This window comes from Saccopteryx leptura, chromosome 11 (genome assembly GCF_036850995.1).
Source record: "Saccopteryx leptura isolate mSacLep1 chromosome 11, mSacLep1_pri_phased_curated, whole genome shotgun sequence".
NCBI lineage: Eukaryota > Metazoa > Chordata > Mammalia > Chiroptera > Emballonuridae > Saccopteryx > Saccopteryx leptura.
The window spans coordinates 22,350,378-22,411,325 of record NC_089513.1 but is presented as its reverse complement, the minus strand read 5'-3'; the positions used below and the strand labels follow the sequence as shown (position 1 = coordinate 22,411,325).

General features: G+C 39.4%; 2 protein-coding genes across 2 annotated transcripts; both read right to left on the bottom strand.

Moving 5' to 3' along the window:
- Nucleotides 1-680: 680 nt before the first annotated feature.
- Nucleotides 681-26,484, bottom strand: HDHD2 (haloacid dehalogenase like hydrolase domain containing 2). The gene is made up of 6 exons (XM_066352521.1): nt 26,384-26,484; nt 23,330-23,538; nt 19,342-19,426; nt 6,592-6,808; nt 3,727-3,790; nt 681-1,947 (listed from the first exon to the last, which is right to left on the bottom strand). The coding sequence occupies exons 1-6, from the start codon at nt 26,482-26,484 to the stop codon at nt 1,844-1,846; spliced, it is 780 nt and encodes a 259-aa protein (XP_066208618.1). The 3' UTR covers nt 681-1,843.
- Nucleotides 26,485-34,296: 7,812 nt separating this feature from the next.
- IER3IP1 (immediate early response 3 interacting protein 1) lies at nt 34,297-41,621 on the bottom strand. Its single transcript, XM_066352520.1, has 3 exons — nt 41,432-41,621; nt 36,661-36,762; nt 34,297-35,396 (listed from the first exon to the last, which is right to left on the bottom strand). Exons 1-3 carry the CDS (start codon nt 41,520-41,522, stop codon nt 35,341-35,343), a joined length of 249 nt encoding a protein of 82 aa, XP_066208617.1. The 5' UTR covers nt 41,523-41,621; the 3' UTR covers nt 34,297-35,340.
- Between the last annotated feature and the right edge of the window lie 19,327 nt (nt 41,622-60,948).

The window sequence follows — 60,948 nt, the reverse complement described above, 5'->3', positions numbered from 1 at the left end:
AGTTGAATGTGGCTCGTCCACCAGGCACCAGGCAGCCCTCTCCACCTGCACGCTAAGCTTCTTTCTCTGGAAGACTCTGCTCTGAGGGAGTGTAACTAGTAGAAGGTCTCTTTTGTTTAACTCTCAGGACGACTTTCCCCATTGAATGAACTGTAGAGGTGAATTCTACCAACCCTTTCCAGACTTAAATGTGGACACTCCTGCTACATCTCCACCACCAATACCTAGCATTTGTCTGATTCTGTTCTAAGTACTTAATATACGAATCATGCCTTAAACCCTCACACCGAGCTTATGTGTGGTTGGCACCATCATTATCTCCCTCTTACAGATAAGGGAAAGAAGGCATGAGAGGCCCGGTGACTTGCCCAGGGTCGCAGAGCTAGTTACGTGCTGGTTAGGCTCCCAAATTTATGCTCTCTGCCCCTCCGTTCATCTTCCGGTCTTGGGTGGTGGTCCTGTAACATCTATCTTTTACATTTTAGAGTATTTAAGTACCAAGCTGGGGCATCTGCAAAAACAAGAACAGAGTGCTCACCGAACTACCAAAAGGAAAGGATCTGCCATCTACTTAGCTTTGCTCCCTCCCATCTAAACCATGCTGATTTCTAAACAAGTATCATAACCCAAAGCTCATTAACATCAGTGTGCATTTCAATAAGGTGAACACTACAATGATGTACAATTACATGCTAATAATTTAATGCCCAAGAGTCCTGTAAAACGATTGCAAAGGCCCAGGATTATCACAGTATGCAAATGCACTAAGAAAATCATTACCGACTTAGTCCCCTTCATTTTGGTGGGTTTAACATGAGAAGAATAATCCATGCTACCAGACGAAATTTCATTTTACAGCTGTAGTAACCAAGTACATAAAAGCGTGAATCTGTCCCAATAGCTTCTAAAAGATTTTTCCCATAGTGTCAGAGGCAAAAATAATGAAATCTTGCAAATGTACAGTTAATAGGACCCTGGTGGACACTAACTTCAAAAATGCATGGTCTATAAGACATTAAAGGCTTGATTTTAGTTTCTGCACTGTTCCTGTTAATAACAATGTCTAATTAAAACATCTGTAAAATACTGATAGTTTTAATTTTACATAAAATTTCCAAAACAACTGTTACACAGTATAATAGGTATCTACAATGAATAGGTTATTAATGGAAATATTATTTTAAATTAAAATCAGGTTCTAAATTTAAATTAGTCATCTCTGGCTAATGAAGAGAAAAAGAAGTCAACCGTGCTGGGAATAATACAGCAGATAATCTAGTTTTCAACATCCGTTAAAGCAAATTCACTCAATCCCTTGGGCTAAAGGACAATTTATTTTGCTTCTTCTGACATGTACTCCACTTGGCACGTCTGATGGGTTTCACAGCTGAACTCAATATTAAAACTACAGCGTAATGCACCTCTCAATGCATTACTTTATAATTTAAAAACCACCGTTCCACTTCATTCACAATCTGAACCCACCCTCCCACTTTACCAGTGAGGAGACAGCAGAGAACACGGCTCCTTGCAGTATACTCTCCTCCTAGCCCAGCCTAATCTGATGAATATTTTAAAAGGAATGGCATAAAACCTTAGCTTTCCCTTTCTTTGGGTCTCATCTTCTTTTACAGAACAAAACAAAAGAGATGAGCAAGGCTTAGTGGCTGGCTGTAATCCAATACCTTCCTTTCTAATTAATGCACAACAGAGGAGGCTGCACCAGGTCAGCGCTGAGAGGTGTGTCTGCCATGCCGGCATTGGCACCGGCACCAGGGTGCTGAGGGTTCATTCCAGGTGATAGAAAGCTGTATTTCAGGTTGCTTCTGATTCTCATAATGGTTCACAGTAGATGTTGCAGAATGTGGTCCACAGCATGAGGGAAACTCTCACAAGTTAAGTAAGGAGGTGGATTAATTTTTTCTTCATCTGCTGCTCGATATTTTCCTGAAATGAAAGTAAAGCCAGTGAACAGAGGCCATTGCTAGAATGCCACAGTGATAACACCCCATGGACCTCTGGGCTGCTGCAGAACCACCCTTACAATTACTAGAGAATTAGGGGCTCCGTATCACCCAAAACACTTCTACTGAGGCTTCAGGATGCAATGAGGAAACTCAAAGGAATGTCACATTCAGCACTGTCCCAGGTCCTCTAGCCTTTCACAATGGACAATCAGAGACACTGGGTCACCTGACAGCTGAGGGTTCCTTCCTACCTCCACACCTGATGCAATCATTTTCTACCCCTACCAGCCCGAAGGGTAGATTGGTGACTAAGTTAATGCTTCTGAATGGAAGCCCATACACCACAGGGCCTTGTCAGTTCCCAAAGGTGACTGCTGCCTAGGAACCCTGTGAACATGGCAAATGAGAATGCCTGGGCATGGGGAAGGAGAGTGATGGATGCTCACAGGCCTGGGCCAGGCAGGACGGGCCAGGCAGCCCAGGCTACATGCATGGCAGGGAACCAAGGGCAGGACACTGCCTAGCTCGCCCCAGATCTGGAATTCAAGGCATACAATTGAATGCCCCAACACAACCGTTCCACACAGCAGTCACAGAGACCTTTTACAGATGTAAATCAAATACATTCTCTGTATGCTAGACCCAATGCAAGGTACTAGAGCTATCAAATATATGTAAGCCACTGTGTTTAAATCTTCTCTTTTATAAACAGCCTATTAAATAGTTCCTCTACCACCATGTGAAACCAGGCAAAGGAGCTCACAGAGCTATCTAGGAAACCATTTATCTGCCACTTGATTTATAGGAGCTCAATGACAATTCTTGAACTTTTGGCTCACCTCCTTAAACATATGCTATTAGTCTGAAGCTCAGCAGATACTGTCTGGGGACAGGGTAGGGTGAGAGACATTTTCATTATATCTGGAAAGGCTCATTAAGCTCCCAATGCAACAGTATTCAACCCCACACATAGCTCTCGTGTGTGGGGAAAGTTCTTATCTTGAAAGAACTTTTAAAAATCACAATCCATATAAGAATTGTACAAAATCATATACTGAGAGTTAGAAGGGACTGTTCCAACCCCATCATTCTTAAAGAGTCCAAAGAGATGAAGGACCTTGACCAGAGTCTCACACACATAGCCAGTGCCAAGCTGAAGCCAAGACCCTGGACACTTAACCAGTCCACTTCAGTCAGAATACTGTATTAGCTGAGTCCTCTTCAGTAAGTTCATTGCTTTTCCTTAAATTTATCTGAGGAACCACAGAACATACCTAATTTGGGTATTGGAAATAGTTCCGAAAATAGCAAGTAAAAAGATAAGAAAAAAAGATTTTGTGTGTTTTTTAAAACATTCAAACATTAACACAAAGTATCAGATCACTTAGCTGGCCAGTTCCTGAAGAGATCAATGTCATCATCTTATAGCTAGAACAAAAATTTTTACAGGGCACCACAATCAATGGTCTTTGGTCCACTCCAATGTGGTATCTGTAATGCTGTCAACTGTGTATGGTCACATCTGGCTAAGTATAAAAAGCTCTGAGCTCTGATCTTTCCAGTGCTGTCCAGCATGGGACCTCTCACGTTGTCTTTTTTCCCCTATAATCCTAAAACCGTTTGGCTTTTGTCGTTGTTTTTGTGGCACAAAAAAAATTCAAGTGTCTGGTGGGCTTTGCCATTTCTGCAGAAACTCTGCTTTAAGCAGTGTGTATTCTACCATCCCGTTCTAGAGAAGGCTTACACAGAGGACACATACCAGTCTTCACGAGGATGCCCAGCAGGCCCACATCCTGAGCCCCACCAACGTCATCCCTGCAATCCTAGAAAAGCATAAAGAAGTATTTAGTGCAGGTCGATTAATTTGCCAATAAAACCCTACCAACTGATTTGACTTATTAGTCTGGGATGGCGAAATGTGACCCCATGGTTTTTTCTTAAAATAAAAGACTGGATGGTGTAAAAATGGATCAATTCACACATAATAGTCTGAGGAAGAATACCATTTGGAAAAGGAAGTGTCACAGAGGTGGAAGGTGTACAACAGGGTAGTAATTCTAGAAATCAAACACAGCACAGACACAGTTCAAGTTCTGCCACATGTACATTAATCTCCTCTTAAAACAAAGCATGGAAAAAGGCATTCTATCCATTTGGCAGGTTTTAAGGTGAACGATCCAACTTCAGACACTGATGAATTAGATTCAGAAAATGGTGCCCATGTAATATATTATCCTTACGTTCAATCCGATTGTCCCTTACAGGTGCAATCAAGTCAAGTCAGTATGCTTAAACAGATTGTGGGACAGTCTAACATTCATTTCAGACTTAGGAATAACAGATCACTTAGAATAGGGAGGTGCTCTTTCCAATTCTTACTCAAGATGGGGATAAATATGTTGGTTGATGGTGATGATAAATACAAGGTAATAAAATCCAAGGACTGGAAGAAACATCAAGAAAATCAATCCTGCTATCACGTCTGTTACAAGCAGGATTCACTCAGACAATGCCTGAAGAAAATGTTGGCTTTTTTCCCATTAAAATCATTAGTATTATTCAAGAACAGCCCTTGGAAATGAGTTTTAGAATGTAAAAATTCTTCATTCAGAGTCTAATTTAAAACCTTTTCGGTTGCATCTACACTTGCCCTGTTGAAACAGTGAAGATGGGGGAGAGGGAGAGAAGGAAGAAGGGAGGTGGGGAAAAGTGGACAAGGAAAGGGAAAAACTGCCACTCTCTGGGATAACAAACGACCCTGAGCAAAGTTGCTGTCACATGCCCTTCCTGCCTCCCACTCTGTCCCCAAACCAGTACCTCCCTCCCCGGAGAAAGAACTCAGAAGCCTCCAGGCTCAGACAGCCACTTCTTCAAACACACACTTGCCTGGGAAAGTCAGCTAAAGGCTTGCCTAGAGGAATAGATATGACTGAAAAGGTTTCTCAAAATGGTATCAGATTCAATGAGTATCCTATTTGGTTGAGTTGAACAAATACAGAAATGATAGGGGGTGTCGGAAGGACTGTGACACACTGGCACCATCACAAGTTAAGAAAGCAAGGGATCTCCAGTTTGTCTTGAGGGAGTCCAGAACCTCAGGTGCAGCCTCCAGCAGGCCGCTGCTCAGCTCCGGAATTCAGGATGGAGAGTCACCCTGTGGGATTCAGTTTCTCAGTCAGAAAATGAGGAGATGTGGACCAGACAATCTCCACGGTCCCTTCCACCCTAATTCATTATCTTTTGAAACTTAAATATAATCCTTGCCACCTACCTACCACAAGGCAGTGTGCCTTCTAGCTCTTTGTCCCTCAAGGCACCCATAGAAAATGTTTCTCCAGTACACTGGGGTAAATTCACACATGTTCACGGCCAGAGGTCACCAGCTAGGGCCTCTAACCGTCCAGGCTCAGACCTGCCACTCAAAGGGCTGAGGCAATCAATATCTCTAGCTATGTGTGGCACAGTGATTAGAGAAGTACTTCAATGGAGCACATACTAAGGAAAAAATCAATAATGGTAGAATTCTTTAGGTATAGGTTGTTCAATGCATAAGTAATATTTGAAAAATATATATTTCTGTAAAGATTTTTTTAAAAGGACATATAAAACATTTAATTGACTTGTATTTAATAGTCTTTTGAGTTATATATATATATATCATCACACTATGGTCAGAAATAATCAAAATTTCAGTTCTTTAGAAAAATACCATAGGAATGCAAAGACAACTATTTTTTGTTCCCTCTTTGACAGTTCTCTGAAGCTACTATTTGATGTGTTATATAAAAATGTTCTTTAGTAATGAAATATAACTATGTAATTTATCTTATTTTCTAAGATATATCAAAAGTATAAAGATTATCTGGAGTAATGATTAAACCAATCATAAAAATCTAGGATCATTTAGGGGTGTCCCAACTTTCCATGCAGAAATAAAATATTTTCTCAAACTTTTGGCATAATTCATTATATAATGTCTCTTCTGCCTACTTGTATGACAAAACACTTATTTAGTTTTCTTATTTTTTAGATCAAGCGTTCTTTTTTTCACTGGTCTCATATTTTTAAATTTAAATACCATTTTCTTTCTGGGTTTGAAAGCACTGTCAAACTCAAATACTCTTGACAATCAAATCCCACTCACACTTGCTTACAACTAAAAACATGTTCTCCACCCATGTGAGTGAGTCATCTATGAAACATAATATTGCAAATATACATGTATCTCTCGGTATCTGAATTCTTAACCATATATTAACTTACAAATATGCACAAAATTTCCCCCACATTCATTATTGAAAACATAGTCCAGTAAAAACATCTACAATACACAGATGATCCTATAGGATTGTACATTTGAAACCTGTATATATTTTTAATAAATGTCACTCCAAAAATTTTAATTAAAAAAAAGGTTTTTTTAAAAGAATACCACTAAATATCTACCAGAAAGCTGTATTTTTTGTTTTTGTATTTTTGTTTTGTTTTTTTTATAGGTGGCCACTTATTATCATCAATATCATCAGTAGCAGAGTCTGCTTGTTTTTCAAAGCAGTTCTTTGAAGCTGGCTCCTCCCAGCATGACAGGTGAGCTCCGGGCATTTCCTGGGCTCTTTCTACTTACATCTCCTATCATGACAGCCTCCTCAGGTTTACAGCCAGTACCCCGCAGTGCTTCCAAAAAGAACGTTTTCTCCGGTTTCCCCACTACTGTGGCTTTGGCATCTGTGGCATACTCCAAAGCAGTCACAAATGGTCCAGGCCCCAGGGCTAAGCCATCTTTCCTCTTGTAATACCTGGCTTTGTGGATTGCTATCAGAGGTGCCCCATCCAGGAGTAACCTAGAGAGACAGAGAAAATAAAAACTGGCTGAAAGCAAGGCTTTTATGACTAGAAAAGAATGTCAGACTTACAAAGTGGTTTTATTCACATTCAGAGACAAGAGTTTCTTATTAACTTTTAATGACTTGCCGTCTTCTAATGAATTCGCTAAGAACTGCTGGGAATTACACTCAAATTCACTAAAGAAAGGTGACAGATTATTAAATTTGGGATTGCTTCAACCTTTTACCTTTAGTGGTTTCAGACACTTTATCCAGATCACTAGGGAAAGAGAATTAAGAGAAGTAAAGCTAAATAAAGCACTCAAGGGAAAAAGCTTAACTTAATGAGACAAGTTGTTCCAACCTTCCCTGACGGCAAGCAGGAGGCTCTCGAGCCCTTTACAATGTGACACAACTGTTGCTGCAGTGACATATTCAGCTCACTCCTAAAATACCTAATTTCCTGTTTCCTCTATTCCAAATATAAGTTTCTTTTTAGTTCAGAAACTTAATAGAGCATTTTACAAATACTTTTTGCTTGTACTTTTACATCTTCATTCTACCTTTTGACTGCTTCTGACATTACTTTGCAAATCAGGCCATCTTGCCTTAAACTACAAGGTTGACAGGAGAGAGAGCTTTTACTGCCTCATCTCATTCTTGGTCCTGATATAGGACAAGTATTCTCACACCAACAAAAGGGCACAAAACGTTTCCCCATTAATTTGATAACCCAACTCTATATATAACTAAGGATCCTGAGTAGTGACTCAGGCAAAACATAACAAAACAAATCTAAAAAAAAATCTCACCAACTTTTTTTTATTATTATTATTCATTTTAGAGAGGAGGGGGCGGGGAGAGCAGGAAGCATCAACTTTCATACGTGCCTTGACCGGGCAAGTCCAGGGTTTCAAACCAGTGACCTCAGTGTGCCAGGTCGACGCTTTATTCACTGTGCCACCACAGGTCAGGCCACCACCAACTTTTTAATACTCATCTTCCAACCCCCATCTAAAAAACTTTGCCATCCACCCCAACAGTGCAGCCTTGTAGTCACATAGCAGAAATGGGTCACACACATACTATCACCTAATGGAATGTGGGACTTTTAACCAATGTAATAAATGATCTCACTAGCTTAATTTACTTTAAGTCATATACTTTGTTAAAATATTTAGTATATCCATCGAGGTAGAATTCATCACATCTTACCCTTCCCAATTAAGAGTAATTAAGCGCTCAACTATGACACTGCTAAATTATTCTTGTCAGTAGGCATGGAAATGCCTTCCTGTGGGAGATGCAGAATTCAGACATTTATGAGTAAATATTTTATTAAGTAAAAACCAATACTGAACTATTACAGAGCCTTACTGTTAGTTACTACAAATTGCTCACAGCACAAGACAGATCCTTTGAGTTTATTTACTAATCTTAACACAAATTTATTTCTTAACTCAGATCTTAAAATCCAGCTGTTGGGAAACCTGATCAAGCCACTCTGCTGGCCTTAGAGCAGCCTGGCTGAGAGCAACGAGACAGTAATGGATGATGTATCTCTCTCCCTCTTGTCACCCGCCCCCAATCCCATTTATTTGCTACTCTACCACGGAACTGGAATTCTTTATGCAACAGACCTCAGAATTGCTTTCCACTTATATAGCTAAACTAAAAACTCATTTGATTTGGCTTTGTTAATATTTTATTATGTATTAACTGGGGAGAAGACTTATCAGCTTGATTGATGTGTGTACTTAATTCCCAGGCAGTACTTCAGTACTTTCCCTGAAAGGACTGAAACTGTGGGTTCCTCTGCATTTCTCTAAATGGGAACGGGTATCACACAAGGCTGGAAAAGATAGGCATGTCTCAGGGAAGCGGTTCCTGCTTCCACCATTCTCTGCACAGCAGAAGCCTTCCTGAGTCTTTGAAGAGCCAAGGCAAATTCAGGATAGACTAAAAGGTAATCATTTTCTAGGACAAATGATTAAAAGATCGTTTATAGTTAAATATTAAAAAAAAATAAAACAAAAATAGACACCCACACAATTAAAAAAAAGAATGATTTCTTTTTATTTTAAATTAAGTTTAAAGAGGAAGAGAGAGAGAAACATTGATTTGTTGTTCCACTTATTTATATATTCATTGGTTAATATGCCCTGACCAGGGATCGAACCCACAACCTTGCATATCAGGATGATGCTCTAACCCAGTGGTCCTCAACCTTTTTGGGGCCACGGACCGGCTTAATGTCAGAAAATATTTTCACGGACCGGCCTTTAGGGTGGGACGGATAAATGCACAAAATAAAATTATGCGACCGCGTAAAAACTGTGGTATTTTTAAATATAATTGTCGAACTTACGAGACAAGCATCAAGAATGAGTCTTAGACAGATGTAACAGAGGGAATCTGGTCTCATTTTTAAAAAATAAAACATCATTCAGACTTAAATATAAATAAAACAGAAATAACATAAGTTATTTATTCTTTCTCTGCGGACCGGTACCAAATGGCCCACGGACCGGTACCAGTCCGCAGCCCGGGGGTTGGGGACCACTGCTCTAACCAACTGAGATACCCAGCCAGGGCAACACTTCAACACTTGGAGTGTTTTTATACCTACTAGACAGGGCAACAAGGGGTTGGTTGTTTTTAACACCAGAAATAATGTATCAGAAGGAAATCTGAGAATTTTCTGCCTGTGTCTAACTATAAGTCCACTGAGGTATAAGCAGCAAGGAAAAAAGGGTACAAAGAAAGTCTGATGCAAAAATCTCTGGCTGTGAATTCCATGTAGGTAATGAAAAAAACTGAAAAATCCTAGTGAGTGAGCAGTGCCACAACCTAAATATCTTAGGAAGACATCTACGTAGCTCAGTGGTTCTTAAGCAGGGACAGTTTTGCTCCCCAGGGGACATCTGGTAGTGTCTGAAGACTATTTTGGTTGTCACAACTCGGGGAGTAGGGGTGCTACTGGCATCTAGTGAGTGGAAGCCAGGGATGCTGCTAAACACACTACAGGTATAGCACTGCCTCTCCCTACCCCATCCCCCCAGCATTTTCTGGCCCCAAATTTAGTATCTACACTTCTTAATACGTATAGGTCACAGCAAGTCACTTCACATCAGTGGGCCTTGGGTTCTCATCAATGAAGTAGTTGAACTATCAGGGTTCTTCAACCTTAGCACTACTGATAGTTTGACAAATTGGACTCCACTTAAATGAAGAACTTCATGTTCTTATATATATACTATTAAGAGAGCAAAAGGCAGAAAAGATATTTGCAGTACATATATCCAACCAAAAACTTGTACATATAACAAGTTCCTGAAAATCAGTGAGAAAAACACAATCCAATCAGAAAAGGTAAAAGATTCGAATGGGCACATCACAAAGAAGTTATCCAATGGTCAATAAATATTATACATGAAAAGGTTTCGAGAACATTACTCATCAGGGGAACACAAACTGAAACGCAGGAAGATACCACTATACGCACCACACAGAACAGCTGCAGTTACATGGACTGCCAGAGACTGGTGGGAACCTGGAGCAACTGAAACTCATTCATAGCCAGTGGGAATATACGACTTGCTATAATGACTTTAGAAAATTGTTTAGCAATATTTACTAAAGCTAAGCAAGTGCTTATCTTATTACCTACTAATTTCACTATTCTACAGACCCAAGAGAAATGAGCATATATTTCCCCCAAAAGACATGTTGAAGAATGTTCATAGCATTCTTCATGGGCTTTATTCATAACAGCCCAAACTGGAAACAGTCCAAATGCTTATTAACAATAAATAAAAAAGTGTGAAATAGTCATACAATAGTCTACTGCCCAACTGCAAAACTAAAGAAGAAACAAATCAAGAAAGTACTGCTAACTGCAACAACTTGGCTAAATCTCAAAAGCAGACAAAAATGCTATCATTGTATGATTTCATTTATATGAAGAGCAAGAAATGGCACTACTGACCGGAGTAAGTAGTGGTTACCTTAAGGACTGAGATGGGAAGATTTCTAGGGTGCAAGAAATGGTCTAGACCTTGATCAGAGGGGTTATATAAGTGTATCTATTTGTAAAATTTTAGTAAATTGTATACTGACAATTTGTATACTTACTGTGCATGTTATATATCAATCTTAAAAAACAAGTAACAATATATTTATGTGGCTTTTTCACCTGCAACTATTATTTGGAGCGAAAAAGTTGCCTTGTTCATATAATAATCTCTCCAAATTAATAAATAAAAGCGGTTAGTAACTGATATTAAACTCAATCCTGTATTCTGTGAATCCCAAAGTGGCATATAAACTGTCTCTCTTGCATATACTAATGGAATGCTTTTAAATAACTCAAGTTCTTAAGTCTTAAACACTTTCTCACAGTCTGGATTTGAATTAGAAAGACTGCACAGCATAGAAAACAGTCAGGAGTAACTAGCTGCACAAACACAGTAATAACTGAGGCCGATGTTGTTGATCCCCCCACTTCCCTTTGTAAGGAATTGAATATATTGGAGTAATTAACTTTTAATTTTTTTCTTGAGGCGATGGGAAAAGAAAAGCAATCCAGTATTCGACAGAAACAATTTATAGTGATAAGAAGCTCCTGAAAAACAAAAAAACCTAATTTCTGCACATCTCTAAAACCTTTCCAAGATTCTCGTACCTTGTAATAATTAGAGAAGAAATAATTAACTTCAAAATTAAGTCATTTTGAAGCTTCCGCCTCTTGCATTTAAATGTGAAAGTTGTGGCGTTACTTATTTTCAGACAGAATGATATTTTAATAAGCTCTTCCAGAAGCTGGAGAGCAATTGCTCTTAATTTATTTTTTAAAAAAAAACCACCCTGAACTTTTCCTAGGTTAAGCAATGCCATGCAGTTTTCCCTCAAAATTCCTTTGACCTAACAACTAGCTTTCTGAAAAAAATCTTAAGGAACAAACAAATACTGTTTAACAAAAGCTCTCAGAAGTTTTTCTTTTAAAACTTCAAAAACCTGAAAATGGGTTTTGCAATTCTTAAAGTGAAATATGGAAAATATGGAAAAACATACACAAAATATTGTTAGGTTTTTAGAAAGCAAATTACCACATAGTATATATACATTTTTGTCTAAATATGTAGGTGCATAGAAACAAACTACCTAGGTGGAAGGATTACAGATAATTTAGTTTATTCTCTTTTGATTATTTACAATTCCCCACAATAAAGACATACCATATTTCCCCATGTATAAGACACTCCCATATATAAGGTACACCTTAATTTTGGGGCCTGAAATTTGAAAAAAAAATGTTATTACATAAAGTTATTGAACTCAAGTTTTATTCATCATTAAAATTCATACAACTCCTGCCTGATCAGGCAGTAGAGCAGTGGATAGAGCATCGGACTGGGATGTAGAGGACCCAGGTTTGACACTCCAATGTTGTCGGCTTGAGAATGGGCTCATCTGGTTTGAGCACAGCTCACCAGCTTGAACCCAAGGTCGTTGGCTTGAGCAAGGGGTTACTGGGTCTGCTGTAGCCCCCTGGTCAAGGTACATACAAGAAAGCAATCAATGAACAACTAAGGTGCCACAACAAAGAACTGATGTTTCTCATCTCCCTCCCCTCCTGCCCTCCTGTCTGGTCCCTGTCTGTCCCTCTCTCTCTCTCTGTTACCAAAAAAACCCAAATAAATAAAAATAAATAAATAAATAAATCATACAACTCCTCAGCACTGTTTTCAACGAGTGCAAAAACAAGTGTGAAAAAGTAGGAAATGCAAGTAAAATAATCTACAACCACTGTATAAGACGCACCCAGTTTTTAGACCCCAAATTTTTCGAAAAAGGGTGCATCTTATATTATACATGAGGAAATACGGTATTACTTTTGTGCTGAGATATTTTTTAATTTTGTTAATGCTAAATTCAAATTAGATTATTACATGATCTGCTTGCCCAGGTCACCTTCCCCCTAATAGAGATCATTATATTTAATTACAATTGGTCCATTACTAACATGCTCAAACTCTGGGTTTCTAACTGAAGTTAGAAGATGAAAAGACCTGTGACAAGCTAGTACTACAGCTGAGAGAGAGAATAAACTGGCACCACAGGCACGCACACTGACAAACCCTACACATTGTAAGAGAAGAAAGCAAATCGATAAATTAAGTATAAAACATGCAAAATAATATTATATATTGTTTAGGGATACCTATATAATATGTTATAGTATTTTAAAAATGCATGCAAATGATAAACACAATTTAGAATCCTGATTACTTTTGGGTCTTGGGTGATAAAATTGATGAGGGATATGCAGGGGTATCAAATACGCTGACAATCTGTATTTCTTTCTTTTTTTTTTTTTTTTTTTTTTTTGTATTTTTCTGAAGCTGGAAATGGGGAGAGACAGTCAGACAGACTCCCGCATGCGCCCGACCAGGATCCATCCGGCACGCCCACCAGGGGGTGATGCTCTGCCCCTCCAGGCCTCGCTCTGTTGCGACCAGAGCCACTCCAGCGCCTGGGGCAGAGGCCAAGGAGCCATCCCAGCGCCTGGGCCATCTTTGCTCCAATGGAGCCTCAGCTGCAGGAGGGGAAGAGAGAGACAGAGAGGAAGGAGAGGGGGAGGGGTGGAGAAGCAGATGGGCGCTTCTCCTGTGTGCCCTGGCCGGGAATCGAACCCGGGACTTCTGCACGCCAGGCCAACACTCTACCACTGAGCCAACTGGCCAGGGCCACAATCTGTATTTCTTAAACTGCTTGAAGGCATATGAGGGTTAGTTATATTATTATTTGTATCTTTCAATAGTAAGTAAAAGGAAAAAAGACAATGGCTTTCAGGATTTAAATGTTTTCTAGAATCCAAATGATCAAATCATGTCTATTCCCTATAACTGGTTCATATTCTTCTCTAAAATCAATTCTCAAGAATTCAGTGTTTTCAATTTCAATCAGACATATTTGTAACAGACTGTACTATGCATTTTAGGGGGGCCTACCCATTTGAACCAGTATATAAGAAGCTGCGTAATGTGGAAGGCTAATGCATCCACCCGAGGGCAATATGCCCCTGAAGCTGGTATTCAAGGCAGCTCTGCACAGGGTTTAAAATCCAATGTTTATTCTCATTATCAACCTGAATAGTAATTTAACTAATCGGTGGTTCATTTGAGATGTCTATATTTGCCACTTACAATCCAAACAGCTGTAGTCATTGGTTGGAAGGAACAGTCTCTGTGGAGACATCAATATGCAAAGAAGGGCAAGACCTAAAATCCTTCTGTTAACTCTCCACACAACTGTTAAGTGCATTTGTGAAATTAGAGTTGACCTATAAGTGCACAGTAATGCTTTAAAATGTAGTGTTTAAAGAAATCAATATGGTTAGGGAAGTGTACTAATTAGACAGCATCCGAGCAATTATAAAGTCAGTAATATGTCAACATACATTTTTATTACCGAGTCTACATTCATCTAAGACAGAGACCTATTAAATATGTCCTTCCCAAATTACCAGCTAAAATCAATCAATACCTAGTCCTTGAATTCTGTGGTTAAAGAAATGAATAAAAGGTAGTAGGGGTAAATTCAGAAGTAAGAAATTATAGTAGGTTTTCTCTATTTCAAATAAAAACCAATTTTGGTATCATAAACCTTACATAAGTAGCAGGTGATACACTATCTCTCCCAACCCCAAGAAGCCACAGTAGAATAACCGAAGTGAAGCAAAGAAACGTTAACACCATATACCCTCAAGTATATCTTCACGCAATGTGGCATAGTAGTGTACCTCCAGGAAATAACTATAGTAAATGGATACTGAGCAACTATAAAAAGCAAGTGTGTTCCGTTTAAACAAAAGTTTGATATCACAATGACGAAGTGCTTTAAGTATCCATAGTTTCCATTAACTAATAAGGCTCTAAATGCACCCAGGGGAAAAAATAGTGCTATTTCTGGCCACACAGACTGTATACAAGGACAGCCACTTTCAAGATCAACAGCAAATAACGTGCCCAGATGTGTGAGCCTTGTAGTGAGTTTTCATTTCTTACAAATATTCTGATTCTTGGACATATACATCAAGATATGAATTCTACATTAAGTATAAGTTAGAATGATCCTTGTAGATCTTTGTACTGGTAAGAAAATGATGTTTTGTAGCATTTTTAAAGTTAAATACCAAAAATTTATTAAGGCATTAAGAAAAAAAAACTTCTTAAGCTAGTTCAATGTATCCATATATAGTATTTTGTACTTGCCATAAAAGATAATTTATACTGTTTAATGGTTTGACAAGAAGTAAAAGGCAAAATGAAAAATGAGAAAAATCCAAGGAAAAAAGTCACGATCTCACTTGAGAGCTGATTTGTAGGTGAATTCTGATCCAATTCATCTTAAGAAGCATAGAACCAGTATGCAGTCTTCCTTTTGGAAGCAGCAGCAAAAAGTTCATAAAAGTAAAATCATATACAACTAAAGATTTGTAACATTATATGTGTTAGTTGTGTTTCCCCAAATTTCAACCAACAGACATGGGCACATCTCCACTAAAATATCCCACATCCCAAATGGCCCCAACCTAGTCTTACCACCTCCTGACCCCACACAGGGAGTGTTCTCCATCACACTGCCAGGTTAGAAATCTGATGTCCTCCCTAACTCATGGTCTTTCCTCAACTCCTAAACTCAATCATTCACCAAGTCGTTGACTTTACATGAATCTGGTTTTCTTCATCCCAACCATCCAGTTCAGACTGCCATTATCACTTATAGAATTTCTTCGAAAGTTTGGTCAGATGTTTCAAAGCTGGGATTCTCACTGGAGAAATAATCACATGTACTATTTTTTGGTGTACTAGCCTGGGTGCTGTTTTCTATCAGAAATTAGCATAGTCAGTGGAGAATCATGGGAGTGATGATGAAAGATAAAACTGCTAGCTTTAACAGCTGCAATTTTATTATGAATCTCTGCCCCAGAATATTGATTCTATAAACCAGAAAAACCTCAATGATCATCACATTTTAACATATTAATAATTTTTTAAAAACTAAGCAGGTATTAAAAAAAAAACTAAGCAGGATAGTATTAAATATTATCTGATATTGATCTTGAAGTAATTTTGAAGAGGTCTATCCTCACGTATGATCTAGGTGGCTAGAAAGTAAAACACGTATAACCTTCTATAACAAAGGCTCAAGAAGGGAAATAGGGAAGTATATGGTCAGATGAAAAATAACTAGAGCGGTGTTTCCCAACATGGGGCCCACGCCCCACAGGGGGGCAATTCGATAGTTAAGAGGGGCAATTTGAAAATGGACTCGACACGACTTTAACTCTTTCGCCCCGGGCCATTTAAATGCAATGCTAGATATCGGTGCCAAATTTAACAAAAAATGCAATTCTTAAATAATTGCGGTAAATAATTATTAAGTATAATTTCGTTTGACGAGACCAAAATATCAACTGGGTGATTAGCATCGTCAAGTAAACTTCGTCCTGGGTTCACCGCGGAGCGTGCCGTCTGCCGCGGGGAACCCCGGACGTTTTAAAAACTCGCTAAACAACGCAGTTATTCTCACCTAATTGGCCCATCACAACTTCTGTAGTGTTTCACATCATTCAGTTGGTGTTAATTTGAAATAAGTGTCAGTCAAAACTGTTGTAAAAGCTCGTTGATTTAATAAATATACATATATATATTGTATAGATATAATTGGTAAGTATTTGATTTTATTTTTATCAATATTAAACTCTTTATTAAGTACTTCTTGCATCGGGGCTAGAAAGCACTAATATTTTATAAATATTATTGGGGCTATAATAGTGCATGCACGACAATTTTAATTTTAGAAGCATAACTTTCCAGAAAATTTTGTCAAGTGGAAAAAATATAGATACCTTTTGATTTGGGTGGTAATGTAGTAAATGTGTTATATACATTTAAATAAATATGAATTTTTAGTATACGTTTACTCTATGTCACATTGAATATATTTTAACACATATTTTAATATTAGTTTTTAATTGATCTTATTTTTATTTCTTATAGCCCATAGTAAAATGAGTGGTGCAAGCAAGAAAAAAACTCATCAATATTCGGAGGAATATTTAAAATTTGGGTTCATACCCGCTGTTCATGATGAGCGGATTCCTTTTTGTCTTTTATGCCAGCAATGCTTGACCAACGAATCAATGAAACGAGGTCGTCTTGAGGCGAATTTGAAGGCGAAACATAGTGCACAAATTAATTCAGATTTGAGTTACTTTAAAACTTTAAAGAAAAAATTTGAAAAAATAACAACATTAAAGTCCCTATTTACTGCGCATACTTCAACTAATAATTGTGTTCTTGAGGCTAGTTATCAAATTTCTTTATTCATCGCTAAAACTGGAGAAAATCACACTATAGGAGAGAATTTAATAAAACTGTCAATATCAGCATTTCTTAAAACGGTTCTTGAAAAAGATGACAAAGATGTAAAAGCTATGCCACTCAGTGACAATACTGTTAGCAGAAGAATAGACGAAATGAGTGAGGATATTGAAAAACAACTTACTGAAAAGCTGAAAACATGCCCTGGCCGGTTGGCTCAGCGGTAGAGCGTCGGCCTGGTGTGCGGGGGACCCAGGTTCGATTCCCAGCCAGGGCACATAGGAGAAGCGCCCATTTGCTTCTCCACCCCCCCCTCCTTCCTCTCTGTGTCTCTCTTCCCCTCCCGCAGCCAAGGCTCCATTGGAGCAAAGATGGCCCAGGCGCTGGGGATGGCTCCTTGGCCTCTGCCCCAGGCGCTAGAGTGGCTCTGGTCGCGGCAGAGCGACGCCCCGGAGGGGCAGAGCATCGCCCCCTGGTGGGCAGAGCATCGCCCCTGGTGGGCATGCCGGGTGGATCCTGGTCGGGCGCATGCGGGAGTCTGTCTGACTGTCTCTCCCCATTTCCAGCTTCAGAAAAATACAAAAAACAAAAACAAAAACAAAAACAAAAAGCTGAAAACAAGAAAATTCTCCTTGCAAATGGATGAATCAACTTTGAGAGACAGTGAGGCAGTATTGATAACTTACGTAAGATATATTGATAAAGGACATTTTGCTGAAGAAATGTTGTTCTGTAAAAGATTAGAAAGCACCACTACCTCCAAAGATATATATAATAAGCTAAAAAACTACTTAGATGTCAATGATATACCAATGAAAAATATAACATCTTGTGCTGCAGATGGTGCTCCCAATATGATGGGCAAGAAAAATGGCTGCTTAAAATTGATGAAAGATGCGAATCCAGAAATGATTCTTGTGCATTGTGTTATTCATAGGGAAAACTTGGTAGCTAAAAACATCTTGCCTGTTCTGAATGAAGTATTACATACAGTAATAAAGTGTGTTAATGCTATTAAAGCTAGTGCCAAATGTGAGCGTCTTTTCAAGCTATTTTGTGAAGAACAAAATGAAGACCATGTGAGACTTTTACTTCATACTGAAGTAAGATGGCTATCTAAAGGAAACTGTTTGAAAAGATTTATGGAACTGTTTGCTACTCTTAGTGAATTTTTAAGCGACAAACCTGAAATGAAGTATCTGTTAACAACAGATGGTAAAGCATTTGTGAGTTATTTAGCCGATATCTTTGAAAAACTAAATATATTAAATAAGCAACTTCAAGGAACAAATAAAACTCTTGTCGATGCAAAAGCAAAGATATTTGGTTTCATTACCAATATTGAGTTATGTCAGAAACATATTAACAACAAAAACTTTAAACAGTTTCATTGGCTCCAAAAATGTGAAGTAACTGATACTGCTTTACTTGTTATTGTCAATCATTTGAATATTCTATCGGCTGATTTAAAAGAAAGATTTTCTGATTTAAAACAAATTGATTTCCCAACATGGATGATGCAGCCAATGTTAGTGGATTTGTCTGATATATCAAATATGCAGTGTCAAGAAGAACTCACAGAATTGCAAAATGATGAGTCAGTTAAAGCTTTATTTAATATCACAGGAGTGATGGCATGGCTTTGTGAGGAAACAGAAATCAAATACCCAAATTCAACCAAATGTGCAAGAAAGCTATTGCTACCGTTTCCATCTTCATTTTTAGCTGAATGTGGATTTAGTGCTGTAAATGATTTACTGGTAAAAAAAAGAAATCGGCTGGATATAACACAACGTGGAGACTTGAGACTAAAGCTAACCAAATTGGAACCTAATATAAAATCTCTGTGCAGCAAGCATCAAGCGCAAGAATCACACTAAATTAAAATAATAAATTAATATAGAAAAATCTGTATTAAAATTATATGGAATTTAAATTTCTGTTTTTCATTATATGTTTTGAAATTTTACTTACTGTGTTTTGTTAACAATTTCATAGTGATTTCTTCCTAGAACCTATCATTTGTTTATTAAGTGAACAAATCAATTTTTTAATGTTAAAAATTATGTATGTTACATAGGGGGGGACATAAAAATTTTAGAAAGGTTAAGGTGGGGCATGGCACAAAAAAGGTTGGGAAACACTGAACTAGAGACTTACCGGAATGCCTGGTTCAGAATTTGATAATGAAAATGTTCTGGTGCCAATCCTATGACCACAGCATTAGGATCACTTGTTTGTATTCCTGGGAATCGAAAAAGTAAGTAACTGTTAAAAAATGCAATTAAAAGTAATGTCACATTTTATAATAAAGTAGTTATAGTCAATAAAGTATAAATTTTTGCTGTACAATATTCTGAAGTTTAAGAGAGTATCCTGCCCTCTGTACTTTGGGAAATCGTATAAGAGATACTAAAAGGAAGAAAAAGTTCTCTTAGTATTTTGCGTATTTCTTTGCATGGTTTTACAGCTACTCGATTATTAGAATATATGAATTAAACTTGTAACCTAATGTTCTCAAACAAGTACTTTCTAACTCCAAAAAGCTTTACTGATTATAATCAACAAGAACAGCCACGAATTCCCTATGAGCTTATCAGATCAATAGCATCTGATGAGGGAATGAAAATCTATGAGGCAAGGAAATTAGACACTCTAATCGACACAGTTGAGGTTAACACATTCATGAGAAATATGGAACACACTTTAGATTCTACTATTATCTACATAATGCCTTATCTACTTTTAGTGTCACAAATATTATTCTGTAATGTAAGTATATTTGAAGGCCTTGCTACCTGATAACAGATATGACAACCAAACAAATACATGCACCATCACAATTATTAAAAGTCTGACTCAATGTTCTATGGATTATCCATATGCCAATTCCTATTTGCCTCACTTATTGTTTGCTTTTAAGCATTTTTGATTAACATTCCACCAAAATGTAAGGAAAAGAAATAGGAAGAGGAGAATTTCAAGATTTCGAATTTCCTCCTTGCCAGCAGCCATGAGTATTGAATAACTGCAAAAAGTGTGTTGAAAGAAGAAAAAATTGTTGGCTACAATAAGAATTAGTTTTTTGTGTTATTTTTATCATCTCCATCTACCAATAGCAAAGATAGGCAATAACAGCAAAGATACTTCTTGCCTTTCAAAAATCCTTCTATTTCAGGTATTTTCATGTATATAAGGATGTTTCAAATATTGTCCTGGTTTGAATGACAAAGATGTCTTGCATACCAGGGACTCTCCTTCTATATCCCAACTCCAGTTCAATGCTGATACAACTAGAATCTTAACTTTCTTCAAATAAAGTCAAAAGAGAAAAACAATTAAAACGCTGTTTTGTAGTACTTCAGCTAACCCAGAAACACAAATACATTGATTATAGAGTATATTTGTTATTACTTGTGGTCGCCCAGTTGCTGAATACCATTCTCATAATCGGAATTCACTAGTTCATAAGGCTTGGTGAGAGGCAGAGCTCCCCCTACCATGACAAAGGCTGAAAATATCGGACACTTTGCTGCTATGGGTGCTGGCATGAGACAGAGGCTCTGCCAACCAGAAACACCTACCCAAAGCTTTGAACTGGGAGCTAGTAAAACAAAGGAACAGGGAAAAGCACTCTGGAAGAGGTGACTGTTGCAGCCTCAGATTCTTAGGTAGCTGTGCTAGCTGGAGCATCCAATCTTCAGTTCCACTGCAGTCAACTGGGAAAGCGGCCGAGTTCAGTGCTTAGCAGGGACAATCAATGGCACCTGATCAGTTCTGGGACATGATACTACACATTGTTCCTGGCTGCATAACCACTCAGACTAACATCCAGCTCTCCTTGGCAGTCCTGTGGGCTACCCAAACAACCTTTTTCCTTTTTTCGTCATGGAAATTTTTAGAAATAGTGTGTCCGTAAAGTCATGGTGCACTTTTGACGGGTCATAAGAAAGCAACAAAAGACGATAGAAATGTGAAATCTGCACCAAATAAAAGGAAAACTCTCCCAGTTTCATACCTATTCAGTGCAGTTTGATGTGGGCTCACGCACAGATTTTTTAGGGCTCCTTAGGTAGCTATCCTGTATAGCCTCTACAGACTCGTCACTGACTGATGGCCTACCAGAACGGGGTTTCTCCACCAAACTGCCGGTTTCCTTCAACTGCTTACCCCACCAAGTAATGTTATTCCTATGTGGTGGCGCTTCATTATAAAAGCTCTGATATTCATGTTGCACTTTGGTCACAGATTCGAATTTAGCGAGCCACAGAACACACTGAACGTTCCTTTGTACCGTCCACATCTCGACTGGCATGGCTGTGGGCTACTCCACTGTATACACGGTGCTACGTCATCATCTGCGCATGTGCACATGCTGCCACATCATCCTACAGAAAATGGGAGGGTTTTCCTTTTATTTGGTGCAGACTTCACATTTCCATCGTCTTTTGTTGCTTTCCTGTGACCGGTCAAAAGTGCACCATGACTTTACGGACACACTGTACTTAAAAGTAGAAAGACTGTACAATAAGCCTTGCAATCTTATAATTTTCTACATATTTTTGGTCTTTTTAAAGCAAATCTCAGATAACATGTCATTCATTTTATCCTTCATATTTCAATATACTGTATATCTTTGACAGAGACATTTTAAAAAGCCACCTTAATATTATGGCAACAAAGTTAATAATAATTCTTTAATATCACTTAATAACTAGTCCATATCAGAATCACCCCAAATGTCTCAAAATGTCTTTTTACATCTGATACGTGACTGGCAGCCAACAAGGTCTGTGCAGTATGTTTGGTGGTTCAATAGTTCTCTCTCTGTCTCATTCCGCAGCAGCTCTTCTCTTCACTTATTGGAGCAGCCAGATCATTAATCCTGGAAAGTGTCTCACACTCAGGATTTGGCTGATTGCTTGTAATATTATTTAATTTGTTCCTTTACCTTATTTTACCTTTATAAACTGTTAATTAGCTCTAGAGGCCACCTTGATTCTCATTCAATTTTAGGCAAGATTTTTTCATAGGCAATGCTATAAAACTCTTATTACATCACATCATGAAGCACATAAATACTGCTTGTTGTAATTCTAGTGATGTTAAGACTGACCAACAGGTTTAAGTGGCATCAGCCTGATTCCTCCATTGTGAAGCTCCCCATCAGCCCTTGACCTAATGTGTTTAAAATCCAGTGATGTCCTGCCTATTTCCTTAGGGCTTCAATGATGATTTTCTAATTCTGCCATACCTTTCACATCTACTAGCTGGAATTCTATAAAGAATGTACCTTTATCAAATACTTGGTTACTCTACTTCAAATAGGAAAGGGAGGAAAAATGCTTGTTTCACTCTCTTAACTATGTATAATTGAAAAATAGCAATACCAACATTACTAGTAACACTAAGCTACTGAATGAAGTTTAAGATTTCTTTGCAGTTCTTTTATCCGTAGAATTTCTCTTGATTAAAAATATTTCATGATCACTGCAAAAATTTATTTTTTAATTAAATTTATTGGCATGACACTGGTTAACAAAATTATACAGGTTTCAAGTGCCCAATTCTACAACACATCTCTGCACACCCCCTAAGTCAAGTCTCTGTCTAGCACCATTTATTCCCTCTAAAAATTTCATACTATTCAGAATGACACCTATTTTTAAATAAGGAGATATTGGGTTATCTCATTTAATCAAATTATTACAGTGGCTCTTGGATCGAGGATTATAATACTCAAGGTAATTTTGATCTGTGCTTTTTTCAAACTGTGGGTCATAATCCATTAGTAGATAATAAAACTAATTTGGAGGGCTCTAAGTAGCATCAAAATAAAATAAACAAGTCAACCAAATAGAAAATAGTAATTCTCATACAGTAAGTACTGTTTAGCATATATATATATAATATTAATATTATATATATATATATAAACACACACATATATGCACTAGGTTACTAAGTAATGTGTTTCACTTATTACAGAGTGTGGTCATAAAAGGTTTGAGAAATACCAATTTAGATCTGTGGACATTTCAATAATAATAGGAGAAAACCTGAATAAATATTTCTAAACATTGTCTTAAAAATAACTTATAAGAAGATATGAAGAACCAATATTTAAATCTTTCCAAATTTCCACTACCTTTGAAATCAGGTAGTGCCCGATCATCAACGAGCAGCATGGGGCGGACTTGTTTCTGCTCTACTAAATTTCTGGCTGCAGTCAGAGATGTAAATATCTCATCTTCAGAGATATCAAACTCCAGTTTTTTCAATCTTTCCAGTAGGTCTTCCTTGCTCTCTTTAGTTGTATTGGTCACAAACCTAACCATTACAGAAGTACCACGTAACCTGGAAAAGTAAAATTCAGATGTCAACAGGCAGCTTTTACAATTACATTATAGCCCCATAAAATCTCCTAATTTGGTAGCACTTGCCAAAGGTCAGGAAATGAAGGCTAAATCACCAAGTAAATGTTTTTATTACTAATAACCTTTTTTGTTATCTACCCAGAATTGCTTACATATTATCCACACCCTTGGGGCTACTTAACCACCAAAGGCTACAAAGGTAAACTGTAAAAGCTGTGTCTACCTTTTTGAGAAACCTTCTGTTACTTTAACTGAATTTTGCTGCAGAGATTTAAGAAAGAACTGAAAAAAACAAACTTTAGTGACCACTGTACTCACAGATTATGATAGGAGAAAGCTACCGTAGAGATTATCTACATACTAGTGCAACCCTCTCTTCTTAAAGAGGAAAAACTGAGACTTGAAGCAGCGAAGAGACCTGCTCAGCTTTGTACAGCTGGGCAGAAGCAGAGCTGAGACAAGAACCCCAATCTGAAAACCGAGGACGACACATCAAGATGCTGTTCTCCCTTCTTCTTCGCCAGTCACTGGTTAAACTCTCATGTATTACCAAATTTATAAACAGAATCTATCTAGACAAAGAAACAGTCCATTAAAAAAATAAAGCGTTTTCCCCTTAAACTACTTACATATAGGATTGTTTTGATTCTGTGATCTGCTTTTAGAACTTAAACTGGCCCTGGCCGGTTGGCTCAGTGGTAGAGCGTCGGCCTGGCGTGCAAGGGGTCCTGGGTTCGATTCCCGGCCAGGGCACACAGGAGAAGCGCCCATCTGCTTCTCCACCCCTCCCCTTCTCCTTCCTCTCTGTCTCTCTCTTCCCCTCCCGCAGCCAAGGCTCCATTGGAGCAAAGATGACCCGGGCGCTGGGGATGGCTCCTGGGCCTCTGCCCCAGGCGCTGGATTGGTTCTGGTCACAACACGGAGGGGCAGAGCATCGCCCCCTAGTGGGCGTGCCAGGTGGATCCTGGTCGGGCGCATGCGGGAGTCTGTCTGACTGTCTCTCCCCGTTTCCAGCTTTGGAAAAATACAAAAAAAAAAAAAAAGAACTTAAACTGGCAATCAGGTTTCAGAAAGAATTCATAGTAGTCTAGATTTCTTTGAAAATGAAAATTATTTTCTTAGTCCTATAGTATTTTCATCCAAAATCTAAAAAGAATTTTAATTTAGCTACAATTTAAAATTTTATATTAATACTCTATTGCTTTTTGTTTTATGCCTGCCCCAAATGGTTTCAAGGTGTAAAAGCACTAACCACAATTTGAAACATGCAAGCAAATAAAACAGAGATTTTTAAGTATTCACTGAAAGAACATGAAATTTGTATGATTAAATAGTTTACTGTAATCATGATTGCCTCTATCATATATATGTGGTAGCTTTTCTGAAAAACATTAAATTTGGCGGTTTAGCTCTCAAAAGAAATTGATTATTTCATCATAAGTATCATCCTAAACATGAACCAGTAGAAGTACTGAAATAACCACATCATTTTAATTAGAATTTTAAAAACACTTTTCTTTTTACTGATCCCTCAACTTCCCTTAGTCTGTCTGTTTCTATAGAAACCAAGACCGGCTGTAATAGTACAGTGATTTCTCCGGATGGAAACCACCAGTGCAACTGGTAGTAGGCTCCTGCCCTCCAGAACAGCAGGCTCAGAGCTATACAACTACTTAGTGATGTCATTCATCGTTCATCAGAAATAAAAAAGGTTTTCTTTCAATCCAATGTAGAAAGCTCATCTTTAGAGCAGGGAAAGCTCCTGTCCACCTCTTTTCCCAGAGAAAGCCTAACCAAGAGACAGTATCAAAGAATCAAGAGAAAGTCTAACTGTGCATCTGATTTTCTTTTGGCTTTAAACAACATCATGTCCACCTATAACATGAACATCATGACTCCTAACTAAACTGATAGCTTCCAAATGATGCCTACCAGATACATAAGTCTCTTTATATGTGTTTATTCCCCAAATGGAAAGTAACCTCCCTGAGAGAATACAAGCGAGGTCTGTGTCAATCTTTTGCCCTAATATTTGGCACTGTAAAATTAGTCACTGGACTTTCTGAATAACAGCATACTATGACTAATTTAAGGTGGGAAAATGATAAGCACCACATGCTAGATGTTACTGACTTTGAAAACTTCTCTAAATTATTTTACATGAAGGTGTTTTGTAGCAATTATTAGTACTGTTGTACTGAAAAGTATTTTTTTTAAGACACTCAGAAGCAAACATTCACATTCAGTTTACTTTAACAAACTTTTACCATGTATCCCAATTTGTATCTAGACAGGTTAAGTACTATGGTTGATACATCAGAAACATAAAACAGTCTCTAACCTTTGAAGACATTAAATTTAGTTGATGGAAATAATTCTAAAGTTTCAAATTAAATTTCATTTGAGCAGCTGCACTCTCAAGGCTAGATCTTAGGTGAAGGGGGAGTGGGCAGCACTATGCCATTGTGTATGTGTACATTTATTTCACTTTGTGATTCCTGCATTTGTGGTTTTTCCAATGCTATGTACTCTACATTTTAGGATCCTGAGTTTTCATTCACAAATTTACATTACTGACTTAGAAAAAGACACATACACAAAGAATGAAAAAATTAGCTCGAAAGGCCAAACCTAATAAAGGCTTAGAGAACAATGTTTGGAAGATATTACAATGCACACATTTTCTAGCTAAACTCACGGCAGTTTTTGCATATATGGTTAGCTGGTGAAATGCCATTGCAAGGCCATCCATTTCACTAATGATCTGCCTTGGTAAAATGGCACTTACAGACATAATTGTCAGCTGAACCTGGAGGATAGCTTGCCTTTTAAGAGCTTCCTGTGCGCCCGGCACAGCTGCATCTTCAACGTGAAGTGTGCCGTTGAGATCCACCAAAACAGCTTTTAAGGCACGGCGTGCTGCCATCCTTCACTCCCTAGGAGAGAGCAAATGAAATTAAAAATACAGTTTAGAAAACAATGGACAATTAAAAACTGGGGCGTCTTCAAAAATATCATTCATATCCAGAAAGCTATTGCTTAGTGTTAAGCGGTTTCTTTTGGGAAAAACTGTTTTTTTAAATCAAAATCCAAAATTTCACTCATAAAACTTACATAATGCTTTATTTTAAAAAAAACCTTGAATTAAAACTAGAAAGGGAAAAGAGTTAATAAAAAGAAGTTATTATTTACTTTCAAGTTTCTTAAAATAACTCTTTGGTCTAACAATTTATTCACTTATTTAATTTTTAAATATGAGAATAATGTACTCTAGCCCTGGCTGGATAGCTTTGGTTAGAGCATTGTTCCGAAGCACAGAGAATACGTACTCTGAAAAATGGGTACATGGAAGTACTAAGTCACTGGCAAAATCTTTTTTTATCTTTGGTTATATACGATGAAAATGTTCTAGTCACCCATCTTTCCTATTTTGTCCTGATATGATATATATGGCCGAGGAGCTAACACTATTCAGGTCACCAAGGAGAGAATTCCAAGACACAGTGTCTTGCATATATTTAGGCATATTCCTATCATTGTTATAGTAAAGATATTTTATTTTAGATTACCTTTTCTAACAACTTGGTGCTAGTATATTAAAGTATAATAATTTTTTGTCATATCCTTTAAGCATTCTAAACTTTTTTATTAATTCTAGTAATTAGTCTATATAGATTCTTTTGGGTTTTCTATGTAGACAATAATTACCAAGTGCAAGTGACAATTTTTTCTTTCCTTCCACACCTTCTCTCATTTTCTTTTCCTGTTTTAATACCCTCATTAGGAACCCAATACAATTAAACAGAAGTAGTAATAGCAATGCATGCTTATTCTGTTCCTGATTGTAAAGGAAATGCTCTTAATAATTAACCACTTTATTTGCTTGCTGTAGGATTTTTCGTAGTCATTTTGGCCAGTTAAGTTCTTGTCTAGAGTCACTTTGCTAAAAATTTCTGTTATAAATGGCTATTGGATTTTACCTCCTACATTTTCCCACATTCAATGAGATGGTATTTTCCCACTTGAAGTTGTTAGTGTGGTCAATTAATGTTGAACCAATCCTGCACAAACCAAACTTGGTCCTGATGCATTTGTTAAAAACTTATTGTCAGATTCAAATAAAAAAAGATTAGATACAATCTAAATGATCATCAACAGAGGCTGGTTAAATAAATTATGGGGTTTGTCAGGTTTCTCCAGTTACTATTTTTCCCTTTTCGTATTTTATTCTTTGGAAGTGACACAATATAGGGGATAGGGAGGAACTAAGTTCTACCTCCTGGTGAGAAGAATACCCTCATTATATTATTTGGAATTCTTAGCTAAGGAAGATTTGTCTCTTCTCCATTTATTTATTTAATCGCTTATATAACCAGTATAAGCTCACAGATATTCTATTCTTTGGACTATAAACCAAATACTATGCTATTTTGTTGCTCAAACTGTTCTAACTATGGCCATTGGGAAGTCTTTAAGGTTGGCTTCTGTGCCTCCACCCTCTTGTTTTTGAGTATTTCCTTGCCTTCTGGACCAACAAGATGCTCCAGGCTCATGTCATATTTTCCCGGCCTCAGCCCTGCAATCAATCATTTCTCCGAAGAGCCTTGATTCCTTTTATTAGAGAACAGTACTTAGAAATCAAGATCTGGGTATTGGGAGTGCTCATTACTAATAGGTTTTCATTGTACAGCAGTGGTTTCAGACTTTTCTACTGGAAGGTCTTCTCAGCTGATAGAGCTAGGCAATGGAAATATGTACCCTAATGCATGCCTACACACAAATCTATAATTATTTCTGCATCTATCTATCTTTGTATATATTAAGCTAAACATAGGTAAATTTCACATTGACACTTCCGATTCTAATATAGTACTATAGGGTTCATTAGAGTCTTCTTTTCTTTCTTTCTTTCCTGTTTTTTCCTTTTAGTGAGAGGAAGGGAGGCAGAGACAGACTCCCGCAGGTGCCCTGATCGGGATCACCAAGCAAGCCCACTAGAGGGCGATGCTCTGCCCAAGGGCAGTTGCTCTGTTGCAACCAGAGCCATTTGTTAGCAACTGAGGCAGAGGCCATGGAGTCATCCTCAGCACACAAGACCAACTTGCTTGAGCCAATTGAGCCATGGCTGACGGTGGGGAAGAGAGAGAGAGAAGGGTGAGGGTTGGAGAAGCAGATGGTTGCTTCACCTGTGTGCCCTGACTGGGAATCAAACCCGTGACATCCACACACTGGGCTGACGCTCTACCACTGAGTCAACTGGCCACAGCATAGCTTTCTTTTCTTTGTAACTTTCCTCCCAGAGAATCAGAAATGTAGCTCACACCATCCATTTACTTATTTGTTCGTGTCTGGTACACTAAACACAAAGCAATTTCAGGATTTGTCATGAAAAAAAAATTAGTAATTAGAGTACAGTGCTTATGTACAGTTCATTTTGTCTTTATCCACAGAATTTTCAGTCAAAACATGTTTCCAGTTACTTAGGTCAGCTTCTCCCCACTGCCTTCAGTGTGGTTATGTCATACATTTGTGATACACTTAGATTCATTTGTCATGGTCTGCATTCCATCCTGATTCTCCCAACATACTGGGTGATAATATTTTTAAGGTTGCAAACATTGAAGTTCATTCTTTGTGATGTACTTCTTATGTTTTGGTAACTGCATGCAGTTGAGAATCCACCACCTCAGTACTATACAGAACAACTCCATCTTAGATCTGAATAAAAGCAAGAGACTAGGAGATGACAAGAACACTGCTGCCTATTTTGGCTCCAAAAGCATCTGCCATACTAGGTGACCCTGGATTGGTCCTTTCAGGAAATAAAAAATAAAACTCAAGGACTACCTGAAGAAATAGATATTCCCAACCTAAAAGCTAATGTTTTTTAAGTGTTTTTTTTTTTTTAAATCTCACACACCCCATCTGTTTAACACTGGAAATGATACCCTAGCTAGTGCAGTTAGGCAAGAAAAAGAAGGCATAAGGATTGAAATGGAGAAGCAAAACTATCATTATTCATAGATGATATGATTGTATATAAAAACTCAAGAATCCAAAATTTAAGTTGTTACTAAAACTTAGTTTTGGAATCATCACTTTTCATCTAGCCCAGTTCAACAACTCTCTAAATGCCTTCTCTGCCCTGGCCAGTTGGCTCAGTGGTAGAGCATCGGCCTGGCGTGTAGAAGTCTCGGGTTCAATTCCCGGCCAGGGCACACAGGAGAGGTGCCCATTTGCTTCTCCACCCCTCCCCCTCTCCTTCCTCTCTGTCTTTCTCTTCCCCTCCCGCAGCCGAGGCTCCATTGGAGCAAAGATGGCCCGGGCGCTGGGGATGGCTCCTTGCCTCTGCCCCAGGCGCTAGAGTGGCTCTGGTCGCAACAGAGCGACACCCCGGAGGGGCAGAGCATCGCCCCCTGGTGGGCAGAGCGTCGCCCCTGGTGGGCGTGCCGGGTGGATCCTGGTCGGGCGCATGCGGGAGTCTGTCTGACTGTCTCTCCCCGTTTCCAGCTTCAGAAAAATACAAAAAAAAAAAAAATATAAATAAATAAATAAATAAATAAATAAATAAATAAATAATAAATGTCTTCTCTGCTGTGAATCTTCTGTTTCTAGCCATAAATCCATCCCCTGAAATACAACAGTGCAGTGATGAAGTATAAGAACTAAGGAGTTGCACATGTTGGCATTTGAAGCTCAACTCGCTAGCATGTGAACCTGGGCAATATTCTTAACCTCTCAGCCTCAGTTTCTTCACTGCTATAATAGAAAGGTTAATACTTGCCTCTAACGGTTGGTAGGAGGATTAAAGAAAATAAGACATGTATTGTGAACAGTTTTCCACATATAGAAAGGTTGAGTTATGTAAGTGTTGGTGAAGGAGGAAAAGGGGGAAGGGTACATGGTGGATGTCAAGGGCTGCAAAAATCACAAAATATGATGCAATGTCCTTTAATAACTTCAGGATTTAAGAATCACTTTATACCAAAAATAAGGATATATTGCGGCATACAATTCAAAACTTGCATAAACATTTAAGTTAAAACAAGAGATTTCAATGAAAATTTTCTCCTGGGAGGTTGGGGATGTTCAGAATATGCCTCCTACACCCTCCTCCCCCACCCCGGGAATAAAAATTCTTTTCTTCCCTATATACTTCCAGTAGAAAAGTCTGAAACCACTGCTGTATACACTCAATAAATTATTATCCAGTTTCTCCTCAGTTTAAAATCTACCAGTGGCTCCACTTCCTCAGAATAAAATCTGAACAATGAACACTGGTGTACAGAGCCCCGGTTCACCTCTCCAACTCATTTGTCCACACTCCCACATCCAAGTTACACTGCAGCCGGGCAAGAGTTCTACACTTCACCTCCCCCATCGCTGGACTTTCATCTGGGATCTCTTTTGCTCCCCGCATCCTACCACCTCTGCCCGCTACATCCTCCTTGTCCCCGGCCAGCTCATTCAGTCTCCCATGAGTTTCATTTCCCCTGGCATTCCTGGGCAGAGGGCCGGCCGGATCCCCCGGCGTGCTCCCATTACTACACTTAACACTGTCCCAACTGTTCAGCTCGGTGAGGGAAGGGGCTGTGTTGCCTTTCCCACTTAGCTACTTAGCGCTCAATCAAGACTAATGAATTAACTAAACTGAAAATTCCAGGTCTCTACAATTCCTACAACAGGAATCTTTCAGCACTAAATAGCGATTCCCGCCATCTCCCAGCGGGAGGGACCTCGGGAATCGTCACTGCAAATCTGCCCGGCGCACGTTCCAGGGCCCGGCAAAGGCCAGGCTGACCGGAACGGACGCCAGCTTCGAAGAACCAGCACCACCGGAGTCGCGTTCCGCCCTGGGCAACCAACAGCCGCGCGCACCCAGCGCCTTGCGGAAGCGCCTCGCGCTCCTCTCCGCGACCGCTTGGCAGCGCCGCGGCCCAGGGGGCGGCGTCCATCCCGAGGGGTGTGACAGTCCTCTCCGAGCGAGCGCGTGGGTTGGTCCATGCCCAAGGGGGGGGGGGTGGCCTAGAGACGCAAACAGTTAAGTCCTCGAGCCCTCTCACAAAGAAACGCAGCCTGCAGACCAGCGGGCAGTCGGCAGTCCCAGAAAGGCTCCTCACCCCCGCTCCGCGCGCCGTCCCCGCTAACAGGAAAGTCAGCACACCTGCGAAGTCACCAGCGTCCTGGCTGCAGGTCTGAAGCGTCCTGGGCAGCTTCCGGATGGACGCCGGAAACTGGGCCCAAGACCTCAACGGAAGTCCCGCCTCTCCCGTGTCCATCTTCGCAGCCTGTCCAAGATTTCCTTAGTCTTGTTCGTGCAATAACGGTTGTAGCCCTGCTCTTCCACCATCCAGAACTAGATGTTGTTCTTGAGACCCACTTCTTCAAGGGCGCGGCCTACTGGCCCAGATGCAAGAGGTTATACAAAACCTCTGCCTTTGTGAGTAGCTGTTTCCCATTTCGCAACGCCGTGGCTAAACCAAGTTTTATTGAGTAATTCACTCTCTCTGCCACTTCCCCATTCTCGAGGGGTAACCCATAAGTCATCTCCTAGAAACGTTTCCTTGAAACACCCAATCTCTGAGGTCATTTTGTTTTTCTACTTGGAATATGCATCTAGCACTTACTCCTATTAACTACTACCTCGGGTAGCGTCCCTCTTTTCCTGCATCAGATAGCTCAAAACCTAACAGTTACCCATCTTGCCTCTCTGGGAATGCTACCACAGGCCTTACCTAACATCTCTCGGGAAGCAGTATCTTGGAATGCATAGTAACCTCCGTCACTGCTCCCCTCCTACACGTTTGGAGTCTACTTGTCACGTTTTGATCCAAATTAACAGCTTCATGTAGAGATGGTCATCTTACACACTCTATGAAAATGATTAAATGAAAAGACTCCTGAAGCAAGCTATCATGATAGGATACACAGCTTGGTTTACATATATGGAACCCTTTGACAAAACTGCTGCTTTGTCCTTGACTAGAGACTCATGCTGCTAGCACACCATCCAACATCCCCTTCTGCCCAGTGCTTCAGTCAGCCATGTTGTGAGCTATAACCCTTTCTGTTCCCTGGACAAGGGACCTTATGCTTTACCACCCTACTAGGTCTGTAGGTTTTGTCTTAATTATTAATTTGGTAAGGCCAAGTTTTCTGTGTGAGGGCCCAAGTGGTCAAAGGAAAAGGAAGCTGTTCCTAGTTTTTCCTTCAGAGCAAGAAGTCTGTTTTTGACCAGATTAAAACACTACTGAAAGATTTTAAGCAACTGGGTACTATTAAGATATGCATTTTTTTCTAAATGCTTCCTCTGGTTGCAATACGAAGAGTGGGTGGGAGTGGTGGGAAAATGTGAGACCAGATAAGAAAGTACACAGGGCTATAAGTCTTATAGTATAAAGGATGCTTAAATTGTGTGGAAACAAAGCAAAAAAGACAAATTCAAGAGACTAAAAATAGTCAGGAATTGGTGCTAGATTGAGGGTAAGGGAGAGGAAAGCATCAAGATAATGACTGGGTTCCAGGTTTGGGTAGTATAGCATCCAATACCTACTCCAAAGTTTGTTTTTATCTATTTATCTAATCTATATATCTAATCTATCTTATCTATTTATCTATTTGAAGTGAGAAGCAGGGAGGCAGACAGACAAGACTCCTGCATGCACCCGACAGGGATCCACCGGCATGCCCACTAGGAGGCAATGCTCTGCCTATCTGGGGTGTTGCTCCGTTGCAACCAAAGCCATTCCAATACCTGAGGCAGAAGCCATAGAGCCATCCTTAGCACCCGGGCCAACTTTGCTCCAATGGAGTCTTGGCTGCGGGAGGGGAAGAGAGAGAGAGAAAGGAGAGGAGGAAGGGTGGAGAAGCAGATGGGCGCTTCTCCTGTGTGCCCTGGCCGGGAATTGAACCTGGGATTTCCACACACTGGGCCGACCGGCCAGGGTTCCTACTCCAACGTTTTAATTTAAGTGATAGAATAAAGTTGCTCGTGAGTCTTCCTGATGTATGTCAGCAATTCAACTCATTGACTTAAAAAAATAGATTTTGAATGTTTACCTCCATTAAATCTGTACTTAGTGATTTTACGGCAAAGAACATATATATAAGGAGTGTTACATATAAAATAAGATAAAATTTTTTAACACTTAACAGGTATACACTAAAGCAGTGATTTTCAACCTTTGTTTCTCACACACTCATAAACTAATTACTAAAGAAAAAGGGGGCTCTGACCTCTTCTTCCATAATAACTAATTTATTTGTGCTATGAGATGAAAATGGTTGTATTTAGGCAGGGGCACTGACCTTAGTATTTAGTGTTTGTTTTTGCCATAAAAAAAAAAAGTTGAAAATCACTGCACTAAAGTACTAAAACAATGCTTGACTTGGAAATTTTTTTTTTAAACTTTTTATTATTATTTTTATTTTATTTATTCATTTTTTAGAAAGGAGAGAGAGAGGGAGAGAGAGAGAGAGGACAGAGAGAGAGAGAGAGAGAAGGGGGGAGGAGCAGGAAGCATCAACTCCCATATGTGCCTTGACCAGGCAAGCCCAGGGTTTCGAACCGGCGACCTCAGCATTTCCAGGTCGATGCTTTATCCACTGTGCCACCACAGGTCAGGCTTGACTTGGAAATTTAACTTTTATTTACAGATGTTGTCCTATAAACAAAGATGCCATTTCACCCCCTTTAAAATATTATAACTGATAATTTCCAGAAAAACCATTTACATAGTTTTAATATTTCTGCAAAAAACTTTATTATGGGATGAATAAAATATAGGATGGTCTAAGACATAAAACCAAAACAAAACCACTTATCCAGCATGAATGCCCTAGTGACTGATGGAAAGAAGAGTTAAAGATGACACCCCTTAATATAGGGCTCCAAGAATAGGAAACGTGGTAATTTTGGGACACATAAATCCTTCACAATAAAGTCTCACATACATAAGTCTTTTTACATAGTATAGTTTATAATTGTGACTGTTTAGGATTGTTCTTGCAGGCTAATATGCCGATTTCAAAAAGTAAGTCATCATTAGGGCATAGATTTCTACTCAGATTTTTCTACCAACAAAAATATGTAGATACCAATCTGGTCTCGTCATTCAGGCCAATTATTAAAGTAAGAAATTCATGAAAAGAATTTAAAACAAAAACACAATTACCATGTGACTGACGTACAAAATTATAATTCTCCCTGAAGTCAGACTGTATTGCTCCTTGCTGGTTACTGTAAATTTGAATTTTTCATAGCCAAGACAATCTAGACAAAATATTTAGCCAAAGAGCGCAAAGTGAAATCATCCCAATTACATATTTATCATTTTATATGCAGTAATTACTTTAAAATCCTTTAACTTTTATCTAAGAAGATAATCACTCTTCGAGCATCATAGCTAAATCACAAAGAACTTCAAAAGTTAAAAAAAATTTATCCCTGAGAAGTGAGAGAAAAAGTTCTAAAAACAGAGAAGTGACAGTCCTATACCCTTTGAACAATCTTTACATAGCATGAATTTTATTAACAGTCAGCAATCAAATGTATTCCAGTCCTGGGTAGTTACCAACTATGATGATCTGATCTTTTTGTAATGAAACTACAAGTACAACATTGTAAAAAATCATATAAATAGGGACTCTGGTTTTATTATCAGGTTTACATTTTTGTCAAGTCCAAGGACAGCCAGCCAAGATATGTATATTCCAATAAAGACCAAAGTACTAACTTCTGCTGGCATCTCTTCTTCTGAGTCTCCACTTCCCTCACTGATCTTCACCCAAATAGTAGAAGTAATACAATTGCAACTGAGTTTACTATTATCAATGGCACTGCAAAAAAAGAAGAAAAAAGTTTGTTAAAAACTTTTTACAACAAAAAGTTGATTAAGTAGAAAAAAACTAAGTCATAGTTACTAGCATCCAGGAAGGACAGAAATACCTTAAGAATATGTCATCATAATCAAGTTGCAAATACTTATAACAGGAACATTCCAACACGTACTAGATCATAAAATCCAAAAGTTAATTTTTTTTTTTTGTATTTTTCTGAAGCTGGAAACGAGGAGAGACAGTCAGACAGACTCCCGCATGTGCCCGACCGGGATCCACCCGGCACGCCCACCAGGGGCGATGTTCTGCCCCTCCGGGGCATCGCTCTGCCGCAACCAGAGCCACTCTAGCGCCTGGGGCAGAGGCCAAGGAGCCATCCCCAGTGCCCGGGCCATCTTTGCTCCAATGGAGCCTTGGCTGCGGGAGGGGAAGAGAGAGACAGAGAGGAAGGGGGGGGTTGGAGAAGCAGATGGGCGCTTCTCCTATGTGCCCTGGCCGGGAATCGAACCCGGGTCCCCTGCACACCAGGCCGACGCTTTACTGCTGAGCCAACCGGCCAGGGCCCCAAAAGTTAATTTAAAAAGGGCTTACGTGACTGAGGATAAGGGTCCCATTGATACAAGTAGATTAATACAGAAAGATCTGTGGACAGTGCCAGTGTAGCTCTTGGAACACAGAAGCATACTGGACCCAGGACAAAATAGATACATACGGCTACCAGTGACACTCAACATTAGAAATACAGTGCAAATAAGACTCCATAGCTTCATCACTAAATTAAGAATCAACTTATCATTCAAAGTTGTGATTAAAGCAGCTTAAAAAAAAAAGAGACCCTAGTTTGAATGGTTTTCATTATAAGGTTTTGAGCTCTTTTTTATTGAGTTGCTCTACAATACCATATTTTCTAATAGAATAGCAGAAAAGGGACCTTTATTTTTCTCTTGAAAGCCTTGCAGAACTCTAGATGACTTTACTACTTGGAAGCAGCAGAATTTCCCCAAAACAAGTATATCATTGTGTTTGAATTCTGAGAGGTAACATACAGATTATACTACTGAGCATTCCATTTGCACCAACTGGCTTAGAAATAAGGGGCAAACTAAGAAAGAAACTAGTAACTTTTAAGCAATAAAGCCAGGTTAAAGAGAAAAAATTTCCCACTACAAAGATGATATATGATAGTATTCATGCTCAGAAGCTTTGATACTTAAACCACAAAATTCAAACTACTTAAGAGTGTTCCACTAGTTTTTCTTCTTACCTCTCATTACAGTTCTTACAGATCGAATAAGGTTCATTAGCTGAGATTTAATTCCTGGCTCCTCTCCGAATCCGCCAATTCCCTGGTCTGTTCCCCAGCCAACTGTATAATATAAAAATGATTAGCTGTGTTAAAATTTATTATGCACTCACCTTGTTCCCTCATTAGTCATTTTCTAAAAGATTATCTTCAGCCTTTGTTTTTAAAGACAGAAACTATAAAGTCATACGACTTAAAAGTAAAAACACTACCTAGTGAAATAAATACAGTATATATTCTACTTTGATGAGTAACAAAAACTCATTTCATTTCCACTTTGGTTTGGTAAACTACTATCTAATAAATTATTCCATGGCATTTAATTCAGTAAAGATGACCTCTATAACACTCTCATGGTTGTTTTTACTTTTTTACACTAAAAATATTTTTCAAGTCAGAACTGAAAAAGCAGTGTCAATTGAATAATTAATAAGCTCAGTTTAGAATTTGTAAAAACTGCTATAAATATCAATGTAAACACACTGTAACAGATTCATTATCTACATTACATGGGGGAAATTTTAACCTATCCCTGGTCATAGCTTGGTCAGGCCTTCAGAGCATGTGCTATCATGCCTTCAGTCATATATTATTTTTCCCCTTGATCATTTGTCTTCATTTCTCAATTTTGAGGTGAGCAATTTAGCCCACTCTCTCACTTATTTTCTATACATAAGTCTTTGACTTTCTTCTACATCATTTTCCTTATAAACCATTATTTATTTACCTTTATTGCTAGTTCTTTTATATTCTCACAGTCTTTCTAAAGACTTACATGTCCTCATTTCTACAGTATGTCCTTCTCTTGTCCTCATTTCAGGTCCACCTGTCATATCTCATATGACTACATTCTTTAAAAATCTCAAATGACTTAATTAATTCCTGACATGTTAACTCTTAAGCTTGAAGACAGAACAAGTCTCTATACATGAAGGAACCAATTATCAAGAAACAAGATTCACTTTGCTTAATGATATTTTGTTTTGGCAGTCCCAGCTATTTAATGCAGTTTCATGTTTCTATTGTATCTCTCATAATTAGTACTGGATATAATAAATACTTGTTTGATTTTTTTTTTAATGTATGCTTTTTAAAAAACAGCATTACTGAGACGCATTTCACCTACCACACAGTTCACATATTTAAAGTATACAATGGTTCAGAGTTCTGTGTTGTAGCTATACTCATAAGAGATACTAGTCTGTAGTTTCTTTTCTTGTGTAAGTGCTACCTCCTATTTTTTGGAAGAGTTTATGAAGAATTGGTATTAAGCCTTTAACTGTTTGGTAGAGTCCAGCATTGGAGTCTGGGCATTGCTTTGTTGAAAGTTTTCAAATTACTAACTCAATTTCTTCACATGTTATAGATCTAATCAGATTTCTTTCTTTTTTTATTGAAAGGTGGGAAGGTAGAGAGATAGAATCCGACATGTGCCCCAACCGGGAGCTACTTGCCAAGCCCCCTAGGGGGCAATGCTCTGCTCATTTGGGGCCACTGCTCCTTATGCAGCAACTGAGCTATTTTAGCACCTCAAGTGAGGTCATGGAGCCATCCTCAGCACCCAGGGCCAACTGTGCTCGCACTGGCCATGGCTGCGGGAGGAAAAGATATACATATATCTTCTGCTCACAAAAATTAGAGATATTTCAAAATGCACTTTCAAGATCAGGGAACATGCAGATACTCCAGTACTTTCAGCCTTTTGTATAGTGCATTTTCACCAATGAACAAAAAGTTGGTTTTGCATCTCATTTGCCTAATCGAGCAACTTTCTTTGACTTGTTTGCTTTTCTGATGTTCTTGTTTAATAAATAAAATCAAATGCTTCTTTATTGCTTCATATTCATTTTGAAATATCCCCTAATTTTTGTGAGCAGTATATATATATATATATATATATATATATATATATATATATATATAGAGAGAGAGAGAGAGAGAGAGAGAGAGAGAGAGAGGAGGGAAAGTGAAAGGGGTGAAGAAGCAAATGGTCACTTCTCCTGTGTGCCCTGACTGGGAATCAAACCCAGGACTTCCACACACCTTTGTGTTGAGCCACGCAATGTGTGGTGCTTTGTTATTATAGCCCTAGGAAACTTAAAGTCAGGAGATATTTTAAAGGTAGAAAAGGCAAAATTAACTGTTCGGATGTTGGAAATGAGGCAGAAAGGAAAAAATCAAAGCTCTCCCTTGGTTTTCTGGCTTAACCAACTGGCTGAGGGGTAGTGCCTTTTCTGAGTTAGGGAGTACTGGAGAAAAATTGGCTGGTGGTGACAGATAAGAAGGTAAAGTGAGTAAGTTTTGGACATGTCGTGTTTGAGATTATGTCTGTGAGATATGCAAGTGGAGATAGGGAGTAGTCAGTTGGACTTAAATCCATAAAACAAAGCAAGAGCCAGAGTGGAGATTGAACTTTGAGTTTATCAACTGCAGATGATAAATGAAGCCAGATGAAATTGCTCATGGAAAGAGTACAAAGTGAATTGGTGGCCTTACTGTCCTTAAATTTCTTCAGTACTTAATGTTTAGGTACAGATGGAAGAGATGGCAGGAGAAACTGATGACTGAGCAAAACGGAGAAATGGGAACATCTAAACTGGCGTTTCACAGAAGGCAAGGAGTGTTTGAAGAAGAGGTAGTACAACAGTGGGAGGTACTGAGAAGCTAAGTAAGAGAAGGACTGAAAGTGTCCTGAGGGTTCATGGTAGGAAGGTCATTGGTGATTTTACAAGAGCAATTACAGCAGTGGGTAAAATCCGTATTGGAATGGGTTGAAACGTAAGTAGAAAGTGACAGAACAGAGACAGCAAGATTATCCAACGTTATCACTGAGTTGGAGGAAATGAAGAAAAGATAGCTGGAAGGGGATGCCAGGATGTGTTTTTGGTTACATAATTATCATTTTTTTTTTGTTATGGTGAGAACATTTAAGATCTATTCTAGCAACTTTCAAGTATACAATTGAGTAACGGTTTTCAATCTTTCTCATCTCATGGCACACATAAACTAATTACTAAAATTCTGCAGCACACCAAAAAATATTTATTTTTGTCAATCTGACAAAAAAATAGGTATAATTTTGATTCATTCACATCAGATGGCTATTGTTGTGTTGGCTGTTGTAATCCTCCTCCTCCTTTTCTAAGTGCAAGGAGGGGAGATAGACAGACTTTCACATGTGCCCCAACCGGAATCCACCCGGCAACCCCGTCTGGGTCCAATGCTCTGAACATCTGGGGCCATGCTCTCACTGAGCTATTTTTAGCACCTGAGGTGAAGGCTCCACAAAACCATCCTCAGTGCCTGGGGCTGATGCACTCGAAACAATCTAGCCATGGCTGCAGGAGAGGAAAAGGGTGGATGGAGGGGGAGGATTGGAGAGCAGATGGGCACTTCTTCTGTGTGCCCTGACCAGAAATCGAATCCAGGACATCAAAGTTGTTGTCAGGGTTACACAAGTTAATATATGTAAAGCATGTGATACAGACCCTGCACAGTGTTAAGTAGTAGTTGTTGTTATTTTCTTGTCACTGTGCCCACTCAACTGGCAATATACCCACCATCTCTACTTGCCCTGTTGGAATGGTGCTCACATCTACTCTTCTAAATTTCCAACCTGTTCTCCATACTGTAGCCAGAATGGTCTTGCAAATAACACAAATCAGGTCACGTCACTGCCCTGTTTAAGGCCCTGTTTTCACCTGTCCCAGAGTTTTCACACCTTTTCAACTTCTCCCAACCCCTTGACTTCACCTAGTTAGGGTGTACTCACTTATCAGATTGGGGGTCAGACACACTCCCTCCAAGAAGCTTTCACAGATTCACAGGTTAAAATTTCACTGCACTTCTCTTTCTGCATCTGATATTTTTACTTGCTCAGTTTTATTTAGATTAACTTCTATTAGAAGGCAGGGTAATAGCTGTAACCTCAGCTCTTATGACATGCGCCTGGCACATAATTTGGGCTCAATAAATCTCGTTTCAAGGAATAAATAATTCAATCTTGTCCATGGGCTTGCATTTCAGTGGTTGACATAGATATAATTAGTACACTGTGGCAAATCACGCAGTATCCGGCCTCAATTTTGCCTCAAACAGCAAGAGTGGCCCTGCCCAAGGTGGCATGGAGATTGCTGGATTGCAAGGTCCCAGTTGGCATAACGTGTCTTCATCTTAGTAAGATTCTAGCACAGTTCCTGGCACATCGTAGGGCACCCAAAACTATGAATAAACTTTCTGGGAATGTGGGTGGCTGGATGTCGTGATAATCCCAACACTTTCCCTGTCTTCTTATCCCCAAAGCCCGGGACCCCCATGGCCCTCCATCAGTTCATTCTCCCAGTTACCTATGCTCCCAACGAGCCCCGCCCCTCCCTCTTTAACCGAAACTCCGACCCCAGGTTTTTGGCCATTAAAAGCGGTCACGGAGAAGTACACTAAATTACTAACCGAAGTAACCGCAGGCAGGGGCGTCCCTGCTCATCTCAGCCTGCCCCTCACTCCCATTCCCAGGGCCCGGCACACAGTGAGCGCCTGCTGAACCGTCCTTACCCCGCCGTTGAATTCACCCCTGGTGAGATGAAAGTGGCTCGGCTTTTCCCCGCAAGCTAGGGCGGAGCCGAGCCCTCGGCCGCACGTCTGTCTCGACCCAAGCTGCCTCCTCACGAGGCCCGACTCGGGTCCGCGCACCCCGGGCTCTGCCTCCGCCACCCGGCCCCGCGGACCCACTCACTGTTCTTGAGGAAGCGCTCCTCGTGCAGCACGGCGATGGCATTAACGCAGAGCAGGGCAGCCTGCAGCAGAGAGTAGAGGGTAAAGGCCATGATCGCCAGGAGCCACCGGGAAGGCACAGCTGATTCGTCTGCAGCCGCCGCCGCGGGGAACGTGGCGCCGCTGCGGCCGGCACTCTCCTACGGCAGCTGATGAGGTCCCAAACACACTTTCCGAGAAGCTCCGCCCCCCTCTGGAAAGACCCGCCCCTGTGGCTAAGACCCGCCCCACACCTACATCAGCAAGGCCCGTCTGCTTAGCTGTCAAGACCAGTGCTGTCCAATACAAGAGCCACGTGTGATGTTGAATGCTTGAAATGTGGCACCGAATTGTGGTGCTTTAAGTGTAAACCACACATCGATTTCAAAGATTTACAACAAAAACCAGATTGTAGAAACCTCCCAATAGTTAAAAAATGTAGATTACCTGTTGAAATGATACTTGAAATATATTGGGTAAATAAATTAAATTAACATTAATTTTGTTTACTTCTACTTTTTAAAAAACGGGGTTGTGAGGACATTGATCATACATGTGAGGCTTGAATCATATTCCTGTTGGACAGTGCCATCCTAGATGCTCCCAAGAGCTGTATGAGATGTTAATATCCCTATTTTACAGAGGAAGAAATGGAGGCTTTGACAAATAATTTTTTTTTATAAAATGAAATAGCCTGTCTTAAAATTACTCAGTGAAAAACATTCTCTGCTTGATCAAACTTTAGCCAGGCTCCTCTGAGCCCTCTACTAGGCCTCAACCTTGGCCTATAAAAACTACAGATTCTTTTTTTTTTTTTTAAATAATTTTATTTTTTTAATGGGGCGACATCAATAAATCAGGATACATATATTCAAAGATAACAAGTCCAGGTTATCTTGTCGTTCAATTATGTTGCATACCCATCACCCAAAGTCAGATTGTCCTCTGTCACCTTCTATCTAGTTTTCTTTGTGCCCCTCCCCCTCCCCTTTTCCCTCTCCCTTTCCCCCCTCCCCCCCCCCCAACCACCACACTCTTATCAATGTCTCTTAGTTTCACTTTTATGTCCCACCTACGTATGGAATAATGCAGTTCCTGGTTTTTTCTGATTTACTTATTTCACTTCGTATCATGTTATCAAGATCCCACCATTTTGCTGTAAATGATCCGATGTCATCATTTCTTATGGCTGAGTAGTATTCCATAGTGTATATGTGCCACATCTTCTTTATCCAGTCATCTATTGAAGGGCTTTTTGATTGTTTCCATGTCCTGGCCACTGTGAACAATGCTGCAATGAACATGGGGCTGCATGTGTCTTTACGTATCAATGTTTCTGAGTTTTGGGGGTATATACCCAGTAGAAGGATTGCTGGGTCATAAGGTAGTTCTATTTTCAGTTTTTTTTTTTTGTTTTTTTTTTTTTTCTTTTCATTTTTCTGAAGCTGGAAACAGGGAGAGACAGTCAGACAGACTCCCGCATGCGCCCGACCGGGATCCACCCGGCACACCCACCAGGGGCGACGCTCTGCCCACCAGGGGGCGATGCTCTGCCCATCCTGGGCGTCGCCATGTTGCGACCAGAGCCACTCTAGCGCCTGGGGCAGAGGCCAAGGAGCCATCCCCAGCGCCCGGGCCATCCTTGCTCCAATGGAGCCTCGGCTGCGGGAGGGGAAGAGAGAGACAGAGAGGAAAGCGCGGCGGAGGGGTGGAGAAGCAAATGGGCGCCTCTCCCGTGTGCCCTGGCCGGGAATCGAACCCGGGTCCTCCGCACGCTAGGCCGACGCTCTACCGCTGAGCCAACCAGCCAGGGCTATTTTCAGTTTTTTGAGGAACCACCATACTTTCTTCCATAATGGTTGTACTACTTTACATTCCCACCAACAGTGGATGAGGGTTCCTTTTTCTCCACAGCCTCTCCAACATTTGCTATTACCTGTCTTGTTAATAATAGCTTATCTAACAGGTGTGAGGTGGTATCTCATTGCAGTTTTGATTTGCATTTCTCTAATAGCTAAAGAAGATGAGCATCTTTTCATATATCTGTTGGCCATTTGTATTTCTTCCTGAGAGAAGTGTCTGTTGTTGTCCCCTTCCCATTTTTTTATTGGATTGTTTGTTTGTTGTTGAGTTTTATGAGTTCTTTGTATATTTTGGATATTAGGCCCTTATCTGAGCTGTTGTTTGAAAATATCATTTCCCATTTAGTTGGCTTTCTGTTTATTTTGTTATCAAAAAACTACAGATTCTATTTAAAAAACAAAACAAAACAAACAAAACAACAACTAGATTCTCAACACAAGATTTCATCCACTCCCTACCCCTACATTAAAAAACTTAAAAACAAAACAAAACATTAACAGTTTCTAGCAGCTCAAGGCCATACTCCTAGGATGACTTCTTCAAATGTCTGACTGAGGTAGCTTAAGGCTGTCAAAGAATTTACTTTGCTCCAGCCAACACCTGTAAATAGGCCCCTGACCCGCCCTGTATTAGAGCACTTACCTAAAGGGTTTACAATCCTGAATCCTTCCTTAGTCCTTTTGAGATGTATATGAATCTCCCACAACTCGAGAGTGTCTTTCTTAAGGACCTGAAGGCCATAGTTTACAATGTAATCATGAGGAATCTGTGAGAGAGCAGGATCCTAACTGATAATTTGCCAGCCACCTGACACAGATGGCCTACTCAATGTTTACACATATTATACTAGGTATTTTTCACTTTCCTGACTCTACTGAGCCCCTGCTCTCCTCTCTATCTACTTCCTCATTCTCTCTTAAAAAAAATTTTTTTTTTACTGACTTTAGAGAGAAAGAAAGGGAGAAAGAGAAACGTCGATTCTCTGTTCCACCAATTCGCGCACCCACAGGTTGACTCCTGCATGTGCCCTGATGCAGGATCGAATCTGCAACCTTGGCATTACGGAACAATGCGCCAACCAACCGAGCTACCTGGCCAGGGTTCATTCTCCCTTTAAAATATTCATTCACCTCTGTACAAACAGAAGTTGAATTTAGTTCACATTTGACCCTCTCCCCTATTGCACTAGTATATTACTGATACACTATCTTTACCATTCTATTTGGTGTCCAGCTTTGTTTATCTTTGACAGCAACAATAAGAATTTGAGTCTGATATTGTTAAATTTTAGATACTGTTTGAGGGTAAGTACAGTACACAGAGTACTGATCTCCTAAACTTCTCAGAGTTCTCTGAAATAGAGAAGGCAAAGCAGCCCTAGAAAGGACTTTGTAAGCCCGTGTGTTGCTCCTTCTGAAAGAAACACTAACCAAAAAAATAGAGAAAGATTAATTAGTTAAACTCCCAAGGAGAAATTAAGCTCAAATAGGCCTGCTAGCTAGTGCCTACAGAAAAGAAGAGATGAACTGTTTCCCACAGACATACATAAACACTATCTCCAAAATTGGCCCTAAATGCAAATCAGGTAGGGAGGGAGAGACACAGGAAGATAAGTAAAGGGAATAAATAAAATAACAGGATACCAACAAATCCTCCAGTTTTTCAAGGCCCACAAAACTCTAGACACTGGTGATAGTGATAAGGAAGGCTACTCCTGTAAGTGGACAGTGAGGACTCCAGGATTTCTTCACTGGGCTGGGTGGACGAGGAGGCAATTATGGGGCCTTCTTTGGAAGCTTTGGTTGAGCAGTGAATCAGTTTTTACCAGATCATAAATTTACTAAGGAGAGGGTGTAAAGAGGGATGATTGAAGATGATGGAGGTGGATGGAGTGAGGTTGGGACTAAAGCCTCCTACAGTTACCCCTTTGTGTTACCTACCATTGGGTTACAACTCACTTGATCCAATTCTTTTATTGTCAAAAGGATCAGATTAACCCCTCCGGCCTCCGTTCCTTCATCTATAAAATTAGGTTATTATGACCTCTAAGGTTCCTTCAGACCCCAGAATCTCTAGATCTAGCAAAAGCAGCTTAAAATATAAGATAGTATAAGTACTAGTAGCATGTTATCTAATTCATTATTTTTCAAAAACTCAGGCTTGCAGCCTAAGCTGATAACAGTCGATTGTATCCTTAAAAAGAATTATTCCTCTGATGTTCTTACTTCCAAAGATATTCAAAAGCCCAGAATTTTGAAATATATTTTAAAAATAGTTTTCTCAGTCGGCCTAGCGTGCGGAGGACCCGGGTTCGATTCCCGGCCAGGGCACACAGGAGAAGCGTCCATTTGCTTCTCCACCCCTCCGCCGCGCTTTCCTCTCTGTCTCTCTCTTCCCCTCCCGCAGCCAAGGCTCCATTGGAGCAAAGATGGCCCGGGCGCTGGAGATGGCTCTGTGGCCTCTGCCTCAGGCGCTAGAGTGGCTCTGGTCGCAACATGGCGACGCCCAGGATGGGCAGAGCATCGCCCCCTGGTGGGCAGAGCGTCGCCCCTGGTGGGCGTGCCGGGTGGATCCCGGTCGGGCGCATGCGGGAGTCTGTCTAACTGTCTCTCCCTGTTTCCAGCTTCAGAAAAATGAAAGAAAAAAAAAAAAAAGTTTTCTCAGTTAAAAAAAAAAATCTGCCCCCAAACAAAGAAGGTAAAATAAATAATCTGCATTTTAGCAGCTTGTAGAAGAAAAAAAAAAGACTGACTACAGCCTCTTTAAAATTAGAACTTGCTATTTGGTGCTGAGCAGCTGATAGGTTTTAGGCATTCATGTTAAATATCCTATCAGACACTGCTGTTGAGGATGAAACGTTCTTCAGTTTCAAACACAGATGTCTCTTTATCATTTGCTTCTTCAAGTTTTGTTATGCTTTTTTTTCTTCAAATTGTTAGATGGCACATTTGAGCATCTTGGAGCATCTTGTCACAGACTTTCTTTGTAACTAGTAATATTAAGGTGATCAATTGTCCTCCTTTAGGGAGGACAGTCCTTCTTTTGTAAGTTCCATCTTCCCTCGAAAAGTGTCCTCCTACATGTCCTTCTTTTTGATATTGGAAGACTAATCTGTAAATGTCCGTATTTGATCGATGCAGAGTTGATCCATTGCGTGTGATGTGACATTTGTATATGACATGACGATTCGTCAAGGATCAGTACAGTGCAGCAAGACACAATTATGAGGCGCATGCGCTCTGCACAGGAGACCTTGAGAGAGCACGCAAACGGCTTTGTGTACTTCTTACTGAAACGTGACATGGCACATACAACATTATAGACTCACAATTATTTCTTTCTTAGTGAATATTCAATCATAGGTAAGCACAACGTTTTATTAATTCATTATCTATTTAATAATTTCCAAATATGTATAATTTTATTTACAAATATTTTCCCGAAAATCGAGTTTTAAAGTAAAAATCTAACCTCAAACCATATCTATTAATAATGCATTTTGATTAAATAGTTGCATAAAACAGACATTTTTTATTAGAAAATGATAAATACACTCAAATATCACTCCAAATTAGTGGTTTTGTTTTATATTTAGTTTTACTAAATGAGTACTTTTTCCTTAAAATTATTATTAAAAATTAATATGCATGTAAGCATAATTACAATATAAAATATTACAATTGCTTTTATTATGCACTTATACTATAGTCAAATGTCTCTTTATTTACGATATTGTTTTCTTTAATTTATTTTTGTCCTCCTTTTCATTATAAAAAAGTTGGTCACCTTAGTAATATGGAGTCAACGTCTTCATCCTTTTGACAAGAATCAAAGAATGACTACCTTTAATAAAGTTCCTTTAGGCAAGGGGGAGCAGTGGTTAAGATTATGTTTAGGGTAATCTTTATATTTGGTCCCTAATTAGATGTGGGATCCTTTAAAGTTAAAATGTCCCTGGTTGGACTCAGTTCTTGGACTTACAAGGGGTCACATATTGAACTCAAATTTTTACTCTTCTCCATGTCAATGCCTTTGCTTTATTATTTTACTGATCCTTGACTTTGGATTCAGTTATATGACTTGATCTGGCCAATAGAATATGGAGGAAGTGATGCTGTGCCAGTGCTGAGCCTGGACCTCAAAACGCTTCATATGCTTCTGCTTTCTTTCCTGTGCCTCTGAAGTTGCCAGTGGCTAAAAAATGCTGGGCTGATCCTCAAGTTTTAGGATAAGGATTAGAGACGCTTGGAGCAGAGCAAGATGACCCCAGTCAAGCCCAGCCTAGATTCGCAAATCCTCATCCAACCACAGATCTATGAGAATAAATGATTATTGTTTTTTAAGTCTCTTAAAAACATAGTTTAAAATTTTTAAATTGGTTTTAGAGAGAGAGGAAGGAAGAGAGACAGACAGACAGAAACATTGATCCATTTCTGTATGTGCTCTGACCAGGGATCAAACTGGCAACCTTTGTGTACGGGGATGATGCTAACCAACTGAGCTGTCTGGCCAGGGCATGATTGCTGTTTTAAATCACTCAAGTTTGGAATTGTTCATGGTATAGTATTTTTGAGCAACAGATCTCTATGTATAGTCATTCCCTTGGTGATCAAATTTATGCTAATGGTTAAAAACATTTACATACTCTGAAAACTCCCACATTTGTATTTTCTACCCAGAATTCACCCATGAATTCTTGGCTGATGTTGACAACTGCGCACCACTTGAGTGTTTAATAGAGATCTCAAACTTACCTTATCCCAAACTGAATTCCTGACTTCCCTATGAAACCTACAGCCATCAAATGGAAGTTAACAGCAACCTCACCCTTCCAGTGGTTCAAGGCAAATCCTTGGATTGTCCTTGCCTTTTTCTCTCTCACACCCTGTGTACAGCCCATCAGCAAATTCTTTTGGCTTTAATTTCAATATATATTCAAATCTGACCACTTCTCACCTTCTCTACCACTAAAGCCCTGGTGGTCTGTAGATTAAAGCAATACCTCCTAACAGTTCTCTAGGGTTCCACCTCTGTCCTTTATAGTTTATTCTCCCCATAGAAGCCTGAGTACTTCTTTTAAATCCAAGAAAGGAAACCAATTTGCTTGTTGAGGGAACTGGGTCATTTATTCTGTACAACTTCCCACATTCTCAGATTTTGCTAATTGCATCCCCATGGTCCTGGCTGACTTAAATGCTATACACAACACCAGAATAATCTGTAAAAAGTGAAAACACTTGCTGGTTGAAGAAAATAATCACTATTTAAACTGTCTAAAACCTTTTACTAACTCAATGGAAAATATCAGGTATGTGGTAAAGAAATAGTTTCATGAGTTAGATCCTAGAATAGTTCTTCGATAAATGTGTTGTCTTCTCTTTCCACTCACATTTTTAAATTTCAGCATTTTTATCCTTGCATTCATTAAAAGTAGTTCATTAAGGTAAAGATTATGCATGTTATTTATTAAAAATTTAGACTCACCTTGAAAAGTGATAAAAATGGATTATTGGTTTTAAACGTTTTTATCCTTGTGTATTGTAATGGATATATTTATCTTATTGTCTGTGTCTGAGATATGAATCAATGATGACTGAGGTATGTTTGCTTTTATTCCTGCTATTTACAATGGCAACTTTGAGCTTAAATGGGTTTATGGCAGCAAAATTCACCCAAATGGGTTCTAATTTGAGGTAGGCATTGGACTAAAATAGGAAAATCCCACAAGAAGAGCCTCATTCATGTTTATGGATTCATACAAGCTATTTCTGGTATGAAACGCAAATGAAACCATTTGCAAGATGAAAGCTTGTGCATTATGAAATGGTTCTGGAAATAGGGCTGTTGGAAATGGAAAATTTTAAAAAAATAAAAATGAGTCACTGTATCTATTTTTAAACAGAATAATCCTGAATGGCTACATATAGCTGCCTATGTTTTTTTTAACCACCTGAGTAAATAAAAGCAGAATAAAAAAAAAACTAGAGAAACCACTTACTCAAATGCACATAATTTCTTCACTCGTGCATTCATTTGTTCATTCTTTTACGCAAGGAGAATTTATTGAACTTATAAACTGTGCCTTACATTATGAAGAGGTTAGGTGAGGGGCAGTAGATTAAACACAAAGAATAACTAGACATGCTCCTGCTCTGATAAAAATTATCTACTAGTAAGAAAGATGAGCTATAGAATGCAAGGAGCTACAAAGTAGTAAATGTTCAGTGATTAAAAGGGAAAGTATGAGCAAAAGATAATTTAGAACAGGGTCTCCCAAATTGGGCTGATCATCAGAATCGCCTGGGAACTTTAAAATACATTTACTTTTCTTCTAGTTCAAGATGGTGTATCAAGTACATGTTTCTCTTTACCACTTCCTGAAATTCCATTAAGTTATAAAGAAATAAAAAAGGGACATACATTTCTAATAGTAACAATATAAAAGAACATAGAAATTTCAACAATCTCTGGAAGACAAGAAAATGGGAAGAAGCATACGGATGAATGGCACTTAGTGGGTAAAGCTGTAGTCCAGAATGAAGCATGAAGGGGATTACAGTGGAGGTAAAAGTCACTGCCCTGAATAACTTCACAGAAGCTTCTGATTCAGGGTTAGAGGTATAACGGATCCAGAAGGAGAAGCCCGGCTGAAAATAGGTGAGTGGACTGATGACTTGTGTACGGAATAGTCAGCCTTCCCAGCTTCAACACCCAAAATGCTTCACAATATAGCAGTCTGCATTTGCCCCAGCACAAGACTGAAAGGACTTCCCTCTTGGAAATTAAACTATCTGAGGGGCACTAAGGCTCCTGCTGTGCAATCTCCAGGTCTAGAGTAAGGCTGCTCTTACTCCGGCATCCGTGAGGCTGTTAGCTTGAATACTGATTCTCTACTAGTTCAATCTACAGCTGAGCTGCTGATGCCATACTTTTCCAAGTACATAGAGCTTCCAGTTAGATATTTCTGCCCACACCATTTATATAAGTATCCACTTAGGTATTGTTATTAAATATAAGCAGGTAACAGGATGCGTAGTGAAAACCAGCAACATGAAGAGGAAAGACTAAGATGAAACATCAATACAACTGACCTCAGAAGAAGACAGATAATTCAAGGGAACAAAGCTAATTAGTGATAAGAAAAGTGATTTGAGAGGCATTTAAACAGAAATTTCTATATAAAAGGAACAATTAGTAAAAAATAATTAATTCTTAAAATTAAAAACATAATAGCCCCCTAAAAATACTCATTGGAGGATAAAATTGAAAGAATATCCAAGAATATAGAAAAAACAAGAACAACAGAGAGACAGAAAATGAGATAGAAAGGCAACTTGGAGAAAGTAGAAAAACATAAGACAGAAAATAATAATAATAAAAAAAAAAACTTCCAGAGGGGAAAAGTGTATGAATGAATATTCAAATGGAAAAGACTAGGGTATTGAGTAGGTTAATTGGCTAGGAAAAAAAAATTCATTTCCTGGACCCATCATCATGAAATTTCAAAACTTATTAAATCTTATATTTCAAATCCTATTAAAGAGGAGATTCTAAAAGCTTCAAGGGAAGAAAAATGTTATATATATAAAAAACTGGCACTAAATGGGGTAGACAATAGTGCACTTCTTTCAAGGTTTGGAAAGAAAATAACTTTGGACCTAAAATTCTATAGTCAATCAAACTATTAATGGTGAGGGTAAAATAAAGATTTGAAAAACAAAGGCAAGACTAACATTTTTTGAACAAAAATTACTTTTCAAAAAAGTTTTTAAATGTGCAAAGACACAGGCCCTGGCCAGTTGGCTCAGTGGTAGAGCGTTGGCCTGGTGTGCAGGAGTCCTGGGTTCGATTCCCAGCCAGGGCACACAGGAGAAGTGCCCATCTGCTTCTCCACCCCTCCCTCTCTCCTCCCCCTCTCCTTCCTCTCTGTCTCTCTTCCCCTCCAGCAGTCGAGGCTCCATTGGAGCAAAGTTGGCCCAGGCGCTGAGGATGGCTCCATGGCCTCTGCCTCAGGCGCTAGAATGGCTCTGGTTGCAACAGAGCGATGCCTCAGATGGGCAGAGCATCGCCCCCCGGTCGGGCACATGCAAGAGTCTGTCTGACTGCCTCCCCGTGTCCAACTTCAGAAAAATACAAAAAAAAAAAAAAAAAAAAAAAGTGCAAAGATACAGTTTTTGCCTAGTCAATCAGGAATGTGTATCAAGTGCCTATTTTGGCATTGTTTTCAGCAATAGAGATACAACAGTAAACATGACAGAGGCCCTGTCCTCAAGAAACTTATATTCTGATAGAGATACGTTTCATGAATCCTTTTTGAAAAAGTTATTTGAAGATGTTCTCCAGCATTACATTGGTAAAAAGAAATTATAAGAAATAAAAGAACTAAACTAGACAGTCAATGAAAAGAATCTAAGATCAGAGAAGTCTGCCACAATCCTACAAAGCATTGATTCAGATTAGAACAAGAAGTCAGTGTGGCATGACCTGTGGTGGCGCAGTGGATAAAGCATCAACCTGGAATGCTGAGGTCTCTGGTTCAAAATCCTGGCCTTGCCCGGTCAAGGCACATGTGGGAGTTGATGCTTCCTGCTCCTCCCACCTTTTCTCTCTCTCTCTCTCTCAAGTGAATAAAAAAAATATTTAAAAAAAGTCAGTGTGTTCCATGAAGAACCTCTTACAGAAAAAAAACCCTGAAAGAATATATTCAATGTAATAAACAAAATGATAATCAATTAGAAGATAGAAGTGATATGGTGTGACTTGACTTCAGGGGAGGGATGTTGAACATACAATATAATGCTGTGTTGTAGAATTGTGTACCTGAAATCTGTATGATTTTGTTAACCAGTGTTACCCCCAAGAAATTCAATTAAAAAAAAAAGAAGTAATGTGTGTGCTAAAATTACTAACATTCAGAAATATCTATATCAATATTTCCTGGTTACACAGTATATCTACATTTCTCCAGTGTTCCCTACAGTTAGGTGGGCCTGTATAATTAAGTTTTGGACAATGAAGTGTGAGTTTCATTTTCAAGCCAAGGCAGTTAAGAAATAGTGAGTTTCCTGTTTTATCTTTTTTTTCCTTTGCTAGCTGGCCAGATGGACTTGGATCCAGTAGAAAACTTGGAAACTTTCTCTTGATCCACAGTGGGAGGTAATATGATTGAGAAATAAATTTTCATAATGTCGAGCCACTGACTGGACAAGATTTCACAGTTGTATTTGTTATTGCAGCAGTTCTTAATTTACCTTTACTACAAATATGATAAAAAGAAAGGAAGAAAGAAAGAGATGCCTTTTTTCCTTCAATAAGAAACAAGATATGTAATCAGGACTCAACAAAATAAAATGCAGAACTACAAACTCATAATCCAATAAAAGGTCAAGATAAATGTGGCTACCTGTGAAGCCACTAGCTAGGTTCCGAGGGGCAAATAAATCTATGAAGAATTAAGAAAAAGGACTTGTCAGGAACAAGAAGGAGAAAGGGGGCAGCAGCTTAAAAGAAGAGGTAAATTTTAAGAATGACCATGGCAGGTTGATTTATTCATAAATAAAGTGACCCTGTACAAAGAATCATTATAGTCATTTTCTGGTATGGGCGGAGTTAACCTACTTTGGAACTGGAGCAAAGCTACATGATATATGGAAGTTGTAAAATCAAGAAGCAGAGGACAGACAGAGACTGAACTGGAGGACTAGGGGCTAAGGAGGAATGGTGATAATGACTAAAGTGGGGCTCAGAATGAAGATTAGCTTGGTTGGTCACATTTCTGTACATTGACCTTTCTCCAAGTTCTGATAGTTCTCTGCAAACCTTAAGACATCTAAATCATCTGCATTAGAAAACACTTACGGAGCAGCTGTATTTATCCAGCCCAAAGCAGTGCAGTTTAGGACTACTTGTTCCTGTGCTAAGGAGTTTACAGTCTCTCTGGGCACATATAAGATAGAGCAATAAGAAACCCAAGGCAGCATATAAGAAGGGCCAAATGACTGGTGCAGAAAATCAAGTGCCCTTATAGGGTTTAGAGGAGGGAGAAAATCTGAGGGTTTGGAAAGCCGGGGCCAGGGATGAACTTAAGCTGCTGAGTCTTGAGAGTTGGACAGAGCTTCAGCAAGAAGAGATGAAGGAAGCAGAAATGATGTCAGCAAAGGCAAGCAGGTAGGCATTGGGGGCCAAGAAAGGAAAAGAGTCCTCCTACGAGATGGCAAATGTAGATGGCTTCAAATGATATAGGGCTTTGAACAACAGGTAAGGATTTGGGATTTATTTTGCAGACACTAGGTAGCATCAAAAAATTTTAAGATGAAAATGGTGGTACAAAGCCTTATATCATATTTATTTTTCTAGTATTAGTTTTTAAGCCTTCAATACATGAGGATACCACCTCAGTTCAGTTTGGTTCTGGAGCAGCTACAAGGGTCCAATCAGCCTTGGCTTATTGAGAGTTCAGAACAAAAAGGTCTGTTCTAGAAGATGGAACACCCATCTGTCGTCAAGATTTTTCTTTCCTTGTTACTAATGGTAAAAGAAGGAAACATTTGGAGTTCTGAGAATTAATTAGTATCTCCCAAGGGACTTTCTTATGTCTTTTGTTATTTATGCAGCTTATTAAAGAAAAGATCTCTCTTTATAAACACCACTTTATTCATCTTTGTTGAATCAAACTCATACACTCAGGAAAGAAGGGGGGGTGGTGGCTAGAAACCAAAGCACATTAGGAAGCATGCCTATAGATGTTCGAAAGGATTTGGGGACTGTGAGGCCAAAGTTTCAGATTCCTGATTTTCCACTTGAGTGACTCAACTCCTTCAGGTTTCAATTAAATAGTTAAACAGTTCCTGCCTCATAGGGTTGTTAAATAATGCATTAAGACACTTAGCACAATGTTCGGCTTATTGTAATCACTCAATGAAAGTTGGCTGCTGTTATTATTACTGGCTGCCAAGTAATTGGATGATGGTGCTATATAAATAGAGGAATGAGAAAGCAACTACGTATAAAATCACAGCTTCACCAATGATGGCTCAAACAGTATTTAACCATGTTTTAAAAGCACACAATTTGGGGGAAATGTTGATTCTCTAAAAAGTCAATCTCTAGAGGGCCATAAAAGCTATTTTAATCACTACAACTAATTACAAGGAAGTATAAATCAATAGACATTGCTAAATGGTCTAAAATATAATAAAGAAAACCATCCTTAACAATCATCCAGGAAGCCAGTGTCTTTACTAGTGAGATGATGTAAAAGTTAGATGAGAAGAATAAATTCTATTATTTGAAAACTCCAGACATTAACAATGCTTTCAGGGAAATTCTTAATTTATTACAGAGTCATGGCTTTTCACAATGATTACTTTATGAACGTGAGTTTATTACTTCTAAATTATATGTGTATCAGACCTGTTATGGAAACAAGTGGCCATTTGCAGAAAGTTATTCTCTCAGATCCTTTCTCAGTTCAAAACCAGCCCTCTTTCCATTCTTCCTCCTAAGCTACAACACTGTTTCAGAGCCCAAATCAAGACTGGAGTCACGCTGCATTTAGAAAGTCCTAGATGCCCTAGATCTCTTCTCAGTCTAGTCCTGTGTGGTGGTTACTGGCCAAAGTCTGGGAGTCCCAGAGCTATCACCTGATCCCTCAAGCTTACCTGGCTGCCCTCAAGGCTGGAAGCTGCCCATGGATGCCCAGTATGCAGCAGGGTTCTGTTATCATGGATACTGATGATTGACAACCTCCTGCTCCTGACTTTGTCTGTACTGCTGAGCTCTACTCTCTTATTGGGTCCTGGCTACACAGCTGGTCACAGCTTTGTTTGCATTACTTGAGAACTTATGAGGCCTTTTGGACAGTGTACTTTTCCAATCTAACTTCTATCCTACCCTGGGGAGCAGATAAAGTTCAAGTCTAGCCCCTTTTCCCATCTTCATCTGTCTATATTGCAATTGGGGGTATCAGAAATATTATAGCTGCCTCAGTTGTGATGGTGAGGACAGAGATTGAGCAGGAAAACCTATCATGGTGGTAAGAAGAACTGGATTTGATGTTTGACTCAGCAACAAACTAGCCTTCACATCCATTGACCTCCTCTAGCTAAATCAAAGGGCTAATGAGAACATAAAATGGCATACCCAGCATAACTATGCTTTGGAAAGTTGTACAAGTAAGAAAAGTGTGTTACTGTTGGGAGATCAGAGCCCTCAACCAAAGAAAAGGGTTTTATAACCAGTTAGAATTAATAGAAAATCTAAAATAACAGTGGTATATAAAATAAGAAGATAGAACTTTGTTTCTCTCTAACATAAAAGAAATTTGGAAGTGGGCAGTCCAGATTTGGAATGGTGGCTAAGTAGTGGTCAGAGATCCTGACTTCTATTATCTTTCTGTGCCTAACTAGTGTTTTGGTTCTGGTCACCTTATGGTCCAAGATGGCTTCCGGGGCTCCATCCACTTTCCAGACATCTGAAAAGAGAAAAAGGGGAGGAAAAACAAAAACATTGCCTAAAACAAGCTCTTTTGAAGTGATCTTCCTGCAAATTCCACATATTTTTACCTACATCTCATTGGCCAGAAGATAGTCACGCGGTCACATAACTGCAAACAAGTCTGGGAAATGTAGTCTTTTATTCAGGCATATTGCCACCTGAGAATGGATACAGTTGGACATCAACTGGCAATTTGGCACCAGTAGTCACCTGAAACTAAATGAAATGTTAACATTCTTTGAGGGAGTGTATAAAGTGGTAACAGTCAACCAATCTTCTTTTGTGATTGGCTCAAATAAAATAAATGAAATCCACTCACTTATTCAACAGAAAATGTTTGTATACCTACTACTTACCAGGGACAGTGCTCAGCACTAGGGAGATGGTAGTGAGCTGAAACAAACATCCCCTACCCTCATGAAGTTTTTAGTGTGCACTTTACTACAAATGGAAGAGTATATAATTACAAACTGTGGTGTGGGTTGTCTATGGGACACCTTGTGAGATGGTCAGACTTAAACTTTGTGTGCTCAACTCTGTAAAGAGAGACAAAGGAGCTCTCTTCGTTGGACCTGAAGTCAACTGGAAGTGCCCCATTCAATGATGGTTGTGCATGCATATCACACAGATGGTGTTTCTCCTCTCTGGCCTCCCTCAATGTTGACCAAGGCTGTCTTAACTCTTTTTTTTTTCCTTTTGTTTTTCTTTTTTCTCTCTTTTTTTTTCTACAGAGACAGAGAGAGAGAGAGTCAGAGAGAGAGGGGTAGATAGGGACAGACAGGAACAGAGAGAGATGAGAAGCATCAATCATCAGTTTTTCGTTGTGACACCTTAGTTGCTCATTGATTGTTTTCTCATATGTGCCTTGACTGCGGGCTTTCAGCAGACCAAGCAACCCCTTGCTCGAGCCAGTGACCCTGGGTCCAAGCTGGTGAGCTTTGCTCAAGCCAGATGAGCCCGCGCTCAAGCTGGCGATCTCGGGGTCTCTAACCTGGGTCCTCTGCATCCCAGTCTGACGCTCTATCCACTGCGCCACCGCCTGGTCAGGCTGTCTTACCTCTTGACCTTAACTGAACAAGATCCTATCTGCTTGATCATATCCCCTGTAGCAAAGAGAGAATTCTCCCTCTGTTTTCCACAGACCTGAGACTACATTCATTGCTCAATCTAAAAAAACTGGGATATGATATCCCATCTTCTTGCCTGTAGCAAATAAATAAGCAATTACTCAAGGCATTCTGAGGATCATAAGCATTAGTTTGAAATATCTTGTGTGTCCCTATAGGAAATGTTTTATTGGTTAGGCCAGGATGTATGCTTTGATTTGCTAAGGACCTTTCTGATCTTATAATTTCATTTGGAATTAAAATGGAGAATTTTAATTGCATTGACTGTACTCCTCGTTAGTAGTAGTTGGGTTGACCTTGAAATTTTGACATGATAAAATAAAGAAAAGAGCACAGTGTTTTTATGCTGTCATTTTGTGGAGCCAAGAATTATTTGTCCTTCTGAAGAGTGGCTTTATTTTTAGCCCCACGAAGTGCTTGAGATGGATGTCCTGTCTGTTTCCATGAGGCAGCTCAGATAACCCAATCGCATCCAGTTTTAGGGACAAATTCTTTTTGTTCCAACTTAGAAGCATCAAGCATTGCTAGAATAGAGAAGATACATTCACTGTTTTTAATGAGAAAATATATGGGTAAACAATGTTTCCTACCATGTGTTGGATTTCCTTGACTCTTTGTATCTGAAGCTTTTGGGTTTTGGTGTATAATTTCATGGTTGCCCAGAGGATTGTTAAACTTGTGAAAAACAGACTCAGTCTGATAAGACACCTCAAATTACCAGAAAACTCAAAGGCTATAAGAATAAGGACACTATGCTAGGCATCTCCTAGTGCTCAGGGAAAGACATACAGCTGGTTTCTATGGAGCCTGGAATTCAGGTGAATTGAAAGGAACCAATGTGGTTTCAGCATTCTTGGTAGCAGAGCCCAATGGTCCTCCACACTTGACCATTAACTCAATTCAGAGCTTATGCCATGGTTAATATATAATTCCAGGCTCACAGATAAGCTTGCCATGTTACCTGGTTCTTATTTCCCTTTTGCTACAAGACCATTTGCTGATTATTATTAAATTGGAGCCCTTTCAAATTGCAATTGTAAAGAAAAGAATGACATTTCAGTTTTGTTCACACTGTCAGTTGAGGAAGCAACAGGGCAAAGACCTTAAATTCATCTGCAAATCTCTTAGTTCTCCCTCAGGAATCTCCAGCCAAGCTGCTGCTATTGCTCTGGAAAGCCACCTGGTCTCTTGAGTTTGCACTGGATTCTGCAGCAAAATGATCTCTGCTGTCCCCTGGTGGCTTAAGCCAGGCTTGGGTCCCCCCCCCCCCCCCCCAGATAATTTTGTCATCTCTGGTATTATTGGCTCCAAGTACAAGGTTAAAGCTGCTGGGCTTACTTCTTATATGAAATTTGAAATTTAAACTGTACACAGGAGCAAATGCTGCATCAAGTTGGCTGTCCAGTTGCCCCCCACCCCCCAAGCACAGCTGCTAGTTTCAGAATGTGTGACATACCTGAAGTGCTCTGGGAGCCCCATGGTCCCACCCAAGCCCCTCCTGGAAGAACGCTTCAAAGACAGCATCCTGCCCATGGGGGCGTGGTCAGCAGCAGTATCTTCAGGCCATTTTCTGCTTGTCGTAGCTGAGAACCTATCCTCAGACTCCAGAACTTGGTTCATATCCTTTGTCTGACTCAGCTTCCCATTCTTCAAAGGCTAGGAAGAAAATCACCATGTGTATCTCTCCTTTGATTTATTTTTTAAATTCTTTTCCTTCTTTTATTTTTTTTTTTTAAATTTATTTTATTTTATTTTTCTGTATTTTTCTGAAACTGGAAACGGGGAGGCAGTCAGACAGACTCCCGCATGCGCCAACCGGGATCCACCCAGCACGCCCACCAGGGGGCGATGCTCTGCCCCTCTGGGGCGTCGCTCTGTTGCACCAGAGCCACTCTAGCGCCTGAGGCAGAGGCCATGGAGCCATCCCCAGCGTCCGGACCATCTTTGCTCCAATGGAGCCTTGGCTGCGGGAAGGGAAGAGAGAGACAGAGAGGAAGAAGAAGGGGAAGGGTGGAGAAGCAGATGGGCGCTTCTCCTGTGTGCCCTGGCCGGGAATCAAACCCGGGACTTCCGCATGCCAGGCCGACGCTTTACCACTGAGCCAACTGGCCAGGGCCCCTTCTTTTATTTCTTAATGTTGCAGCTAAGGATATGAAAATTTACCTCGAGGATAAATTGCGAAGCTTTTTAGGATACTTCATGATAATGAAGATGGTGAAGGAAAGTATCAAATACAGGTATCATGGTGATGCAGTTTAAACCTGTCGAGGAATGCCATTGGTGAGATGCCTCTTCGGTTAGGACTGTCTTTGCCAACCTCAGGGTAGGAGGTCAGCCACAGTAGACTCTGTGCAACCCAGCACTGCCTGGACAGTCCTGGTCCTGAAAGAATTCACCATTTAAGCCCTTCTATCTCTCTGAAGGGCAGAATTTTTGGCATAAAATTATCTCATAGACTTTGAATCAACATCACAGAGGAGAAAGTCACAATATGAACTCCATTACCAACATGCTGGGAGACCTGGCAGAAATTTAGAACATTCCCTTGCCAATAGAAAGGTCCTAATGTGATGGGAGGACTCCAGCTGTTGACAATGGCCAAAGGCTGATCTACCTTTTAATAATCATTTTGGAAGGAATTCTATTTTCAAAAATAATTTATTCAAATATTTTATGCCAAAATAATTCTAAAAAATATTAGTTTCTATTAGTTGACCCCAAGCAATTGTGTACTTAACTACATGAACACAACCATTACTTCATAGTTTGTTTTATTATAGACTTTTTTTTTATCCACATGAATATTAAAGAAACTACACAGAGTTAAATACCATTTTTGATAACATGATTATATTCTTAATTACACTCAATATTAAACTGTAAAATATTTCCAGAGGAATATAGTCTTCATTCATACAGCAGGCAAAGTACCAGAGAGGAAGGGGCCACATGTAAGTCTGTCCGGTTTGCTACGAAAAGCAGGTTTGGACGGCCGATGCCATCCTAGCTGTCGAAACGTGATCCTAGCACAGGTTTTGTGTTTTCTTTCCACAAAGAATCAATTCTTCGAAAGGAACAGACAGTCTTTAGAGCTGCCCTCTTCAAGTGTGCAACACTGAGATCACTTGGGACCATCCATGAATTTCCCACTCTGGTTGGTTACCAGCACTTCCATCGCTCTGGGTTTGGTTGGCCTTTCAAAGCACAAAGACTGAAATTTTGGTTCCACCAAAAGATGTGACAAGCTTTGACTGCTCTGGTTGGCTCCCCCCTCCCCCCACCACTGAATGGCCACTACAGTTTATTTTACATGGTTGTCCATGCGGCTTTGAGGTCACTTGTCCTTGGGTTCTCCTGAACCTGATTTGCTATTTGATTCCCAAGCCCTTTCAGTCGCAGTCTGATGTGGGTCAGAAGTGCTCAGCGGCAGGCTGTATCTTACAAGAGAACAAGAATAAGTGGTTCTGTGCACCTGGGATAAGACAAAAAGCATGAATGACAACCTCAGCATGATACAACCAGATCATTTAAAAACATTAAAGTCATATTTAGCATATCCTTAAGAGAAGACATTTTTAGTATATTCTGGACAAAAACTTTAAAACAGTGACCATGAAATCATCTTCCTTTTTTATGTCTATTTACCTATCTTAGGTTATGCATCTCTACTGATATGGAGCCAAACTGGAACTACCAAATCAGAGTGTGATGGTTTGTTATACCTTCTGTAAACCATTTTGTTGGGTTCTAGAAACTGATTTGTTGTTGGGCAAATATTAAGACAGCCTCTTGTGAAAGGGACAGACAAAATTTCATGCTCCAATGCCCTGCTGGATGGCCCAAGATACACCCATTTTTCCTGTCCTGGGGTATTAGGGCAATTGTAGTAGTATCCCTAAAAGTCTTGTGATTTAACATCAGTGAACCCTTTAGATTGGTTATTAACTCCATTTTAGTAACTAATACTAGAATACATGAATTAGGCTACAATTTCAGCCTATAAATCACAGGAGAG

Excerpts from the sequence above, each read along its gene's own strand:
- HDHD2 (XM_066352521.1), bottom strand. The coding sequence starts at position 26,484 with ATGGCAGCACGCCGTGCCTTAAAAGCTGTTTTGGTGGATCTCAACGGC. Across the intron at positions 23,539-26,383 it reads GCACAGGAAGCTCTTAAAAG|GTTACGTGGTACTTCTGTAA; the intron begins GCAAGCTATCCT and ends TTACTTTTCCAG. Across the intron at positions 3,791-6,591 it reads AGGCTGTCATGATAGGAGAT|GATTGCAGGGATGACGTTGG; the intron begins GTAAGTAGAAAG and ends ATGCTTTTCTAG.
- IER3IP1 (XM_066352520.1), bottom strand. The coding sequence starts at position 41,522 with ATGGCCTTTACCCTCTACTCTCTGCTGCAGGCTGCCCTGCTCTGCGTT. Across the intron at positions 36,763-41,431 it reads GGAGCGCTTCCTCAAGAACA|TTGGCTGGGGAACAGACCAG; the intron begins GTGAGTGGGTCC and ends TATATTATACAG. Across the intron at positions 35,397-36,660 it reads TGTAAGAACTGTAATGAGAG|TGCCATTGATAATAGTAAAC; the intron begins GTAAGAAGAAAA and ends CTTTTTTTGCAG.